Raw genomic sequence first — 72,089 nt, 5'->3', positions numbered from 1 at the left:
AGGAGAATTAAAAGCACAATTAATAGAAACCACACCCACCACGGCCAACGCCAATGCCGGTTTGACAGCCAGTCCATGATGGGGTCCTGACGGTTAGATTCTCACTGTTTTACTTGTCCTTGCATGTCTTGGTCAAGGAGAGTAATATTGTGAGACTTGTCAGGGATATACACACAACATTCAGTATGCAGCAAGGTTCAAAGCCCTCCTTAGGCTGCTGTAAGCATACCTAATGCCATTCGATTTTGCAACACAACAGTACACAGCTGAGCAAATTCTTCTGATAACAACAGAAGTCTAGTGCTACTATCTTAGGCGCTTTTTCTACATGTAGACTTAATATTTTAATTTGTTGCTGAAGCAGGATTGTACCAGGGGCAAGGGAGAATATTGTGATAAGTTTCCACCACCAGGGAGTCTGGCACGTTCATAACCAGCTCTCTTCGTAAGCATCTAAATTACTGGGGAGGGGAATATTATCCCAGATGCTGAACGGAATTAATGGCACCCCCAAGTGAATCTCCCCATCCAACATGGGGGCAGGTACAGCCACCCATAGTGTCTGCATACCCAGAGGGCCCCCCAGGGGACAGTAATGGTTATACTATAATTATAGTGCATTAAGATGTTATTAAAGTAGCAAAGAAGTCCAGGTTGGATTGCAAGTGTTGTTGTTTTGGCCCCATTGGTAGTGACAGAGCCATTCAGAAATATTGGCAAGGACAACTCTCCAAGGTAGTCCATTTCCTGTGGCCTCTGTCAATTCGATGCATAGCCAGCATTGACTGCAGTTGGCTTCTGTTGCAGTGGTTGCTGCCCAGTTGATGAACTCATTCTCAGCCTCAGACAAGATGACCCAGGTGCTGAATACTAGCAGACAGGTTATTCTCTGTAACAACAAAAATGAAGGGGAACATGATATTGTTTTTCATTTTTAGGAAATTGTACTACCTCTTTATTTTCTGCTCCCATAGCTACAAGGTCACCAGCCTTAGGGGCGGGTTCTGATGGAGGCTGTATCCATATTTTGGCTCCAGGATTTAAGCTACCTATACCAGTGGATCTGAATTTCCCAGTTCTGTACGTAGCCTCTGTTGAGGCAGAGATTTCCTCAGGGGTTAATTGTTAACAAGGTACCAGGTACCAATGACAATTGAGCAACCTGCATCTGCGGTCTTGTAACAAAAGAATGTGGAGTGGTATTGTGTAAAGTGAACTATAACTCTTCCCGGTAATCATTATCAGTTATACCACCATACATTATAATGTGTCTCATTGCCAGGCTTGAACGTGTTGTAATACATTCACCCACATTCAAGTTTGCATTTATGCTGGAAATTTTCGCCTGTCGATCTGCCTGCTGTTTAGTCTGTCAAGAGAAAGCAGAGATGCATGAGCATCAGTATGGAAAACAGCAATAATGGTAGTGTGCATCAGGATTCAGGTATCTTCCAATATTGTTTTCTCCAAACCTCTTTATTTGTAATTCACCATTTATTTCATGGTCATTTGGGCAACTAGGTAGTAAGACAATTTTCTGCTGACTAACAGTCGGTATACAGGCAACAAATCGCTCTGGCCTCCTCCTAAATAGCTCAGGGGATGGCTTCTAGTTCAGCCAGCTGGCTGCTCACACCCCTCCCTTCATCAGAAATGTTTATGTTTTTAACAGGATTATAAACCACAGCCTCCCAGCATCGAGTACCATCAATGTATTTGGTGGGACCATCAGTAACCAAGCGTGTTTCTGATCCTCTGGACTTAGTACTTTAAAGGATTTGCCCCATTGGGCAAGGAAGGTTTCCTTCCCTATCTGCAGGACTTGCTCAGTTGTTTGCTGAGCTGGCAAGTTTTGCACATCCTCATGTAAAAATGATACATGTTTTGGTTCCAGCTTAGCCTGGTCTTTTATGTACCATTTCCATTTACTTTCTTGAGTGTACCCTATCCAGTGAGTTTTGAGGGAGCTCATGACCCAAGTCATAATAGGAATTTGGGGCCTCATAAGAACATCATGATTGAAACAAAGGTGTTCTGTTTCCTGTGAAGCCCAGTAGCAGGCCAACAACAGCTTCTCAAAGAGAATATAAGCTTTGCCAGCCTCTGGCAGCTTCTGGGTCTAAAACCCCAAAGGTATCTTCTTCCCATCTTGTTTCTACCTAAGGCTCCAATAAGCATGTTGATCTAGGACAGTTACTTGCAGTTCTGTTGACCCATCCTATAAGGGCCATAGATCCAGGGCCAGTTGCTCCGCTTGTCTGGCTTACTGAAAAGCCAGGCTGTCTTTCTGTCTCCAGTGAAATTCATAGCATTTTCAAGTGACTGCCTGCAGAGGTTGTAAAATGTTACCCAAGTGGGGAATATGATGTCTCCAGAATCCAAGCAAGCCACTACAATTTTGGACCTCCTTTTCAGTGGTAGGGCTGCAAATTCTAGTATTTTAGCCTTAGCCTTTGGTAAAATGGACCGTTTCCCTGCATTCCATAGGATGCCAAGAACTTTACAGTTTGTGCAGGCCATTGAATTTTACTAGAGTTAACTTCCCATCCTTGAGACAGGATTTGGGTTTTTACCCTCTCCAAGCCCTGAAAACTGACTAGTTCTTCAGTTTTACCCTGACCGGGCCACTGGGACAGCTGCTTTTTCTGCAATAGGCTGGTAGCTTTGAGCCTGATCAGTCAAGACATAGGCCTGGCATGGGGCCAGGGCCAGTCTGGAAGTCAGATTAAAATTTTCCTTTTCCAGCTTACATTTCTCTTGTAGCAACCAGTCCCTATATTGACACTTTAACTCATAAGCCGTAAGCAAGCATCATCAATGCTGGGAAATTCCCTCAGCATTCCAATTACCAACTGGGATTCCCTGCCGCACCTCACGCACAGCCAATGATTCAAAATGCACTAATATAGATTCCCAATTTTCACAAAGGCCAGTTCCCTTGGACCAGTCAAAGGCCAAGGGGAAGAACTGGAGGAGTTTCCATCTGAATACATGGGAAGTTCCTGAGCTCCCTGTCTGGTTTCTGCTGCCAAAAAAATGGCACGCTTTTGCTTTTGAATCCTGTTCATGACGCCAAAAATGTACTGTGCGGGAAACACCCAAAGGGAGAAGAAAAAACACACACACACACAATAGCTTTAAGGGTAAACAAACTTTATCCCACTTAAAAGGCAATGCAGATATAATAAGCAAATATATAAGCAAGTTGCAGTGGGAAGGGGAGAAGGGAAAGTATATATATTATATATATATAGTGTATATATACATTATATATAGTGTATATATATTTTAAATATAGTGTATATATATTATATATAGTGTATATATAATATATAGTGAATATATATTATATAGTGTATATATATTATAGCTATAGTGTATATATATTATAGCTATAGTGTATATATATTATATATACTGTATATATATTATTTATAGTGTATATATATTATATATATAGTGTATATATAATATATAGTGTATATATATTATACATATAGTGTATATATAATATATATAGTGTATATATTATATATAGTGTATATATTATATATTGTGTATATATATATTATATATATAGTGTATATATATTATATATATAGTGTGTGTGTGTATATATATATATATATATATATATATAAAATATATATATTTACACTCACCAAACTATGGAGGATTCACTACCAGACTGTGAAGCAACAGCCTGGGCTCCAGATTGGCCACTCATCCGTGCACAGACGAGGAGAGATCTCATGAAGCTTTGGCGCAGTCTGGAACCCTAGCTCTTTTTGTAATGAGTTATTTGGCATGAAGTCCAGTCAGGAGGGCCCTTCACGACTGGGCTCAAGGAACACAAAAAGGTCAACTTGTTTTTTTGATTATCTATTGTTTTTCAATAACTAACATATAGGAATAAATTGAAATAGAAATTTATCTGAAACAGAGCCGGATGAAGCCTTCAAGGGGCTCACACAACCTGTTCTGGGACTTGGTGAACATTGTTTGAGTCCATGTTCAATTGAGTTCAAATTTAATATTTAACTTTTACTCCACAAAGTGTCAAAAGTAATTCCTTCAAATGCAGGAAATTATGTAGCTACTCACAAACTAAAATTCTCAACCAAAAGTCATAAATTGAGTACAGAGATAAAAAATAAAATAAAATCTAACTACATCTGTCTACAGGGTGCTCAATTTATTTATTGATTTATTTATTTTAGAGACATGGCATTGCTGTGTTTCCCAGGTTGGTCTCAAACTTCTGGCCTCAAGTGAACCTCCTACCTCAATCCCCTAAAATGCTTGGATGACAGATATGAGCCATCATACTATATAGTAACAAAAACAGACTAAAAGTGGCAAGATGCATCAAAACAATTTTATGCAAATCGTAAACAAATGAAGACAATGTCACAATTACATTATGCAAAATACTTTTTAAATGACTGTCTTAGTTTATAAAATATACTGTAAGTTAAAACTGTCAAAGAAAACAAAGGACAAACTAATAAAAGAGTTTATTCACTGGAAACCTAGGACAATTATATACATTTATATAATTGTATTTATCTAATTATGTATACACACACATATATATGCACCTCACATGAGGATTTTAAAAATAAACCAACAACATTTTGTCAGAACATAAACAAAAAACTGCAATATACTGAGAACAATATTTTAATACACCAGTTCTGTAATTAATAATAAAGCCAGATAGAATATTAAAAAGAAAACAGAGGACATGAAAATACTATAAAGCAGTTAGATTTAACAGATGCATAGAGACCCCTCTACACAACAACAAAACTCACAGTCTTGTCAAAAGCTCATAAAACATTGTCCTAAAAATAAATATTAGGCAAAAAAAAATTCTTAACAGAATTAAAAAAAAATTGCACGTTACAGAAAACCCTTCAAAAAATCAATCAACCCAGGAGCTGGTTTTTTGAAAAGATTAACAAAATAGACAGACCGCTAGTAAGACTAATAAAGAAGAAAAGAGAGAAGAATCAAATAGACGCAGTAATAAACGACAAAGGGATATCACCACCAAACCCGCAGAAATACAAACTACCATCAGAGAATAGTATACACACCTCTACGGAAATAAACTGGAAAACCTAGAAGAAATTGATAAATTCCTGGAAACATACACCCCCACCCCAAGACTAAATAAGGAAGAATTATTAGCTATTGCTATGAATAGACCAATAGCAGGTTCTGAAATTGAGGCAATAATTAATAGCTTACCAACTAAAAAAAGTCCAGGACCAGACGAATTCCCAACAGATTTCTACCAGAGATGCAGAGAGGAGCTGGTACCATCCCTTCTGAAACTATTCGAATCAATAGAAAAAGAGGGAATCTTCCCTAACTCATTTTATGAGGCCAGCATCATCCTGATACAAAAGCCTGGCAGAGGCACAACAAAAAAACAATATCCCTGATGAACATCGATGCGAACATCCTCAATAAAATGCTGGCAAACCAAATCCAGCAGCACATCAAAAAGCTTGTCCACCACAATCAAGTCAGCTTCATCCCTGGGATGCAAGGCTAGTTCAGCATATGCAAATCAATAAACATAATTCATCACATAAACAGAACCAAAGACAAAAATCTCATGACTATCTCAATAGATGCAGAAAAGGCCTTCAACAAAACTCAACAGCCTTTCATGATAAAAACTCTAAATAAACTAGGTGTTGATGGAACATATCTGAAAATAATAAGAGCTATTTATGACAAACCCACAGCCAATGTCATGCAGAATGGGCAAAACCTGGAAGCATTCCCTTTGAAAACCAGCACAAGAAAACGATGCCCTCTCTCTCCACTCCCACTCAACATAGTATTGGAAGTTCTGGCCAGGGCCATCAGCAAAGAGAAAGAAATAAAGGACGTTCAATTAGAAAAAGGAGAAAGCCAAATTGTCTCTGTTTGCAGATGACATGATTGTATATTTAGAAAACCCCATCGTCTCAGCCCAAAATCTCCTTAAGCTGATAAGCAACTTCAGCAAAGTCTCAGGATACAAAATAATGTGCAAAAATCACAAGTATTTCTATACACCAACAACAGACAAACAGAGAGCCAAATCATGAATGAACTCCCACTCAACAATTGCTACAAACAGAATAAAATACCTAGGAATCCAACTTACAAGGGATGTGAAGGACCTCTTCAAGGAGAACTACAAACCACTGCTTGATGAAATAAAAGTGGACACAAACAAATGGAAGAACATTCCATGCTCCTGGAAAGGAAGAATCAATGTCATGAAAATGGCCATGCTGCCCAAGATAACTTATAGATTCAATGCTATCCCCATCAAGCTACCACTGACTTTCTTCACAGAATTGGAAAAAACTACTTTGAAGTTCATATGGAACCAAAAGACAGCCTGCATAGGCAAGAAAATCCTAAGCCAAAAGAGAAAATCTGGAGGTATCATGCTACCTGACTTCAATCTATACTACAGGTCTACAGTAACCAAAACAGCATGGTACTGGTACCAAAACAGATATATAGACCAATGGAAAAAAACAGAGGCCTCAGAAATACCACCACACATCTACAACCTTTGGATATTTGAAAAATGTGACAAAAACGAGCAGTGAGGAAAGCATTCCTTATTTAATAAATGTTGCTGGACAAATTGGCGAGCCATATGCAGAAAACTGAAATTGGATTTCTTCCTTACACCCTATACAAAAATTGACTCAAGAAGGGTTAAAGACTTAAATGTAAGACCTAAAACCATAAAGACCTAAAACCATAAAAACCTAAAAGAAAACCTAGGAAATACCATTCAGGACATAGGCATGGGCAAAGACTTCATGACTAAAACACCAAAAACAATGGCAACAAAAGCCAAAATAGACAAATGAAATCTAATTAAACTTAAAAGCTTCTACACAGCAAACGAAACTATCATCAGAGCGAACAGGCAACCTACAGAATAGAAGAAAATTTTTGCAATCTACCTATCTGACAAAGGACTCACATCCAGAATTTACAAAGAACTTAAACAAATTTACAAGAAAAAATGAGCAATCCCATTAAAAGGTGGGCAAAGAATATGAACAGACACTTCTCAAAAGAAGACATTTATGTAACCAACAGACATGAAAAATTGTGCATCGTCACTGTCATCAGAGAAATGCAAATGAAAACCACAATGAGATACCATCTTACACCAGTTAGAATGGGGATCACTAAAATGTCAGAAAACAACAGATGCTGGAGAGGATGTGGAGAAATAAAATGCTTTTACACTGTGGGTGGGCGTGTAAATTAGTTCAACCACTGTGGAAGACAGTGTGGCAATTCCTCAAGTATCTACAACCAGAAATACCATTTGACCCAGCAATCCCATTACTGGGTATATATCCAAAGGATTATAAATCATGCTACTATAAAGACACTTGCACACGTATGTTTATTGTGGCACTGTTCACAAGAGCAAAGTCTTGGAACCAACCCAAATGTACATCAGTGATAGACTGGATTAAGAAACTGTGGCACATATACACCATGGAATACTACGCAGCCTTAAAAAAGGATGAATTCATGTCATTTGCAGGGACATGGATGAAGCTGGAAACCATCCTTCTCAGCAAACTATCACAAGGACAGAAAAACAAACACTGTATGTTTTCACTCATAGGTAGGAGTTGAACAATGAGAACACATGAACACAGGGCAGGGAACATCAAATGCTAGTGCCTGTTTGGAGGTGGGGGGCTAGGAAAGGGATAGCATTAGGAGAAACACTTAATGTAAATGATGAGTTGATGGGTGCAGCAAACCAACATGGCACATGTATACCTATGTAACAAACCTGTACGTTCCGCACATGTACCCTAGAACTTAAAGTATAATAAAAACTGAAGGTTACAGACTATAATTTCTGACCAAAATGGATTAAAACTAGAAATCAATAACAGAAGAAAATTCATAAAATTCACAAATACATGAAAATTAAACAATTTACTCTTCAACATGTTTTTGTTCAAGAGTTAGAAAATTTAGTATTTTGAACGTGTCTATAACACCCAAGGTGAGCTACAGATTTAATACAATCCCTATGAAATTCTTAAGATTATTTTTGACAGAAACAGAGAATGTGACTCCCCAAAGTATACGGAATTTCAGGGGACCACATAAAGAAAGTTGGAAGCATTACAATTCCTGATTTCAAGACATGTTAGAAATCTACAGTAATCAAAATCGTTTGTTACTGGCATAAGGACAGAAAACTAGACTAATAAAAAAATCTTTGCCAATTCTGCAGACAGTGCCTGCATCATCCTGCAGACTGAGAATGATCATTTTGCTGCTGATGACTTTGAAGTGTGAGACAGAGCTGGCCATATGCCAGTTTGTGGAGAGCGACATTACTGATAACACCAGTATCACTCAGCCTCTGCTGGAGACAGAGATGGAGGCCCTCAAGGAAGAGCTGCTCCTCATGAAGAATCATGAGGAGGAAGTTAAAGGTTTATAATACCTGATTTCCAGCTCTTGGTTGACCATGGAGGTAGATGTCCCCAAGTCTCAGGACCTTGGCAAGATCATGGCAGGCATCCAGGCCCAATATGACGAGATGGCTGAGAACAACCGAGAGGAGCTGGACAAGTACTGGTGCCGGCAGACTGAGGAGAGCACCACAGTATTCACCATGCAGTCCACTGAGATCGGAGCTGCCGAGAGGATGCTCAGGGAGCTGAGATGTACAGTCCAGTCCTTGGATATAGACCTGGACTCAATGAGATATCTGAAGGCCACCTTGGAGAACAGCCTGAGGGAGGTAGATGCAGATGGAGGAGCTCAACAGGATCCTGCTGCACCTGGAGTCAGAGCTGACCCAAACCCGGGAAGAGAGGCACCAGGCCCAAGAGCACGAGGACCTGTGGAACATCAAGGTCGAGCTGGAGGCTGAGATTGCCACCTACTGCCGCCTGCTAGAAGACGGGGAGAACTTCAATCTTGGCGATGCTCTGGACAGCAACAAATACCTGAAAAACATCCAAAAGAACACCCCTGCAGGATAATGGACGGCAAAGTGGTGTCTGAGACCAGTAACACCGACGTTTTGAGGTGCTGAGCCAGCAGAAGCAAGGTCCCTTTGGGGAGCAGGAGGCCAGTAAAAAGTTCAGAGGTCAAAAAAATTACCTTCAAATCACAGAAGTGTTTCCTTCACACAAAAGTAATATAGAATCATTAATACATAGAAGTGGAAATTAAGACAATTTCCACAACTACGCACCCAGAGAGGATTAAAAAAGTAATTGACCACCAACTAATAAAACAAATACACAAGTCATAAATAAAGTATGAGTAAAGTTTATACAGGCAGATGAACAGAGAATTATGTTGGCAATAGACATATGGTTGATTCACATTTGACTTATTTTCTACACTCTTTGAAACTGTACACAGTTGAATATAGTCGTGCAAAATTATAATATATAGGCAGAATCTAAAAACACAAATGATGTAAGGCAGCCTATCCTAACAAGGAAATACAAGAATATATAATATTAGAAAATAAAATTAAATAAACATTAACCTGTGAAATACTGAATAAACAAAGCATACAACGGAAGAAGACTCTTTCTAGGTAACTAGCATGTTCAACCATAACTGGGCACCCAGAAAGATCAGATTTTGAATTATTAGCATATGGTTAGAGTAACAAAATTGTACAACAAATACATTATAATCTCCCATAAAGAGCATTTAGAAGAAAATTTTAATAGAGATTTCAATGATATTAGAGACACTTTTTATTATATTCTTAATATATTACTCCTCTTTTTATACAAATGCAAAGGCTATTATTTATTTATTTATTTATTTATTTATTTATTTATTTATTTAATTTTTTGAGACGGAGTCTCGCTCTGTCACCCAGGCTGGAGTGTAGTGGCGAGACCTCGGCTCACTGCAACCTCCGCCTCCTGGGTTCACGCCATTCTCCTGCCTCAGCCTCCTGAGTAGCTGGGACTACAGGTGCCCACCACCACGCCTGGCAAGTTTTTGTGTATTTTTAGTAAAGATGGGGTTTCATCATGTTAGCCAGGAAGGTCTAGATCTTCTGACCTTGTGATCCACCTGTCTCGGCCTCCCAAAGTGCTGGGATTACAGGCTTGAGCCACCGCACCTGGCCGGCTATATTTTTTGTAGTTTTAGTAGAAACGGGATTTCACCATGTTGGCCAGGCTGGTGTTGAACTCCTGATCTTGTGATCCACCCATCTCGGCCTCTTAAAGTGCTGGGATTACAAGCATGAGACACAGCACTGGCCAATAATTTATTTTTATAAAAGCAAAGAAAAGCCTTACATTTTTACATATGGGAAAAACATGAATATTGTAAAATATGCTGTGGAACACTACAATATAATAAGCAATTAGAAATAAATTATACTATCATTCAGATAGATGTTGAGGAAAGTAAATGGAAACACTAATGATAAGTTTTTCTATGCAGTGAACTTAGACACAAACTAAAACTTTTCTTAATGTGATGTGCATACTATCTACTTCACTTTCTGTATAACACATAAATTCAAGTATGCTATTCTGAAACCCCCGAAGCTAAAATTATAGGCTAATTTGACATACACAAAAACAGGACAGGGAAAACGTACAGATCACAGTCCCACTAAGCTTCATATAAGATTAATTAATAAAATAACTCATTAAGAAATCATGTGACAATTAAGAATTTGTTCTATTCCTGGCAAGTTTCCAAGTTTTTCTATGGCATCAAGTTCTTTAAAATTTCTTTGAGATGAGTAGATACAATAAACTATTCCACAGGTGAGACGTTTGGCATAGAGAGTTCACATTTCTAAGTTAGTTTCTACTAAGGGAAAGAAAACATTTTGACCTACATTACCAGAGATGAAAAAAAGAATAAAGTGAAATAGAAGATTCAACTTTATCATATGTGCTAAGGTGCTTTGGGCTCTGATAATTTTTTTTTCCAATTTTTTTGCAGGATCACATTTGAAATCATAGGACTGAAAATTATGAAGAAGAAACCTTTGTCCTTGGACTTTCTGAAATATGTGAACCAAACCCCAAGGCCTGCACTTTTACTCTCACAAACTTCTGACATGAGGCACAGATTTTTACAAAACAGCTTAACATGGAAGTCTCACAAAATGTGCAGATTTCCTCAGATCCCAAAAACAATGGAAAAGTACTTAGACCACAAGGCCTTCACAGGAATAACAGAAAGAAGAGGAGAACTTTGGCTGTCACTGTGAATGCCCTGGAATGCTAGAGGATGAACAGGAGAAGCCTTAGAAGATTGAAGAGCATAATAAGCAAGGGTAGGAAATTCCCATCTGTGGAGGCAAAAGAAGTAAATCTAGAATTTTCCAGAACCAATTTCTTTGAAGCAGAACTTCCAACACCACATTTTAAAGGTTTTCTCCTTGGCCTTTGCACCTCTCATCTTTGTTATTTGTTCATTCTTTCCTATTGGGGTGATGCCTATTATTCTCTCTTTTTACATTCCAAAGATATTTCCTTTACTGTAGAATGGGGCATCCAAGGGAGACTACAGCCATGAGTTCTTAGCTTCTGTTTCTGGTTGAGCCAGTAAGGTCCTTTCCTCATTCCCCTTTGCTGCTTATCACTAGAGACAGAACCTGAAAACCATTGCTGCAGGCTGCTAAAAACCTAACACAAAACAGAGCCATAACAAAAACAAAACAAGGCGGGTTGGAAAAGCTTGCTGTACAAGGCAACCAGGTCTGGCTTATATTCACCACATCCCTTCTTCTTTCCCAGAACAGCAATTGGGCTCAAGAGAAAACATCCAACTTTCAGTATCTCCCTCAGTATAGAATGAGAACAGTGGAACATATATTCAAAGGTTTGGCTTTTTGGGCTACCCCGATGACTAGATTCTGTCTCCCCCAACAGGGAATGCTAAAGGAAATGGCAGAGTTATGAGAATGACAACTTATGACTGCTGAGAAGAGAAGTTCCATGCTTATCACAGCCTCAGAGAAACAAACACTGCAATCAACTGCGGAAGCAAAGGACTACCGTGTCTGGAAAACAATGGGAAAAAATATCTTTACCTTAAAAATACACACACAAGCCCACAGAAGACACATTGAGGACCCTGTTAATGAAGCACCAGGATGTACAGCCTCACTGATTGTTGTATTATCTTGTAGTAAGAAAGTTTGTACATACTACATTACACAGTTGTTTTATAAATTTCTGAATCTCATCAAAAGATTGCAGGGCATACAGAAAAGGACGAAAACATGTCCCAAATGAAGAAATAAAATAAACCTACAAATATTGACCTTTAAAAATATTTGTTGACTTTTAAAGGTCAAAATTTGTAGGTTTATTCTTTGTTGTTTTTGTTGTATTCGCATTATATAATTTCAAAAATCAAAATAATTATCAAAGCTCCTTAATGACATGGACACTCCTCCGGTCCGCAGGGCCCCCGCAAGGGAGGAGACTCGACACCATGCAGGACACCCGGGTGGACCCCCAACCCACGCCCAAGTCTCAGAGCAGGAGCAGGCACCTGGCTGCACCAGGACGAAGCCGCCTCCACCCCCAGCGGTCGCGGACTCCAGGAGCTCCAGACCTAGGGTCGTGGTGAGATTTTTTGATTGACTGCGCGATGGTGGCTGAGTTGCAAGCAAATGGGTTTCATCACCTTAAATGGTTTTGAATCAATGAAGCTATATTCCCTTAAAAAGACGGACAGCCCATCGTGTGAACTATAGAGTTTGTGAACAAATTTATATTGGGTTCATAGTGGCATCATGCATACAGACTCCTGCGAGTTCCCCTAAGTTCTTAGAGGACTGCTTTGCCTTTTGAGCTGAGAGTTGCAAAGTTCCGTAAAGAATGGCCCTTGTCGATAAGCGCTAAGTCAAGAGACAGCGATTGGACAGAATTTGTGAAGGAATTCGCCGCCAGATCATGAAAGACCCCCTGAGCCCCCGCTCACTGGCCGCGTTCCTGGTCGGCCGTGACTGCACTGTGTACATGCCCATCCTGAAGGACCTGGCCACCGTGGCCTTCTGTGATGCAGTCCACGCAGGAGATCCACGAGAAAGTTCTAAACGGAGCCGTGGGCTCCATGATGTACCACACCATCACCTCACCAGGGAGGATCTGGCAAATTTCAAGGCCTTGAGAGTGATCGTGGGGGTGGGCAGTGGCTATGACAACGTGGACATCAAGGCTGCCAGCGAGCTTGGAATTGCTGTGTGAAACATCCCGTCCGCAGCCGTGGAAGAGACAGCAAATTCCACCAACTGCCACATCCTCAACATGTACCGGAGGAACACATGGCTGTACCAGGCACTGTGGGAAGGCAAGCGGGTTCAGAGAACGGAGCAGATCTGCGAGGTGGCCTCGGGAGTGGCCCCCATTCGTGGGAAGACGCTGGGCCTCATCGGCTAGGGTCGCACGCAGCAGGCTTTCGCAGTTCCAGCCACAGCCTTTGGATTCAGCGTCATATTTTATTACCCCTACTTGCAGGATGGGATCGAGCAGTCCCTGGGCATGCAGAGGGTCTACACCCTGCAGGATTTGCTGTAGCAGAGCGACTGCATCTCCTTGCACTGCAGTCTCCACGAACTTAAGCACCACCTTATCCATGACTTTACCATAAAGCAGATGAGGCAGGGAGCATTCCTTGTGAATGCAGCCCGTAGTGGCCTGGTGGACGAGAAAGCCTTAGCACAGGCCCTCAAGGAGGGCAGGATACGAGGGGCAATCCTCGACGTGAATGAGTCGCAGCCCTTTAGCTTTGCTCAGGGTCCGTTGAAAGATGGCCCCAATCTCATCTGCACTCCTCACACTGCCTGCTACAGCCAGCAGGTGTCACTGGAGATGAGGGAGACAGCTGCCACGGAGATCTGCGGAGCCATCACAGGCCGCATCCCAGGAAGCTTAAGAAACTGTGTGAACAAGGAATTTTTTGTCATATCTGTGCTTTGGTGGGAAATAGACCAGCAAGCAATTCATCCAGGCATCGTGGGGGTGGCTCCAGGAGGACTTCCCGCATCCATGGAAGGGATCTTCCCTGGAGGCATCCCGGTGACTCACAAACTCCCCACAGTGGAACATCCTTCCCAAGCGCCCTCTCCCAACCAGCCGTCAAACACGGGGACAATCGAGAGTACGCCAAGGAGAAATAACAGACAATGCCGGAAGGTAATCATTCAGATACACTTGGGAACAAGAGACAGTGAAAAATAGATAAACTAAGAGAAAAAGAATCTGACGCTCTTTTTAGCTGATTCTGGACATAGGCTCATTGGTATTGCAGTGCTAAAACTACAAGAGCTAGAAAACTGAAGATGTCGTCTGCTTACGGAAGCTCTGAAAGACTAGAGTGTGATTTATTAACGACCAACTTCCGTTATTGTGTGTTGTTTTTCATCTGTGCGTCAAATCACAAAGAATAAATAGAACTTTTTCCTTTATCAGTCCCTTGGGCACAGCAGGTCCGGAACACCCTGCTCAGAATGTTGCATCAAGACTTCAAACATCAAAATAAAAACCATGAGGAGGAAATCCCCATCTTTTGACTTGAGTCCCTTCAGTCTACAGGGACTGTTTACCGCTTTTTGCTAATAGGAAGATCACATTACTAGAAAATGTGGAGTAAACTATGTGCCTGTGTTAGTCATCCGCACCCATAGGATTGAAGACAGTACCGGCCCCTGTACAGAGAAGCATCTCTCATATCTGAACTGCATACTGAGCGGGCAAGTCGGTTGCAAGTTCAGTAAAAGCCTCCGATAATGCAAGCAAAAAAAAAAAAAAAAAAAAAAAGTATTAAGTTTCACAAGCTGTTTGTAATGAAGTATATTTTCGCAGTTTCAGATCCTCTGCTATTTTCTTGAGTGGAAAGGGTTCAAGGTTTCTTGAACCCTTGCACTAAAAGGGTTCAAGAAAAATAATATTGCATTTTCTTATGTCACAGGAAACACTTTTAATGGTAACTTGTCAGATGCTCTATGAACAAACCCACTTTTTAAGACATTGATAAAGTCTTCTTTTCTTCACGTTGTGTTTTATACAAGAACACTTCAGATGTATTGGATGTGACTGATTTTAACAAATTCTATTAGATTTGCCTCAATTAGTTACATGTTCTGTTCATAGTCTTTTGTGAATCATTGTCTTTTTGTTTAAAAAGATGGCCTATTTTGATGCTTTGATTAGGTACATTTACGTTTTTGTAAGAAAAGAAAAATTTTTTAAATTGTCCCAAACAGAAAAATAATGGCTATCAGAAGTACGTTTTTTTGTAGTGTAGTACGAGTTACCATTACTGTAGTTGTTTATTGTAAAGATGGACATTTAGCATTCAGTGCAGTTTTCAATAAAATGTAATTAGAAAAAAACTGTTTAATGAACAAAAACAGAACACAGATAACAAAAGAATATTAGAAGAAGTGATACATAAAGAAAATGAGATATCAATAAAAATATTTTTAAAAACCTACAACAATTGTGAATCTGAAGAACATAATAACTATATTAAAAATTTAATCAACACTCACAAAAGCAGACTAATAAAGAGAAAAAAATTACACAATTAATGACATTGTAGTTATAAATATTGAGTGATAAAAACAAATTTTTTAAACAGAATGTAGAAAAAAGTATAGGACGTACTGCACACCATCAAGTGGACTATTATATTTATAAATATAAATATTTACATTTTTTTGTTATCTTACAAAAACAATACAGGAGAAAAGTAATAAAGCGGTTATTTTTAAAAAGTAGCTGAGAAATCCCCAGATGACAAGGTAATTAAACAAGAAGAAATACTTCCAAACAAAAACCTTCAACTGGAATAATATCACTTCAGAAATAAAAAAACTAAACCTTTCCAAAATAAATAAAAGTTGAGTCTGTTACTAACCACTGGAACAGTCCTAAAGGAAACGTTAAAGAAACTCTATCACGTCAAAAAATGAAATGTTGCTGCACAGCATCATAAAAGCACATGAAAATAGAAAGTGCTATATTAAAGGTAAATATATAAACAGGTAAAGAAATCTCTACTGTCATAATGATGGTGCACAAAATTTTCAAAATATTGCCATGGACTTTAAAAAATGCAGCAAAAATCTGCATAAATGTGTGTTCATAGAGAATAAGAAAAGATAATATGTGATATTAATAAAACGGTGGGGATGTGAAGAGGTACAACTTTGCATTCAGTTGAAATATAGTTGTTATATACTGTCATAACTTTAAGATGATTTATGAAGTCTTTATTTCTCAAGATGATTACCAAAAAAACCTGTAGAATGTACGCAAAGGCAAATGAGAAAGAAATTCAATCATGTCACTACAAAATCAACAAACAAAAATAAAGAAGTAAGAGAAAAAATGATAAATAACACATCTACAAGAAACACAGAACACAATTACAAATAATAAAGTAACTTCATTAACTGCAGTAATTACTTCAAATATAAAAAGCTAAATACCTTAAAGAAAGTTAATAAATAATTTAATGTATTAAGAACAAAGAAGATCCGGCAATGTGCTCTCTACAAGAGTCACTTCAGCTCTAAGAACTCAAATAAGTTGAAAGTAACAGTATAAAGAAAATGTACTTTATGCAATGAGTAGCTACAATTGGAGGGCCATGGTCATAATTATATTAAACAAAATATATTTTAAATCAAAAATGTGAACAAGAGACAGATTGGTATTATGTTTTTGTTTTTGTTTTTGGAGACAGAGTCTCATTCTGTCACCAGGCAGGAGTGCAGTGGCACTATCTCGGCTCACTGCAACCTCCGCCTCCCCGGTTCAATCGATTCTCCTGCCTCAGCTTCCTGAGTAGCTGGGACTACAGGCATGCGCCACCACACTCAGCTAATTTTTGTACTTCTTAGTAGAGATGGCGTTTCACCTTGTTGGCCAGGATGGTCTCGATCTCTGGACCTCATGATTCACCCGCCTTGGCTTCCCAAAGTGCTGGGACTGCAGGCGTGAGCCATTGCACCCGCCCGGCCGAGACAGATTGGTATTATGTAATGGTGAGATGGATTAACTTTCAAGGAATCTATAACAATAATTTATAAATCATATATGTATATAATTTGAAAAATCTGCAAAAATATACCAATGAGATTTTGACAAAAATTACATTAAATTTTTATATTACTATAAATAGCATTGACATCTTTCTGTTTTTTTTTTTTTTTTTTTTTTTTAGAGACAGAGTTTCTTTCTCCCAGGCTGGAGGGCAGTGGCACGATCTCGCGATAGGCTCAGTTCAACCTCCTCCTCCCAGGTTCAATTGATTCTTGTCTTTCAAATATGTAAAAGAAATATTGACAGAAGTCATGCAAGGAATACATAGCAACACAACAATGGTGGACTTCAAGACTCCACTTTCAATAACGACTAGAATAGTCAGATGTAATATCAGTAAGAAAGCCAAACCTGAACACTATAGACCCAACCAGCATTTACAGAACTCTCCAATTGAAAGGAGCAAAATCTGCGATATTCTAAGTCACACAGGGTACATTCTGTTAGGATACATGTCTTATTAAATTTAAGAAAACTGAAGTCATACAAAGTAAATGAAACTAGAATTCAAAAGCAAGAAAATGTGGCAAATACGTAAATAAGAGGAAATTAAGCAAAACCTTTCTATAGTCTTGCTGAAGTGTCAGGTGATTTAATATTGTTAAGATGTCAGGGCCGGCACGTGGCTCATGCCTGTAATCCCAGGACTTTGGGAGGCCAAAGTGGGTGGATCACTTGAGAGCAGAAGTTTGAGACTAGCCTGGTGAATATGGCAAAACCCTATCTCTACTAAAAATACAAAAGTTAGCGAGATGTGATGGTGCATGACTGTATTCCCAGCTACTCTGGTGGCTGAGACTGGAGAATTGCTTGAACCTGGGAAGCAGAGCCTGCAGTGAGCACATCTCACACCCCTGCCCTTCAGCCTCAGTGACTCATTAAACTCCACCTCCAAAAAAAAAAAAAAAATTGTTGTCATTACTACTCATGATGATATAAAAATGTAATGTAATTTTTGTCAAAATCCCAATGGTATTTTTTTTGCAGAATTTTTGTGTATAATTATAAAGGTTGCTTAGGAAATGTGACTAGCCAAACACCCTTCAAAAAGAACAAAGAGTTATTAAATTTTCTGATTTAAAATCATAATACAAAGCTACGAAAATAAAAAAAATATAGTATTGCCACAAAAACAGATACATAGATGATGAAACAGAATAGAGATCCCAGAAATAAACCCTTGCATATGTGATAAAATACTCTTCCATAAGCTTTCCATGATCACACAATAGAAAAATAAGAATCTCTTTAACAAAGAATTTTCCAAATTGAATATTTACAGAGAAAAAAATAAAGTTGGATGCTTCCTTTGTATCACATAAAAAAAGAAAAGTTTTTTTTTAATGGATTCAATACTTAAACATAAAAACTAATAAAATTCTTAGGAGTAAACATAGAGGAAAAGTTTATGACATAAGTCTTAAAACTCTTCCCTTAAGTTTGACATCAAATTCATATGCAACAAGGAAAAGAACAACGACAAAAAAAGGGACTACATTAAGCTTCAACTATTCTACACATCAAATAAAACATTTAGTGGCATACAAATGTCACCTAATAAGTGGGTGAAAGCTAGGCATGGTGGCTCATGCCTATAATTCTAGAACTTTAGGAGGCCAAGGTAGAACAATTACTTGAGGCCAAAGTTTGAGACTAGCCATGAAAACATAGGAAAACCCTGCCTTGTATAGGGTTATATATGTGCATACATACATACACACATACATGTAACAAAAAAAAGTAAAAATATTTTCTAATCACATATTTGGTAGATGTTAATTTTCAAAATATATAAATTCCTAAAACTCAACAACAAAAAAAGTTAGTAACTTGATTTAGAATGGCAAATGTTTGAAATGACTTTCTCCAAAGAAGATATAGAAATGACTAGGCATTTAAAAGGATACTCGACATCTCTCTTCTAGAAAAATGCAAAGCAAAGTCACAATAATCTACCACCTCAAACCTATTTTTAAAATAGTATGAAAGCTCTTCAAAAAATTTAAAATAAGATCATTATACAATCCAGCAAACCCTATTCTGGCTATGTATTTAAAATATACAACACATGATCCAGAAGAGATATTTGCACACCCAAATTTATTGCAGCATTACTAACACAAGCCAAAAGGCAGAATAACCCAGATGTCCCTTGACCAATGAACAGATTAATAACAAGTGACACATACATAAAGTAGAATATTATTCAGTCTTTAAAAAGTCACATTATATGATAATTATTGAGAACATCATGTTAACTGAAATAAGCCAGGAACAAAGTGACAGTCTATGATTCCATTAATAATCAGGTATCTTAAGCAGACAAACTCATAGGAAAAAAAGTTAGAATGGTGTTTCTTAAGGGCTGAAGAGATGGTAAAATGGGCAGTTGTCTTAAAAGGAATTTAATTTTAGTTTCGCAAGACATAGAAGTTCTACAGATCTTTTGCATAACTAGGTGAATGTACTTAACACTAACGAAATATACACTTAAAAAGAATTAAGATGGTAAATTTTACATTATGTGTTTTTACCACAATCACGATTTTTAAAAGAAAAAATATGGACTTATAAAGCTTTCCAAAAATTAAATTTTGTTCACAAAAGATTTTCTCTCACACAAAGGAAGTATAGATTTATAATTAAACACCTTGTGAAATTAAGACTATTACAATGACTATTCATCCACACAAGATAAAACAACCACTGAAAATCAGCCAAAAAATATGGAAGATAAGCCATGAGCAAAGTTAGGGACATATTTATAGAGACAAGCACACACACATATAATTTAATTTTGAAAACGTATGACCGATTTATATTTTAATTAAACCCAACATTAGTTGCCTGAGTGAAATTTGGTTTTCAATTTGGGCAAATGAAAACGTTTCTGGGGTTAAATGGATTCTTTCTTCTCCGTTTCTTGATATGGACCTGTGCTGGGGATTGGTCAGCTGTTCAAGTGAAATGCACTCAGTTTTGGTTCTGTGCCAGGATTAAACCTACGATATTTCACATGTCATATATAAACCCCGATGAAGTGTTTCTAGGAGATGGCTACCCCATAATCTATGTTTTGCCAAACGTTTACTATGAGTTTCACCACCATCCTCTTGAACGTGGTATTGTAACTAAAACCCTTCAGGAAATTCTACTTAAAACTAAAATCATGTATATCTCAAGAAACTCCTTTCTGATTTGAAATGCCTCTGTCATGTATTGTCTGCAATCAGCATCCTCTTTCAAAGAAAGTAGAAAGGACACATGAGGAAACTGATAGTGTTAGTGCATGGGAGACAGAGGTGAGGATACCCATGGCGGATGAAAACATGGAAGTTATTTCTACAGCACGATCTTGTAAGTGTCTGACTGCGATGCTCCCTTGTATATCAAATGATGTACCTTTATTGCAAGAGAAGAAACTGCGCTGTTTACCTTGACATTAAGAGGCAATTTTGAATCTCTGTCGTGATTGCTTAGGACTGAGGATTTAATGTGTTATTTTGTGGAAATCTTAGAAGCAGTAATGGGATTTAATGATCTTAACTATCATCCATCTGAAAAATCTAACGCAATTTTAAATAAAATGGCCTGCTGCTTCCACTGTTCCCTTTTTAAACCAGGAGCTGCCACTGCTTTTAACATTATGAAGGTGAATCTATGAACAGTTTGTACTATTAAAAAAAAAATCCACATTGACTTGAAGTGTACAGGCAGAGTTGGAAATTATAGCATCCAAAATTATAATACATACGTAAAACGCAAAATGAAATCAACTGCTTCCCTGGAACCTATTCTAAATAATCGAGACAGTAATATGGAATTGTAAAGAAAAGTAAGAAACATACTTACTCATAAAATCTTGCAGGCAAAGTTTTTTTTCTTTTTTTGAGACAGAGTCTCGCTCTGTCACCCAGGCTGAAGTGCAGTGGCGAGATGTCAGCTCATTTCAACCTCCGCCTCCTGAGTTCAAACCATTCTCCTGCCTCAGCCTTCACTGAGATTGCAAGCACCTGCTACTAGACCCAGCTATCTTGCATATAAACTTGATATATCATTTATAAAAATATTTCTTAGATAACTAAAATATTCTACTGTGACTGTGCATTCATGAAGTTCCGGTATCTTGAATCATTGGCATGTAGTGTATGACAGTAAAATTTTACAGAAAATACACTATAACCGTTAATAAAAGGCTCTAATAAGAGAACTTTAATGCATAAGAATTGAAAAGACACCATAAATAATTTCCATTATGTTTTTAATACACTGATGCTATTCTTACATAAAGTAAAAAGGCTGGGTAAGTTGTGGTGGCTCACACCTGTAATTCCAGCACTTTGGGAGGCCGAGGTAGCAGACTGCTTTAGCACAAGAGTTCACAACATGCCTGGGCAGCATAGGGAGACCCTGTCTCTACAAATAATAATAAACAGCCAAGTGTGCTAATACACATTTGTGGTCCCAGCTGCTCAGGAGGCTGAGGCAGGAGAATTGCCTGAGCCTGAGTGGTCAAGGCTAGAGTGAGCTGTGATTGTGCATTGCATTCCAGCCCAGGTGACAGAGTGAGACCCTGCTTAAAGAAAAAAAACAAAAAAAACAAAAAACAACTACAAATTAACCAGGAATAGTGGCATGCACCTGTACTCCCAGCTACTTCAGAAGCTGAAGTTAGAAAATCATTTGAGCCTGAGAGTTTGAGTCTGCAGTGAGCCATAATTGAGCTACTGAACTCCAGTCTGGGTGACAGAACAAGGCCTTTTCATAGATAGATAGATAGATAGATAGATAGATAGATAGATAGATAGAATACACCTGGAGAAAGAGTAAATTTTAAAAAATATAGTGTAATTTTTAAAATAAACTTTATGTGTATCACTTAGAAATTTATAGAACAGGCCAGGCGTGGTGGCTCATGCCTGCAATCCCAGCACTCTGCGAAGACGAAGTGGGCAGATCAATGGGCCAGATATCGAGACCAAGACCATCCTGGCTAACACGGTGGAACCCTGTCTCTACTAAAAATACAAAAAATAAGCCGGGTGTGGTGGCGGGCACCTCTAGTCTCAGCTACTCGGGAGGCTGAGGCAGGAGAATGACATGAAACCGGGAGGCAGAGCTTGCAGTGAGCCGAGATCGTGCCACACCACTCCAGCCTGGGTGACAGAGTGAGACTCTGTCTCAAAAAAAAAAAAAAAAAAAAAAGAAATTTATACAACTTAGCCAGAAGAATAAAAAACAGCCTCTTAACAGTTTTTTCAAATTAAAAAAAAATGAGTTTGAAGAGAAGGGAATAAAGGGGACTTTCAGTTTATTATATTTTTATTTTTTGGGTCAGGGTCTCACTTTGTTGCCCACATGGAAGCACAGTGGTGTGATTACAGCTCACTGCAAGCTTGGCCTCCCAGGCTCAAACAATCCTCCCACCTCAGCCTCCCTAGTAGCTGGGAATACAGGTGTACATCACCACAACTGGTTAATTTTTGTATTTTTGTAGAGAGAGGGTTTTACCATGTCGCCCACACTAGAGTTGAGCTTCTGGGTTCAAACATTTCACCTGCCTTGGGCTCCCAAAGTGCTGGGATTGAGCCACTATGCCAACCAAGTTTTTTGTTTTGTTTTGTTTTTGAGATGGAGTCTTACTCTGTTGCCCAGGCTAGAGTGCAGTGGCATGATCCTGGCTCACTGCACCATTCGCCTCCTGGGTTCAAGTGATTCTCCTGCCTCAGCCTCGTGGGTAGTTGGGATTACAGGCACCCGCCACCGAGACCAGCTAATTTTTGTATTTTTTAGTAGAGACGGGGTTCCACCATGTCAGCTAGGCTGGTCTCAAATTCCTGACCTCATGATCCACCCACCTCGGCCTCACAAAGTGCTGAGATTATAGGCATGAGTCACTGCTCCTGGCCACCAGCCAAGACTTTTGCTTTATAAAGATATTTATGATGTGTTCTTTTCTTTTTACAGTATGTATTGCATTTATAATTGGAGATACAAAAAAAGGCGACTGTTACTGTTTGACAGCAAGGCAGTAGTATTATCTTCATCAATATTTGCAACTTCATTCACAGGAACCTGTAAGAGAAAGCCCAGACAAAACTTTAAGGCAAAGAAATTACACTTGTAAAAAGTGAGAGGACTATTTTTTTTATAATAACCAATATTCCAGGTGAGGGCTGTTCAGGATCTACCACTGCTCCATCTCACTTGATAACTCTCACACCTGCCAGGGTAAGAAGAAGCAGAGAGAAGGACAAATTCCAGTGAGTTTTCTCTCCCACTGAGGACCTGTTTGTCAAGTTTCCTACCATCAAGTAAAAGATGTACTAAAAATAAAACATGTACCCTTGCAGATGCTAGCAGAGAGGCACAAAATAGAAAAGGAGGTAAGCCCACACACTGTGGAGGCAGAGATCCAACTTAAGATTCAAAATGCACCAGAAAGTTGTGTAAAGTTAATTAAATTACGCAAAATCTTGGAACATTAGTTTCCTCACCTGTAAAATGGGGATCATGTGCCTACTTCATAAGTTGTTTTGACAGTTAAATTCACAAAGATATTTAATAAAGCCTGCTATGGCAAGTGTTCACATTAACAAAATAGTATCAAACTTCAAAATATGGGAAAGGTATTTTGAATAATGTCAACGAGGCCAAGGACAACATGCCCAGCTTCATAATGAATCCCAGCCACATTACACTGAGGAGATCTACAGGTAACTATACTTCTTCAACAAATTCCATTAGAGAGGAAGAGCGTGGAGTCTGACAACATGACACAAATGTGACCAGTGTACAGTGACTTAGGTAGTGGGGGGTGGAATCCGACATATTCTCCGAATTGCAGCTACACAGTGAGTTCCCAGGAAACAAATGGAATGGAAAAGGCAACACAAAAGATACTACCATAAATGGGGTGAGCATAGCAGGCTCACAACCATAAATCTAAGCAGGAGACTCAAATCACAAGGAGGACCGAGATCTGTGAACAGCAGCTTGTGGTGGCATCAGGTTCAGCTTTCTGAGACCACCGCTGTGGGCAGTGTCTTTGCAGGCACATACTCAGCAGCAGTGCATCTGAACACAGATCTCAAGGCTCTTCTCTTCATTAATTATTAAGGTGACAGATGACGGATACGCTCATGTTACAACATCCCCACGCTGTGGACCAGTGAATTCAGAAACCCCCACATAAATACACAGTGAAGAGTAGAATGACAATACTGCAGGACAGGTTAGGAATGCAGGCATTCGACCCCATAGAGTCTATTTAAAATAAGAGAAGGGCCCTAGTATTGTGCTGTGGTCTCCCTATATATAGTTCTTTATTTTTCCAATTTCATAAAGGCCATACAGTTTTTCTTCCTTTCTTTACAAATGTGCTGATGAACCCATGTGTAATTAATCCTAAAGCGGTTAATTCCTCATAAAGTACAGTAACATGATTCAATTGCTATGATGAGGTTTTTCAGGTTTTTTAAATAGTGTCCCATACTCACTAATCACAAGTGAAAATTATAAGAACATGTAATTTGAACAAAGTATCTTTTCACGTAGAGTAATACACAGGTTTGTACAGATTAGATGCATCATGAAAGTTGGTAACATCTGGGAACAAAAGGAACCATCCTGAGGACATAAGGAACTTAGGGACGTCAATTATTAAGAGGTTACCTGGGTTTTCATTGTCTAGACAGAAAAATTTAACGGATAAGCCCCAGCATATAGGTACATCCCCAACGGCTGTGGGTGATCAACTTTCCATCCAAAGCAGAGATGTAAAACATGAATGACTTCCAATGCTGCCCAAGTGCTCTGCACCTTGAAAGGCATCCCCTCAAAGCTGCAGCACCACTTGTTCCTGAGGGATCAGGTCACCAACTGTGTTTTTGAGACACTCGTCAGTCAGGACTCAGTTGAGGTGAGGCTGGTGATTTCAACTGTAAAACATCTAAACCATCATCTTTAGGTAGATTATGATGCCTGGAAATTGTGGTTTTCTCCTCTGCTGTTAGCAGATCCTGGGTAACCCAATAAATACTCTCTCTCACGCGTCAACTTCTATATCACAGGAAAGGCGCTGTAGAGGGTGACATTTTCGCGAAGGAGCCACAGCCTGCATCACCCCCTGAAAGCTCTGAAGTTGCGCACGGGTGGGCCACGCAGCAGATGGATGTCTCAGTTCCCATAGAGTTTAGCACAGCAGGCGGCTCCCTGGGCTGGAAGAGGTGCGATGCTCTGGAAACCCCCCGCGGGTGTGTATGTGAGAGGACACCGAGATGTTCAGCGGGCTGTTCAGTGAGGACCAGACCCCTCCGATTTGAGCAAGGGAGGTGCACTTCGCAGCGTCACACCGTCCTCATCGCCCAGCCAGACCTGCCCCTCAAGTCCTTCTCCGGACTCCCTTGGCGATGGGGTGGCACCGCTTAGGAAAGGCGGAGGCCCACACCGCCCTGTCCCTTCCTCCAGAGCTGCGCACCACGGGGGAGGACAGACAGCGCATGCTGGGATTGTAGTTCTCAGGTCGGCGACCAATGGGCTGCAAACCGTTAAGACACCATAACTCCCAGCACTCCTAGCTAGGGACGCGCCTCCCTATCCTTCGCTGCCATACTACACACCACCCCCAAACCCAGCGCATGCTGGGATTGTAGTCCGTTGGCCTCGCAACCAATGGGCCGGAAATACTTAAAGTACTATGACTCCCAGGATGCCTTGCGAGGTACCCGCCGTCCCGATCCTTCCTCTAGGGCTGCGCACCGCCCCCAAGCCCAACGCATGCTGGGATTGTAGTCAGGTAGGCCTGAGACCAACGGACTGGAAACTGTTAAGAGACCATAACTCCCAGCACGCCTGGCTAAGGACGCACCTCCCTATCCTTCCCTCCAGCGCTACACACCGCCTCGAAGCCCGGTGGCTGCTGGGATTGTAGTGTGCAGGCCGGGGCCCAATCGCTGGAAACCGTTAAGAGACCATAACTCCCAGCATGCCTGGCCAGGGACGCGCCTCTCTATCCTTCCCCCCGCCCCCCCCACCCGGCGCGTTAAACACCGCCCCAATCCCTGTGCATCCCGGGATTGTAGTTCGGTAGCCTTGCGATCGACGTGCTGGAAACCGTTTAAGGACTATGACTCCCAGGATGCCATGCCAGGGAACCCACCCTGTTGACCTTTCCTCCAGGGCTGGGCACCGCCCCTAAGCCCAGCGCATGCTGGGATTATAGTCCGACTGTCGCGACAAAAAGGCTGGGAGTGGATCTGAGACTACAGTGCCAACACTACGGGGTAAGTTTCATCTTCTCTGAGACTACAGTTCCAACACTACGGGGAAAATTTCATCTTCTCCTCCGCCCCTCCATGTTTCCAGTGCAATTCCTCCCTGCTGTGGGGAGCCTATCTGTTCCCAAACTTCTGCGTGCGAGGAGACAGCATGGCCAGGGCAGGTGGTCTCACTTGTAATTGTGACACAGTCTCCCCACGTGCCAGTTGCACGACTGTGTGCCTGAAGTTTGATTTTTCTCTGACAAGATAGAGCCCGGGAGCTTCCGACAGCCTGCCCAGCATTGCCATAACGCTTGCTCGCGGAGAGCTGGGCGCGCCCAGACCTTTGCAGGGCCCCTCCCTCAGCCCCGACCCTTCTCCTCGCCCCTCCCCTGCCACGCCCCTTTCGACAGCTGGAAAGTCATCTACCTTTAATAACAGTCATCTTTGCAAAAAAAGAAAAAAAAAAAAACTCTGAGAATAACCTATCTTCCATTCTATTTACTATTTATTTCCATAGTATCCATAAATAGTAGCAATTAGAAATCATAGCAAGTCAAGCAAAATTCCTGCCTTGACTGTTTCATAAACCACGATATGGCCTTGCTGTGGTTTTATTTGTATTTTGTTTTGTATTTATTGACCTTTTGGATATAAATATTTAGGTATTTGGATAGTTTTTGGAAGTATTCCGCTATTAGTTTTTGATTTGCTTTTGTTCCCTATTTAATTTTTTTTTTTTTTGTCTCTCCCTTCTCCTTAGACTCAATCATTCCACAGGTCTCGAGAACTCTGTTCATTTCCTTTAAACTTTTTGTACTTTTTTTTCCCCAGACTGATAATTTCTATTGCTGTGTCTTCTGTTTTAAATCTGTGGACAAACTCAAAATTTTTTTTCATTTCCTTATCTATTTTTTTTTTATATATAAGTTCATTTCTTTGCTGAAGTTCCACATCTGTTTGTTTATGAACAGAATATTTTCTTTTTTCCCCATGAACATATTCATAAAAACTGCCTTCAAATTCTTGTCTGCTGATTGCAACATCCTAGGATAGCTTCTACTGCCTGCTTTTGATATTGTGTATGGATTACATTTTCACGTTTCTTTACAAGTCTTATGGATTTTAAAATTGTGTACTAGAAACTATAAATGACAATTATAGATAGAAACTCTGGATTTTGTTGTTTTACCTTGAAGACTTTTGTTTTATAAACAGGGTTCATTGGGCTAGTGTCAAACCAATGCTTATCTCCGCTCCAGTGGGCATAGCTGAAATCTTCATTCACTTGTTAAACACATATGTCATATATGTATTATGCATAGGCGTTTTTCTAAAATAATATATTTTATTCAAGTTTCATCATCGTTATTTGTGAGAGTTGAACAAGCTACTCCACAGTTAGTGGAAGTCAGAACCTCAGTTTTATTTGATTGTAGTATTTTATATAAATGAAATTATATAGTATGTATACTTGTACATCTATTTTCTTTCTTTCCTTTTCTATCTTCTTTCTTTCCTTTTCTTCTTTCTGTCTTTCTTTATCTCTTTTCTTTCTCTTTCTTTCTTTTTCTCTTTCTTTCTTCTTTCTTTCTTTCTTTTTCCTTCCTTCTTTCTTTCTCTCTTCTTTTTTCTTTCTTTTCTGCAGGTTGGTGTGCAGTGGCATGATCTGACTGCAACCTCTGCCTACCAGGCTTAAGATATCCTTCCACTTCAGCCTGTTGAGTCACTGGGACCGCAGCCTTGCACCACCATGCCCGGCTAATTGTTTTGTGTTTTTGGTAGAGACAGGGTTTCACCATGTTGCCCAAGCTGGCATGTCTACTGTCTTTTATGCAACATTACATTTGTGATATTCACCCACCATTTGCAAGCAGCTATAGTCTGTTCATTTTAGAAAGTAGTTTTTACATTTTAGTAAAATATGAAAATACATAAAATTAACCATTTTAGTATTGTTTTGTGTGTGTGCAGTTTAAAGAAATTAAATACATTCACATTGTTTTGCAACGATTGTCCACGTTCATAAGGAACTTTTTTTCAATCTTTTAAAACTGAAGATCTGTACCCAGTAAACAGCACTCCCTTCCCATTGCCCTTTGTGTAGTCCCTGGGAACTACTCTTCTACTTTGTGTTTCTATGAACTTAACTGCTCTAAATATCTCTTATGAGTGGAAACATACAATATAGCAAAAAAATCATGAGGAAGAATAATGTATACTATATAACATATGTTTATCCATTTTAAGAAAAATGCTAGCAGAGATCAGGTCATGGTGATTATAGAGAAAGGTAGGTAACAGTGAAAAGGGGATTGGGTGCATTAAATTTACGACGTGATGCCTCAAGTGCCAGAGCAGTGAGCTTTCTGCCCCACTCGCAGGGCTGGTCAATGGTGCGGCTGGGACCCTATTCGAGCAGCCTGACTTCCAGAGCCCATGCTTAGTACAAACTTCAGTGAACCATGAAAGCAATTCCAACAACAGGCACTTAAGGGCTCTGAGATTTTATCACAGCCTGTTCTTCATGGATAGCAACTTCAGAGAAGAGTGACAGCTGTGAGGTTCCAGAAGCCACACCTCAGGTCCCCCAGTTCCTCCCCAGCAGCTGGGGTCCAGCTGCAACAGGGCCTGATGCCGGCCAGGGAACCATGGCCACAGGCTGTGTGAGGCTGGCGGCAAGACAGGCTCCCCTCCTGCCCTCTGCTCATCTGCTAGGTCTTTGCCTTTTATTCTGATTGTGCTGCTCCAGGCTTGGAACCAAGCCAGAAATTCCTCTTGAGTCTGAAGATGATGATTGTTTCCAGCTATCTGGAACCGCTGCATCTCCTGGAGGACTTTAATCTTCTGGAGACAGAGGGAAAGACAGGATGCTGACAGGGCCTGGGTGAGAGACTCTGTAGGGGCCTTATAAAAGAAGAAGGGAGCAGGGCTGGTCTATGGGGTGTTTCTTTTAAGAGGCTGTCACCTCTCCTCCAATATCATGCAGCCCTAACTTGTTCTCAGAGTTGAATGTAAACAGCCCTCCCTCTAGGAACTTGTCATCAACTTCACTCCCCTGACTGCACCCTGCATTAGGATAGGTCTCCTCCTTCTCTGTGTATTACTCCCTTTCAATAAATCTTAGATGTGGAAGACGGGACCAGGGAATGTCCTGCCCAGGGTGATTTCTGATTTCCACCTCCACCCTCCCGCAAAGTGAGGACTTCAGCTACTGCTCACCTTTGTGTTTTTCTGGGTTTTGATCATATTTCTCTGGAAGACAGAAAGCCAAAGACCATCAGAAAGGTCCGCTGGTCCATGAGTAGCCTCCATTTCCTGGGATTTCCAAGCTTCACCACCAACAGAGCCACCAGGGTCAGAGAATGTGCACAAAAGAGGCCTTGCAGCTCTGCAGCTTCACTACTCAGGGAGTGGGACTGATGGCTGCTGTTCAGCCTCCATCACTCATGAGTAAAATACCCTGTTTACGGGGTGGGGAGGGCTGTGAGGCCCTTGCAAGAAATTTTGGCAAGGACTGAGATCTAGGAACTCAGTTCAAGACTCTCTTCTCCCAGACCTCAGGATCCTGGTCCCTGACCCGTCTGCTCCAGGCTCACTCACATCCACACACTCCTTCATGGCAATGTCCAGCATCACCAGGTCAGTGAGGAATGTCTCCAGAGAGGGCATGACACCTGCACCATCAGAGTGGTAGTGGTGAGGAGCACCTGCTCTCAGGTGCCCACCCAAGTCCTGTCCCCTGAAATCTTATAAACCCCTGCCTCCTGGCGCCCTCTACCTAGGTTACCCACTTGGAGTAGCTGAAAACCCTCAGCTCTCTTTTCCCAATTCTCTATGTCTTTCCATTAGCTGTCCTCTATGGCCATTAACCTCACCATAATTACCTCCTTGGTGGGATTTTAATAAGCCACAAGGTCATGTGGTCCCTGGCTCCACCTGTTTTAAAAGCCACAGGGAGCCCAGCTCTCCCAGGCCTTCCTCTGGTCTGTCTAATGAAGGTGTTTTAGGCACTGCAGCCCCAGGAGAAAAGGGCTGGAGTAGAAAGCCCCTCTGCTTTTTTGATTTGGAGGTCTCCAGCTGGGAGAAATAAGCTCTGTTCTCTGAAACCCTGGAGCCCTTCCCCACTACAGGTACATTCACCTTCTGCTGTCACAGCTTCATCTGGGCTCTCTGGGGCTCCGCTACAGGGTAGACAACTTATAGGTCTCCATCTGCTAGGATGAGGGACAAGGTCAGTGAAAATATGCTTCTTTCAGTTGTGCCTCAGCCACACTAACCTTGGACACGGATAAGTGGCCTGAGTCAGCTTGTCTAGTGCTCTGACCACCTCCAGTGAGCTCTGACTCTAGACTCCCTCCCAGGTCCAACACTCCCTGGATGTGTCATTTTGGGCATGCAGTCGGGTTTCCCTGAGCTCTTTCCTCAACTGGAAAGTGTGGTGGGAACCAACTACCTCACAAGGCCTCTTAACACCTCGGTTTCATGTGGCTGTCATGATTGCTGTCACCGTCATCCCTCTCAGGATGAGCCAGACACAAGCACCCTCAGATTCTCTTTCTCCCTGAGCCCCATGATCGCCTTGTGAGGCCTGCCCAACAGGCTCATCATTCCTACATTTTCCACATAAGAAAACAGAGGCCCAAAGGGGCAATGACATGCCAAGGACCCCGCAAGAGAGGCCAACTCCTCCCTCAACCTGGAGGGACTGTCCCAGCTGTCCTCATCCAACACCCTAGCATCACCACTGACCAGCATTGCATCTTCTAAACTCTATGAGTGACAATATTCCCAGCCAGGCCCTGTGGTGGTGGACATGGTTCTGAGAATTGGGAATCTAAGGTGGAGGAAAAGTTAAATATTTAATATGAACTCAATTGAACATGGGCACAAACAATGGTCACCAAGTCCTGGAACAGGTTGTATGAGCCCCTTGAGGTATTCATCCAGCGCTGTTTCAGAGAAACCTTTCAATCCATTCCTATACGTTAGTGATTGAAAAAACAACAGATAATTGCAAAAACAAGTCGATCTTTTGTGTTCCTTGAGCCCAGTTGTGAAGGGCACCTGTGACTGCGCCTCATGCCAAACAACTCATTACGAAAAGAGCTAGGGTTCCAGACTGTGCCGAGGTTTCATGAGACCTCTCCTTTTCTGTACATGGACAGGTGGCCGACTCTGGAGCCCAGGCTTTTGCTTCCCAATCTGGTAATGAATCCTCCATAGTCTGGTGAGTGTAAATATACATATATATATGTATATAAATGTGTATATATACATATATAGATGCATATATATGTATATATATATAAAATATACATATAAATATACATATATATATTTTCTTTCTCTCTTTCCCATTGCAATTTGCTTATTATATTATTTGCTTATCATGTCTGCATTGCCATACACTTGGGATAAAGGCTGTTTATCCTTAAAACTATTGTGGGTGCCTTTTCTTTTCCCCTCGTGCCTTTCCCACACAGGAGCGCAGGTGATGGAATCTCGAAGTGACCTCACTTCCTTAGTTACAAACTCAAAGGAAGTTGAGAACTCTGGTAACCTGGAGCCCTCATTCTAGAGACAACCTTGTATTTACTAAGGAGAGTGTGAAGACAGCAAGATGTTCTCCTACTATGTCTTGAATTTCTGAGGCTCTCATCTCAGGAAGGCTTGAACTGAGAAACTTTTTTTTATGATGGAGACAGTGCTCATTCTGCACCACTGGCTCTTCTGGCCATTTGGAAGGGGTTACCCATGGATAACACAAGGCCATCCATGGCAGGCCTATCCAGGCCAGGCCTCACCTTTGATATCATCTCGGTAGCCACACACCCCTCCTCATCGCCACGTCTCGTGGGAAAGAAAGAGATAATGGGTCCTTTCTTGACAGGAGCAGGTTTCCATATATTGGGAGGCTAAAATCCTGTCAAATTTACACCACAGGTTACAGCTGGCAGGAGGGGAAGGTGAGTGCTGGGGATCACCTTTGTCTGTTCAGATGTTTATTCTAAGGCTTCAAGCTGTCATCTTGTTTTCTCCCTGGCTGGAGGTCTATGCAAATGCTCCTATGTGCCTGATATGGGGAGTAGACTTTCTAACTGGAATTTCCTCTGCGGGGAAAGCCAGGATGCCATTGATGCCTCTTGGCCAGGCTTCCAGGCACTCTCTTTGCAGAACTCTATTCAGGAGATCCCTGAGGAGCTGTTTGATGAGTCCAACTACTCTATCTCATTGAACAAAAGGCAGGTGCACCATGCCAACAACCATGGCCCGTGCTAGTCTGGAGTCAAGGTGGGCACAGAGAGGTCTCCAAATGGAAAAGACCAGGGAAGCCCAGGACCATGACCCAAATGTGAGGATTCCCCAGAAACCGTTTAGGGCTTTCTCCATTAAGTACCCACAGTTCCTTCCCAGAGGAATCTGGCCTCCATTAGTCCATAATGGCAACTTAGGTGCACAGTAACCAGTCATATGCTTGCAGGAATGTCAAAAGAAACACTTCTGTGTTGTTTTTACTTTACATTAGGTTGTGAGTATCTTTGCATGTTGCTATTATTTTTATTGTTATATCTACCCACCCCAGATACTTCCTGTAGCAGGCAGCTTCATTGCCTTGCCAGACCTTCTCTAAGTCTTAGAAGTTCACACTGTTACCAGAGAGAGGTTTTACCCAAAAAGTGGGAGTTATGCAAAAGGGTCTTATGAGACTCTATACATGTGTCTCCCAGAGCCCACCTCTATAGCCTCATCAGGACAGGAGATTTGCCCTCATATGTCTTCATAAGATTCCATAAGTGGAGCCTTTCCCTCAGTAATTTAGCCTTTTAATACTGGTTGAGCCTGACATAGTAAATTCTATTTCCACTTTAGCCATGTTACAGGGAATATACTTTTTGTTTTGTTTTTTTTTTGATACGGAGTCTTGCTCTGTTGCCCAGGTTGGAGTGCAGTGGCACAGCCTCTGCTCACTGCACTCCGCCTCCTGGGTTCACACCGTTCTCCTGCTTCAGCCTCCTGAGTAGCTGGGACTACAGGCGCCTGTCGCCATGCCCAGATAATTTTTTTTCTGTGTGTGTGTGTGTTTTTTTTTTTTTTGGTAGCGACAGAGTTTCACCATGTTAGCTAGAATGGTCTCCATCTCCTGACCTCATGATCCACTCGCCTTGGCCTCCCAAAGTGCTGGGATTACAGGTGTAAGCCACCATGCCTGGCCGCTACAGGGAATATCTTATCTGTGTCCTAATAGGCTGTAACAGTTTGCTATGACTTCCGTAGTACAGTACCACAGGCTGAAGTTCTTTAACGACAAAAATGGAATGTCTCACAATTCTGGAAGTTAGAAATCCAACCTCAAGCTACTGGCTGTGTGGTTTCTCTGAGGTCTCCATCCTTGGCTTGTAGATGATCATCTTCTATCTCTGTGTTCACAAGATCTTCTCTTGTGCTTTTCTGTCCTTCCTGCCTCTTCTAATAAGGGCTCCAGTCATCTGGAATTAGGATGCACCCCAATTAATTCACTTAACTACATTTGCAGAGGCTATATGTTCAAATATAGTCACGTTCTGAGGCACTAGGTGTTAGGACATGAACATATAATTTTTAGGAAGGGAATGCAATCTAGCTCACAACATTTACTAATCCCTTGTAGATTATAGTCTCCCAGGAAAATGATTACTCAGTGAAAGAGTGGGAAAGTGTAAAGTTTTAATAGGTAAAGCCGGAATATATTCCAAAAGGGTTGTGAAAGGTATACTGTAAATAGTAGTTTCTGAATTTATCTACTTTTGTGTATCCAGACCCCCTTGGATGTTAACATTCTTTTAATTTTTTTGTCAATCTGCTATCTATGTGGCAAAAAATTATGTTTCTATTTCAATTTTTCAACTGATATATTTGAGTTACCTTTCAGTTGATTTATACCTATTTGGATTTTCTGTTCCCTCAGTTAACCTGCTCAATTCCTTGGCCCTCTGAGGGGTTTCTCTCACCTTGGAGTCCCCGAGCACTGACACCTTTGTCAGGTGTGGGGTTGCTGTAGTTGTTTCTCAAGACTCCTTTTAAGGTTTTAAAAGACCCAGTTAAGTTGCTTTAAGTCAAAAGGGTTGTCTTAGGGTATCTTGTCCTGTGCCCTGTCTCTAAAATAGAAAGAAAGTGAGGCTTCCCCATGCCCTTTCCTCTATGTCAGGGACAGACATAGAGCCTCAGGTAGCTTAAAGGGAATTTCATGCAACCCTCACCGTGGAAGATTCTCATTCTTACCTGTGTTTTTCTGAGCAGCCATTTGACATCACAGAGCCTTGTTTTCTCATTTGTAGACTGAGAATGTTTTTTTGAGAATTCTCTGGGATAATGTTCTTCATAAAGATTATTAATACAAGTGGGTGCTGTTGTCTTACAGCTGATATGATATCGTGAAGGCCTTGAATGTATTCATGGTTTAATTATTCTCTACCTGCACATTAAGTTTGATATCAGAGGCCTAAAATCTTTTTCACCATAAACACCCATGTCCTCCACATGCCCAAATCTCTGAAGGATGGGGATTTCCTGATCTGAGCTCCACATTCCAGGCCTCTGGTGTTTCATGGTCTTGCCATGAAAGGTCTTGTCCCCTCCCCAAGAGGAAATGAGTCTATTCTGAACCTAGAGGTGTGAATGATGCCAATGCGCCAAACCAGGCACAACGGAGAAGCTGACAAAGTCCCTGACAGCACCTTCCAGGGTCAAACTCTCTTCTTCTTTAACATTTTTCTCAACTTTTACCAGGACTTCCCCACCACTCTATAGTTTCTGGACCAGCTGTGTAGTAGTTGAGCATATGTCTTCTCCAAGGCACAGTGGTGACTCTGCCAGCTACTAACTGTGTCTTAGGATACCAGTGCATCTTTATCAGCCTCAATTTGCAGTTGCAATTCTCTATAGAGAATTGTAAAATGAGCCTCTGTTCTGTACGAGAGACGTGCAAGGGGAGAAGAAAACACACACACAAAAAAACCTTTAAGGGTAAACAAGCCTTATCTCATGCAAATGGCAGTGCAGCTATAATAAGCAAATTGCAATGGGAAGGGGAGAAGGGAAACATATATACATATTTACGTTTACCAGACTGCAGAGGATTCATTACCAGACGGGGAAGCAATAGCCTCGACTCCAGAGTAGGTCACCCATCCGTGCACAGACAAGAAGAGGTCTTATGAACTTTCGGCGTGGCCTAGGGCCCTAGCTCTTTTTGGAATGAGTTGTTTGGCATGAGGCCCAGTCACGAGGGCTCTTCACAACTGGGCTCAAGGAACATGAAAAGGTTAACTTGTTTTTGCAATTGTCTGTTGTTTTTCAATAACATATAGGAATAGATTGAAACAGATACTTCTCCAAAACAGTGCTGGACGAATGCTTCAAGCGGCTCATGCAACCTGTTCTGAGACTTAGTGACCATTGCTTTTGTCCATGTTCAATTGAATTCAAATTGAATATTTAACTTTCCCCCACAACCTTATATGGTTTTTGTGAGAAATGAATGGCATAAAACATGAAAAGTGGATCCCTAATGCTTGGCTTTGTGGAAAGGCTGCTGGGGCATGCTCTGATTTTTCGTATTTATTATTTTTTTTCTCTTCTTTCACCCCAGAAGGTCTTTCATGTCACAATGACTCATGTCCCTCTATAATTGGACAATTATATAGAAAACAAACATGTTCTTACATTTGTAAAGGGCGTTTGAGCTTCCTGTTAGCTGAACTTTGTCCTTGAAACAGAGAGATCCTGTTATCTCTCTGAGTGTGCCCCAGGCACACTCAGACATAGCTAAAGAGGTTGTAGTTAGGGCTTATTTATTCATCACGTATATATAATGCAGTTTTCAGACATTTGGCATAATTCAGTGAAGACAGCAGATGACAGTTCCTGGGCCACAATTTACTTCAGGGAGTCAGACACTGAGAGTGGACATCATAAGCAGGTCATGTTCACGGAACGTGAGATCTGACGTTCTCATGCTCTTCTCTAGGAATGGATGCACCTGTCAGCTTCTGATCAGAATGACAGACCCAGGATCAAGCATAACATTTAAATAGATGAAGAAAACTTTTTTCCAAAAGGTAACATCGCTTTATGATAAAAATTCTCAACAAATTAGGTGAAAATAAATTCACTTCAAAGTATTAAAGGCCATGTATTACAAATGAATAGCTGGGTGGACAGATGTGCCATAAGGCAAGGGCATCCGCTTCCCTAGATACATATCCAGGGGCACAGAGAATGAGCAGTTCCAGGGTTGTGCTTCACCTGAGGTCCTCTCCAGGTCGGTTTCAAGAGGACAGGACTGCGGTTCTGCATCCACCTCTGTGGAGAGCTGGAAGTAAAACGAGCTATGCTCCACCTCAGCCTAATGTAGACAATGGCTACAGAAAAGACTGTTTTCTTCCTCATAAATAGGGGTGCTCGAAGTGGGTAACCTCGATTGTTTCACATACTCATAAGTGTCTGCCAGCCTTGGTTCTTCATTGGTGAACTAAGACTCTTTGCTCTGAGACTCTGCAAAAATGCTTCTACTCCCTGAGGCCCTTCAAATCACGCAGAGGCATGGCCACTCCAGAGGGATTTTGGGTAGATAAAGATGGGATAGAGCTAAACGTGCCACAGCACTGGACCCTGACTCTGAAGTCACGGGAAAATGCCAGTTCCTGTTGGGTTTTCGAGCTCCTCATTTGAAAGTCGTTTTAAATAATTTCCCTGGATAAGGGGAGGGTGCCTCATGAGTAAATAGCACACCCCAAATGGTGGAGGCAAAGAGAGGGCAATGGAGGATTCCAAGGTCACTCATTGTACTTGGAGCCTTCTGATCCTGCTCCTTTGTCCCCTGGAACTCTAAAGAGTCAGTGTCTTGAGGACGCAAAAAAATGGTACCTGATTTTTTTCCATAATGTTCCTGCATGGGGCTGCAGTGTTAGTGATGGCCTTGAGGTGGTTACAGCCTGCTGTGTTTCTGGTGCCTATTGAGATTTGCCGGAGCAGCTGGAGCAAGTAAGAGTCACACACCTCATGTTATTATCGACAGTTTCCACATTGCCCACTTAGCCAATCTCTTTTCCCTTGCACTCACCCTTTGCCAGCTACCTTGGTGGGCCCAACATGTAGCACAGAAAATGATTACATCATGGCTGCATGCCCCTCTGAGGACAGAACAGTCTGAAGACAGCTCGACAAAAGCACTAAAGCAAGTATATATAAAAGAAAAGAGCAAGGACTATCATATAAAGTAGAATGTTGAGAAGAGCTGCAAAGTCATTGCATGTGGGTACCCAAAGGCCTCACTGAGGTGATCTTTAATCCATGATGAGAATGACAACAGGGAGGCATCTCTGCACAAGAATGTGTCAGCGAGAAGCCACCCTTGGTGAAGAGTCTTACAGGTGTGAGTTTGGCAGAGATTAGAAAGGGACCAATATGGTACAGACAGCCTGAGGAAGAGATAAGCAGAGGCATGGAGAATCCTGGGGCTCGGGAGATGAGGCTAGATATCTGCTCCTTCTGACAACATGGCCCTAAAACTTAGCACCTTTCAATAGTATATACTATAACACAATTTGTGTGGACCAGAATCTGGACACAGTTTAGTTAGCTGCCTCTGCCTTCACGTCCCTTATGAGATTGCGGAAGTGATCTCAACTGAAGGTGGACCAGGAAAGCATCAGACTTTAAGCTCATGCTTGTGAAAATTGGCAGGGTTAAGTGTAGACTGAGAGCATGACCTTACTTCTGTCTACTGGCCTGAGCACTCTCTCCGTTCTTTGTTATGTGCGTCTGTACATAGAGCATCTCATAGCATTGGAGCTTGCTTCCTCTGTTCGAGGAATACAATTGAGAGACAGAATTAGGCAAACAGGTTCACACAAAAAGAGACAGAAAGAAAGGGAAAGACTGAGGAAGCAAATAGGAAAAACCCAGTAGGAGGAATAATGACAGCTTTAAAAAAAATCTTGAGAGTTACAATAATTTGTATTAAAATTGTAACCCCCCGTGTAATGCTATAAGGAGATAGGTTGTAATTAACTCCTGAGGTTGAGGCCATGATGATTGAGATTATTGGCTTTATACAAGAAACCCCAGGGGGATGTCTGTCTCCTACCAAATGAGAATAAAACTTGATGTGTGCAGTCTGAAATTCAGAAGAGTCATCACCAGAGCTCAACCATGCTAATACCCTGATCTCAAGTTTCTAACCCCTAGGAGTGTGAGAAATGAAATCCTGTTGTCTATAAGCTGTCTAGTTCATGGTTCTTTGGTATAGCAGCCTGAACTAATACAAAAGTCATACACTATTGTGTATTCCATTCGACAAAAGCTGAATTTGTGCCTCCAAACTATCAAAAAAAAAAAAAAGACTTTAAAAATTGGATATTTAGAATGAAAGATAAGAAACAGCTTGTTGAAACACTTACGTTTCCTCTGCTTATAAGATTTTTAAAAATTGGCTGGAATTTGTTGGAACCAATATGGTCAACTGAAGTCCATGGAGAATGAGTTTGCTGATGTTAGAGCCCAAATTTCCACTGCATGTTTCATACTAACTCTCCCTGAATATTCATGTGACCTGTGAGGAAGCAAGAGGAGATGACTGTGCATGTCTCATGACTTTCCATATTACTACTTTTCTTCCAGCAATCCCCTCCTAATCCAGAGCCCACTTCTTAAGCTTTTTTTAATCAACACCTTAAAGCCTATGTAAGAAAACCGATTTGAGCTGGACTTCTATCTCCTGTTGGCCAACCTACAACAAGATGCCATTTTTCTCAAAACCCAAGTGCCATACTACTGACATCAAGCAGTAGGCCATTTTGTTTAATTACAAACTGAGTCACTAACCACCTAGTGCTGGGAGACTTTGTGAAGGCTTTCCCCAACATAGGTGAGATAAGGCACATGGATATAATTCTATATATAATAAGAAGGCACTAGAAAGTTTAATGCTTGTATTAGTCCATTCTTATACCGCAATGATGGAATACCTGAGACTGGGTAATTTATAAAGAAAAGAGGATAATTGACTCACAGTTCCTCAAGATTGGGTGGGAGAGGCTCAGAAAACTTCCAATTATGGTGGCCAACAGGTGAAGTGAGTGAGAGCAGGGGATATACCAGATACTTATGAAACCATCAGATCTCGTGAGAACTCACTATCACAAGAGCAGCATGAGTAAAACCCGTCCCCATAATCCAATCAACTCCCCTCAGTTCTCTCCCTTAACACCTGGAGGTTATAATACAAAATAAGGTTTGTGTGGGGGCAGACAGCTAAACAATATCAATGCCAGAGGATGATATCTACATTTAATTTCAACCTCATACTTCAGTTTCAGAATGAAACTGAAGCCCAGTGGGGAAGTGACTTTCCCAAGATTACACTGCTAGACCCCAGGCCTACTTGAGTTGTGGCCCATGCTACCTCACACCTATTCTCCTAATGCTTCCACCTCTAAGTGTGTGTGTTATTTACAGGTGAAACCACACAACGATTTTTATGTTTTATCTTATATACCTCTGATACATTCCCTAGGAAGTAGATAACATTATCCCCACTGTGCACGCTAGGAGGCTGGGGAAGCCTCAAATACAGAGTGACTTTTATTAGGTCCTAGAGATGATAAGAAAAACAAGGTTATGTTCCAGCTGTCTCATATCCTGGAACCCAGGCTGCATGTAGGCCTTTCCAGGGAATTAAGGGGAAGTTGTGTTTGCATAACTGTGTACAAATAAAGAGTTCACATGGAAGAGGAGACTGAGCAATCAGTAGCATAGTAGGGCCTTTGGGTAGGTCTTACAGAAAGAAGGGGCCCAGTGGATGGAACCTTGAAGAGTTTAACACACTTTCCTGGTGACAGAACCCCACAGCAGTTAAGAAACCAGGAACCCACATTCTTGAGACAGCTCTGTATTCACCTCTGTTGGTGAGAGATGCTCAAGAGAGTGAGATGTCCTTTCATTGTGCCCTGATAATTCTGAGTTCTAGCCTTACAAAGGCTCAGTGTAAAAACCTTGTCTGATAACACAGATATCAACTCAGCCCTCATTCCTGATACCCCTGGCCATTGGCCAGGTGCACCTACAGATAACACAGAGCAGCCCAGGACAGGTCCATCCAGGGCAGGCCTCTCTCATCATCTCATCTGGGCAGCCCCATGCCACTTCTCAGTACCATGAGTTGCCGTATGGACAAAAGGGAGGGCACTCTTCTTGGGCAGAAGCAGATTGTCAGGTGTTGGAACTCTTGTGTGTCTGTTATGTTCATATTCAGGTCATAGCTGGCAGAATAAAAATAAGAGAGTTGGGGACTGAGTCTGTGTACTCAGATGTGAATAGCAGGACTCTAACCTGTTCTCTGGTTTCCTTCCTTGCTGGAGATTTATTTATTTATTTATAATTTAAGTTCTGGGATACATGCACAGAATGTGCAGGTTTGTTACATAGGTTTACATTTGCCATGGTGGCTTGCTGCACCTGTCAAACTGTCAGCTAGGTTTTAAGCCCCACATATATTAGGTATTTGTCCTAATGCTCTCCTTCACTATGCCCCCTGACAAGCCCCGATGTGTGATGTTCCCCTCCGTGTGTCCATGTGTTTTCATTGTTCAGCTTTCACTTATGAGTGAGAACATGTGGTGTTTGGTTTTCTGTTCCTGTTATTTTGCTGAGAATGATGGCTTCCAGCTTCCTCCATATCCCTGCAATCTAAGGTCTCTGTTCTGTTCCTTCGGTCTATATATCTGTTTTGGTACCAGTACGACTTCCTCTCTTCCTATTTGCATACCCTTTATTTCTTTCTCTTGCCTGATTACCCTGGCCAGAACTTCCAATACTATCTTGAATAGGAGTGCTGAGAGAGGACATCCTTGTCTTGTGCTGGTTTTCAAAAGGAATTCTTCTGGCACTTACCTATTAAGTATGATATTGGCTAGGGGTTTGTTATAAACAGCTCTGATTATTTTGGGATTTTTTCCGTCAACACATAGTTTATTTAGAGGTTTTAACATGAAGGGATATTAAGTTTTATCAAAGGCCTTTTCTGCATCTATTGAGAAAATCCTGTGGTTTCTGTCACTGGTTCTGTTTATGTGATGGATTACATTTATTGATTTGCATATGTGGAACCAGCCTTGAATCCCAGGGATGAAGCTGACATGATCATGGTGGATAACATTTTCGATGTGCTGCTGGATTTGGTTTGCCAGTATTTTATTGAGGATTTTTACATCGATGTTCCTCAGGGATATTGGCCTGAGATTTTTGTTGCGGTTGTGTCTTTGCCAGGTTTTGGTATCAGAATGATGCTGACCTCATAAAATGAATTAGGGAGGAGTCCCTCCTTTTCAATTGTTTGGAATAGTTTAAGAAGGAATGTTACCAGCTTCTCTTTACACTTCTGGTAAAATTCGGCTGTGAATCCATCTGGTTCTCAGTGTTTTTTTATTGGTAGGCTATTAATTACTTCCTCAATTTCAGAACTTGTTATTGGTCTATTCAGGGATTCAACTTCTTCCTGGTTTAGTGTTGGGAAAGTGTACATGTCCAGAAATTTATCCATTTCTTCGATATTTTCTAGTTTATTTGTGTAGAGATGTTTATAGTATTCTCTCATGGTAGTTTTTATTTCTGTGGAATCAGTGGTGATATCCCATTTATCATTTTTTAATGTGTCTATTTGATTCTTCTCTCTTTTCTTTTTTATTAGTCTAGCTAGTGGTCCATGTATTTTGTTAATCTTTTCAAAAAACCAGCTAGTGGAATCATTGATTTTGAACAGTTTTTCTTGTCTCTGTCTCCTTCAGTTCTGCTCCGATCTTAGTTGTTTCTTTTCTTCGGCTAGTTTTTGAATTTGTTTCCTCTTGATTCTCTAGTTATTTTAATTGTGATGTTAGGGTGTCGATTTTAGATCATTCCAGCTTTCTGTTGTGGGCATTTAGTGCCAGCATATCCCCCCTTAAAACTGCTTTATCTGTGTCCCAGAGATTCTTGTACATGGTCTCTTTGTTCTCATTTGTTTCAAAAAAAACTTAATTTCTCCCTTAATTTTGTTATTTACTCAGTAGTCATTCAGGAGCAGGTTGTTCAATTTCCATGTATTTATGCGGTTTTGAGTAAGTTTCTTAATCCTGAGTTCTGATTTGATTGCACTGTGGTCTGAGAGACAGTTTGTTATGATTTCCATCATTTTGCATTTGTTGAGGAGTGTTTTGCTTCCAATTATGTGGCCAATTTTAGAATATGTGCTATGTGGCCTGGAGAAGAATGTATATTCTGTTTGTCTGGCATGGAGAGTTCTGTAGTTGTCTATTAGGTCCACTTAGTCCAGAGCTGATTTCAAATCCTGAATATCCTTGTTAATTTTCTGTCTCATTGATCTGTCTAATATTGGGAGTGGGGTGTTAAAACTTCCCAGTATTATTGTGTGGGAGTCGAAGTCTCTTTATAGGTCTCTAAGAACTTGTTTTATGAATCTCAGTGCTCCTCTGTTGGGTAGGTATATATTTAGGATAGTTAGCTCTTCTTGTTGCATCGATCCCTTTACCTTTATGCAGTGCCCTTCTTTGTCTTTTTTCATCTTGGTTTAAAGTCTGTTTTATAAGAAACTAGGATTGAAACCTTGTCTTGTTTTTTTGTTTTTTTTTTTTTGCTTTTTTTTTTGCTTTTCATATGCCATTTCTGCTTCCCTTTATTTTGAGCCTATGTGTGTCTTTGCATGTGAGATGTGACTCCTGAATACAGCACAACAAAGGGTCTTGACTGTTTAACCAGTTTGCCAGTCTGTGTCTCTTAATTGAGGCATTTAGCCCATTTACATTTATGGTTAATACTGTTATGTGTGAATTTGATCCTGTTATCATGATGCTAGCTGGTTATTTTGCACATTCGTTGATGCAGTTTTTTCATAGTATCGATTGGTCTTTATATTTTGGTGTACTTTTGCAGTGGTGTACCATATTTTCCTTTCCATATTTAGTGCTTCCTTCAGGAGCTTCTGTAAGGCATGCCTGGTGGTGACATAATCCCTCAGCATTTGCTTGTCTGTGAAGGATTTTATTTCCCCTTTGCTTTTGAAGATTAGTTTGGCTGGACATGAAATTCTGAGTTGAAAATTCTTTTATTTAAGAATGTTGAATATTGGCCCCCACTCTCTTCTGGCTTGTAGGGTTTCTGCAGAGAGATCTGCTGTTAGTCTCATGGGCCTCCATTTGTAGGTAACCTGACCTCTCTCTCTGTCTGCCCTTAACATTATTTCCTCCATTTCAACCTTGGAGAGTCTGGGGATTATGTGTCTTGGAGTTGCTCTTCTCAAGGAGTATCTTAGTGATGTTCTCTGTATTTCCTGAATTTGAATGTTGGTTTGTCTTGCTAGGTTGAGGAAGTTCTCTTGGATAATATCCAGAAGTTTGTTTTCTAGCTTGAATCCATTCTTCCCGTCACTTTGAGGTATACCAACCAATCGTGGGTTTGGTCTTTTCATATAGTCCCATATATCTTAAAGCCTTTGTTTAGCTCCATCAGGCCATTTATGTTTATCTCTAAGCTGGTTATTCTAATTAGCAGTTCCTATAACCTTTTATCAAGATACTTAGCTTCTTTGCATTGGGTTAGAACATGCTTCTTTAGCTCAGAGTAGTTTATTATTACCCACCTTCTGAAGCCTACTTCTGTCAATTCTTCAATCTCATTCTCCATCCAGTTTTGTGCCACTGCTGGAGAGGGGTTGTGATCATTTGGAGGAGAAAAGGCATTCTGGTTTCTGGAAATTTTAGCATTTTTGTGCTGATTTTTCCTCATCTTCATGGATTTATCTACTTTGGGGCTGATGACCTTTGGATGGGGTTTTTTTTGGCGGTGGGTCCTTCCTGTTGATGTTGCTGTTGTTTGTCAGTTTTTCTTCTAACAGCAACGTTCTTCTGCAGGTCCAATGCAGTTTGCTGGAGGTCCAATCCAGACCCTGTTCACCTGGGTATCACCAGTAAAGGCTGCAGAACAGCAAAGATTGCTGCCTTCTCCTTCCTGTGGAAACTTCATCCCAAGAGGATACCCGCCCAATGCCAGCTGGAGCACTTTTGTATGAGGTGTCTGTCCACCCCTGTTAGGAGGTTTCTCCCAGTCAGGAGTCATGGGGAACCCACTTGAGAAGACAGTCTGCCTCTTAGCAGAGCTGGTGCACTGTGCTGGCAGAATCCCTCTAGTCAAGATCAGCTGCTCTCTTCAGAGCCGGGAGGCAGGAATGATGAAATCCACTGAAGCTGCACCCACAGCCGCCCCTTCCCCCATGTGCTCTGTCCCAGGGAGATGGAGGTTTTCTGTGTAAGCCTCTAACTAGGGCTGTTACCTTTCCTTCAAATATGTCCTGCCCAGTGAGGAGGAATCTAAAGAAGCAGTCTGCCACAGCCACTTTGCTGCACCTGACCCAGACCTCCCAGCCTCCTTGGCATTGTCAGGGGAAAACTGTCTACTAAAGCCTCAGTAATGGTGGACTCCACTCCCCGCAACTGAGCTCAATTGACCCAGGTCAACTTCAGACTGCTGTGCTGGCAGCGAGAATTTCAGGATGAGGAACGCATTAGCTCTGTGATTTTCATGTCTGTTGCAGGGATTTGACCCATTGTTAGTGCTAGATTTGGAGTCTTAAAAAACAGATTTATCTTACTGAACTCAAAGTACAACTTGAAGATGCACTCAGCTGTTTAGTTAAATTGCAGCAGGAGAAAATGTATCTTTGCAGATCTATTTTTATGTCACTTTCTTTTAGACATGAAATTGTCTCTGGCACAGTAATTTAACTTAGTCTATGTCAAAAACATAGCCTGAAATTACTCAAAAAAAATTATGAATAGTGGAATGCATTCTATGTGTTTTCAGATTTCTTCTATGATGTAAAATAAATAACATAATGTTTTACCTTGGATTTCTAACCTCAACCCTCAGCCATTTTCCCAAACTTTTTTTTTTTTTTTTGAGATGGAGTCTTGCTCTGTCTCCCAGCTGGAGTGCAGTGGTGCTATCTTGGCTCACTGCAAGCTCCACCTCCCATGTTCATGCCATTCTCCTGCCTCAGGCTCCCAAGTAGCTGGACTACAGGCACCTGCCACCACGCCCGACTACTGTTTTGTATTTTTAGTAGAGACGAGGTTTCACCGTATTATCCAGGATGGTCTTGATCTCCTGACTTCATGATTTACCCATCTCAGCCTCCCAAAGTGCTGGGATTACAGGCGTGAGCCACCTTGCCCTGCCCCACTTTCCCAAACTATTAAAAGACCTTCTAAGGTGGTTCAGAAGCATTTTTCAGAGGAGATTGTTCCTAATGGTAAAGGATAATAACAGATGGATAAAAATCTCAAATAAATTATGCCTCTTTTTGCAGAAGTGTCACTCTCCAGAGTCTCCAAGATCCAGAGAAGTTCCACGAGATAGAGTAGTTTATGAACATTTAGCAGAGTTGGTCCTGACTGCCGTCTCAGCCTCTTAATAGCTGTGCAACTATAGACAATTTACTGGACTTAGAACAGTTATATAAACCTCAGCTGCAAGAAAACACATAACACTGATTGCAAGAATGGCAACCACTTCTCATTCCTCTCTGATCTGGGCCCTCTGCAATGTATACTTGTGGCTGCTTCCATAGAGGGAAAGATTTTCTTTTCCCAAATCTTGGATCTGGCTGGGCTTATTTACTCTGCCTCATTCATACTTTTTGTTCTAATGAAATAATTAACATGTTTAGCGTCTCATCCCAGCTTTTATCTTGTTAAAACTATATCTTATAATATGTCATCTCTCTTTACTATATTTGGTTATATTCATTCTATTCATTATTCAGCTTTACTAATCTTTTTATCTCTGTTTAGTGTTTCACCTATACATTTTCTTAATTTTTTTATTCTTTACATTCTACCGAGCTGTGATTCAAATATGCTATTTTAATATGGAAAATGGTGGCCTAGTTTTTCTTCAGAAATTTCTTTTTATTTACTTGTGTTCTTCTGTTTTTAACTTGGTTCCAATATTTGGGAAATATCACATTTGAGATGTCTGTAGTCATGTTATTTCTGTGCTTATTCCATTTTCCCTTGGAGGAAGGTGGACAGCACACAGACTTGACATCCTTGTAATCTATCAGTATCTGAAGGGACCACTTTTTTTCAGTTTGATTACTTCTCTGGCTTATTCTCTTGATTTACTTTAGCTTTCATCAAGTGCTTATATATTTTTAAACTGTATTCATTATTTTCATGGTTCTTGTAACTTCTTGAGAACTTTTACTTGTCTACACTAAAATGTTTAAAAAATATGTAGCCTTTTCTTCTTAAAGCACAAATATGCAGTGCACACATGAGTAGAATATTTCATAGGCATTGGGCAGCATACAACCACATCTTATGAGATATTCCGTTTCTTCATCAAAACATCTCTCTCAAATATGTAGTAATAGTCACTTGTAAAGGGTAGTTCTTTTGATACTTAAAATTTTATGTGCCTTTTTGAAAATATATACTTAACTGCAGTGAACAGAACTGACCTAGATACAAAGAGAACTACTGTTTTTGTAAAACATTAAGTTGATAGAATGACTTATCTTATTTCAAGTCTTTTGACTCTAGTCACTGTGCTTCCTTTTAGTATGTCCTTGACCTCACAAAAATAATTCGTGGAATCTTCTATTTATTTTATAAATTAATTTAAAGAAACAAAATTTGTGCATGGCTAAATATTACTTGTTGAGTACAATTTAGAATTTCTACTGTCATTTTAGTGTCCTAAAAGATATGACCTGTTGAATTTCTGCTCTCATAAAATGAATGATATCGTTAGGCCTAAACCCTTGCCATTTATTTTCCCCGTCTGTCATACAGTGTGTATCTTTGGTTCACTGCTGAAAAATTTTATTAATTTTTCTCTCTTGCTAGTAATCAAACTTTTGAATAAAGTTATCATTACTTGTCTTTATTTAGTTACTGTATGTTAAACATTTGATTTCTGATGGTCTTAATGTCATTTAATATAATTGTAAATATTTCAATTTGTCATTATTAACAAATTTCTGTGTTATATATTTTAGACTCAGCTATTAATTATATGTGTGTAAATGACTGTGAATAGTTTCTAAAACATTGTAGGGGCTACTAAGTACTAATAACCCTGATTCATTAAAATTTTATTGGTTGTACTATTCTTTATTTACTAAATTATTTTGTAATCTTATTTAAATTTATTCTTTTCTAAATATTTGTGAAAAAGGGGGTAGGCTAATGTGTCATTTTGATAAAACTTCATGTCAAATGATATGCTTCACTGTTTTCTTTTAGATGTAATAGCTTTTTTGACTCAGGCAATGCATGCAAGTATGAAGTATAAAAATTATAGTCTCAATCCTTAAGCAGAGGAAAAACGTGGCTATTTATTGATTGTAACAAAGCTACATTATCCCACATAATACATAAAACTTTCACAAATCTACATTATCCCACATAACAGGCATGCCAGCTGCCTAGATCTGGAAACATGGATTGTTACAAATTAGAAGTAAATAACTTGATAGGCCCAATTTAACAAATGAAGCTCAAGAAGTGGAAGATATAAGACCTATAATAAAAGATTAAATTATTGTAAAAATCTTACCACAAAGAAAAATCAGAGTCAAATATTTTAACTATTAAATTATACAAAATATTTAACAAAATACCAATCCTTTACAAATACACACCATACATAGATAAGAGATAAACAACCCTTAATTACTTTATGAGGCCAATATTACTATACCAAAGACAGACAAACCCAACATGTGTTAGGAATAATATGGGTACATACGGCTGATGAATAAAGACACATAATTCTAAAAAAGTACTAGTAAATTAAATACAGAAACACATAAAAGTAATTATACACCGTGGCCAAGTACAATCTTTTTACAAATGAAATGGCTTAATATCTAAAAACCAAAAATTTAATACACAACATTGATAAGCTGAAGAACATAAAATGATCCTTTTAATAAAAACAGGAAAGCTTGTGATACAAATAACACTGATTCATTATAAAATCCTTAACATGCTAGGAAGAAAAAACTCACTAGAACTACTAAAAAGGATTCATAAAAGTTTCCCACTAATATTAAACTTGCTGATGAAAGACTAGGAGCTTTGCCTCACAGTCTGGGAAACAGATAAGCATGGCTACTTTTGCTACTGTACTAAATTGAACTAAAGGTGTTAGGCAGAGAAATTATATAATAAAAACAAATAAAACAATTCTAAATTTATAAAATAAACTTTTATTGTAAATGGCATCAACTTATATGCAACGATTTTTAAAGAGTTTACAAAAATCAACTGGAACTAATAAATGAGTTCAGTAAGTCACAAGATACAAGATAAATGCACAGTATTAAATTGCACTTTTATACACTAGGAGCAATCTGTCAATAAAATTCGAAAAATTAATTCTACTCATTAGCTCAATGTGTAGTGGCTTAAAATTCCAAATATGCATTATGTCATATTTTCTGTTGGCCACAAATACTGACACAGCTTAGTTGAATGGGTCTACCACAATGTCCTCATGTGTCCGGAATTGGTGGGTTCTTGGTCTCACTGACTTCAAGAATGAAGCCACGGACCCTCACGGTGAGTGTTACAGTTCTTAAAGGCGGCATGCCTGGAGTTTGTTCCTTCTGATGTCCGTATGTGTTTGGAGTTTCTTCCTTCTGGTGGGTTCGTGGTCTTGCTGGCTCAGAAGTGAAGCTGCAGACCTTCATGGTGAGTGATACAGCTCATAAAAGCAGTGTGGACACAAAGAGTGAGCAGTAGCAGGATTTATTGCAAAGAGCAAAAGAACAAAGCTTCCACAGTGTGGAAGGGGACCCAAGACAGTTGCCACCGCTGGCTCGGGCATCCTGCTTTTATTCTCTTATCTGACCCCACCCACATCCTGCTGATTGGTCCATTTTACAGAGAGCCGATTGGTCTGTTTTACAGAGAGCTGATTGGTCCGTTTTGACAGGGTGCTGATTGATGCATTTACAATTCCTGAGCTAGACACAAAAGTTCACCACGTCCCCACTAGATTAGTTAGATACAGAGTGTCCATTGGTGTATTTACAAACCCTGAGCTAGACATAAAGGTTCTCCAAGTCCCCACCAGACTCAGGAGCGCAGCTGCCTTCACCCAGTGGATCCCGCACCAGGGCCGCAGGTGGAGCTGCCTGCCAGTCGCACGCTGTGTGCCGGCACTCCTCAACCCTTGGGTTGTCGATGGGACTGAACGCCATGGAGCAAGGGGGTGGAGCTCGTCGGGGAAGCTCGGGCCGCACAGGAGCCCTTGGCAGAGGGGAGGCTCAAGCAAGGCGGGCTGCAGGTCCCGAGCCCTGCCCCGCGGGGAGGCAGCTAAGGCCTGGCGAGAAGTCGAGCACAGCAGCTGCTGGCCCAGGTGCTAAGCCCCTCACTGCCTGGGGCTGGCGGGGCCAGGTGCTAAGCCCCTCACTGCCTGGAGCTGGCCGCTCCAAGTGCGGGGCCCGCCGAGGCCACGCCCACCTGGAACTCGCGAGGGCTCGCAAGCACCGAGCTCAGCCTCGGTTCCCGCCCGCGCGTTTCCCTCCACACCTCCCCGCAAGCTAAGGGAGCCGGCTCCGGCCTTGGCCTGCTGAGAAAGGGGCTCCCACAGTGCCGCGGTGGGCTGAAGGGCTCCTCAAACGCGTCCAGAGTGGGCGCCAAGGCCGAGGAGGCTCCAAGAGTGAGCGAGGGCTGTGAGGGCTGCCAGCATGCTGTCACCTCTCACTCATGAGACTGAAGCTGTGTGTCAACTAAAGCTGGACTGGGAAGGATGCACTTCTGAGCTCAATCTGGTTAGTTGTGGCATTATTGTTTTGACTGAGGTCTTAGTTTCTTTCTGTCTTTGCTCAGGGCACTCTCTCCATTCTCTGTCACACAAGCCTGTGAAAATGAAAGCTCAAAACATTGAAGCTCGCTTCTCCAGAGCAAAGTATGCGACAGACAGAGAGAAAGACAGGAAAAAAGGAAGGAAACAAAAACACAAGAGAGAGAAAGTAAGAGGCAAGTGACAGTCTTTTCATAATTAAATATTGGAAGTGACATTCCCTATTTTCAAATGTATTCTACTGACATGAGGTGAGTCAGTAACAACTTACTGTTTACACATGTGTATGTATAGTTGGAAATAAAAATTGTTATGAGCCGTCATGAAGGCTGTTCACGACGTATGCTAAGGTGAGACAAATGGGCATGATTCTAAATATAACGAGAAGGTATTACAATGTGTGTTGTTGTTATTGTTGTTGTTCTGGCCAAAGAATAACAACATCTAAATTGTATTCAATTTCGATGTTTTCATGGTGGAGTTTGAAAAATAAATTCAAGAGGAGACATGACTTTCTCAAGATTCAAGTTATGAAACCCAGGCGTGTTTGAGAGGTATTCACGCAACGTCCCATCCCTTGTGGTTTCTTTCTCTAAGTTTATGCAGTAGCTGTGTTTAATATCAACCCCCAAGAGTCATGCATATCATTTTATACATATCTCATGAGATCCCTTGCAGCTGGATGCCACCATAATCCCCACTGTGCAGGATGTGAGACTATGGAGCCCCTGAGAGGCACAATGACATACTTGGGATCACAGAATTAATACATTAAACATAAAGACTTTAACTCAGCTTGTATCCTCAAGCCTGTGGCTCTGGCCACATTCCATTTCCTCAGGGACTGGTGCAGGAGGTGCTTTATTTGCATAATTGTGCACAAGTAATCAGATGACTTGGGAGAGATTGGTGAGCAGTCATCAGTGCAGAAAAGCCTTTGAGTAGGTCTTATCGAAGGAAGGTAGGTGTTATTGAAAGAAGAATAATACCTTCAAGAAGTGACCTCATTTCTTTGGTGAAAGGCCCTAACAGTACTAAGAACTCTGGTAACCAAACACTCCCATTCTAAAAACAGTCCACTATACAGCACTGTTGGCCAGAATCTCTCAAGAGAGAAAGATGTTCTGCTGTATAACAACTTTCTGAGGCTCTTGCTTGTGAAGTTCTGTTCATCACAAGTAGTACCTTCTAGCTATGTCTTCACACAGCAGAAGGGGCATGAATATTCCTTTCAACCTCTTTCACATGGGCACTATTATTTTTTCATTAGCATGCAGCCCTCCTGACTTAATAACTTTCTCAAAGTTCCAATAACTAATAGTATCACACTGAATCCACATGTGGATTAAGTTTTTAAATATGAATGTGGAGAGTGAGGAACACAAATATCCAGACCATAGCAAAAAGTTACTAAGCAATAACAATTGCAGTGGACAGTATTATTAATACTTGGGGTATGGGAATTTGATGTTTCTATCACAAAGGTTAAAAAATGGTTTATCTTGGCCGGGCATGATGGCTCAAGCCTGTAATCCAAGTACTTTGGGATGTCAAGGCGGGTGGATCACAAGGTCAGGAGATGAAGACTATCCTGGTTAATACGGTGAAACCCAGTCTCTACTAAAAATACAAAAAATTTGCTGGGTGTGGTGGCAGGCGCCTGTAGTCCCAGCTACTCGGGAAGCTGAGGCAGGAAAAAGGTGTGAACCCAGGAGATGGAGGTTGCAGTGAGCTGAGATCACACCACTGCACTCCAGCCTGAGCGACAAAGCAAGACTCCATCAAAAAAAAATAATAATTAAAACACATAACAAAATTAAAGTCCAATTAAAGGTAAATATATAGAGCAAAAAAAAAATCAAGCTCTGATAAGGTTAATTATAATAGATTTTGCCAGAATTTTGAGATTTCTGGGGATGGACAGAGCCCAAGAGTTTCCTTCTGTAACAATTTCTGTGAAGTTTCTTACACTCTTACTCAATTTGAACATGGATAAATAGGTTTTCTCTGTTTTATTATTTAAGACATTCATGATAAAGAAGGCCAATTTATGCATGATTCTTTTTTTTTTTTTTTTTTTTTTTTTTTTTTGAGACGGAGTCTCGCTCTGTCGCCCAGGCTGGAGTGCAGTGGCGCGATCTCGGCTCACTGCAAGCTCCGCCTCCCGGGTTCACGCCATTCTCCTGCCTCAGCCTCCCGAATAGCTGGGACTACAGGCGCCCGCCATCACGCCCGGCTAATTTTTTGTATTTTTAGTAGAGACGGGGTTTCACCGTGCTAGCCAGGATGGTCTCGATCTCCTGACCTCGTGATCCGCCCGCCTCAGCATCCCAAAGTGCTGGGATTACAGGCGTGAGCCACCGCGCCCGGCCTTATGCATGATTCTTCAACAGTTATTGAGTCAGTGGTGTCTGCTGAGGAAGGGCACAGAATCTCATGCCCACAGAAGCATGATGTTCTATCAGATAGGAGACTTCTCCTAGAGCCAGAGCTTCATCTTTCAAATGGAATTAGAGGTTTTCACAGGCATACATTACTCTGAAACCCTATCAGAGGCTTAGCACTGAGAATATGACCAAAGAAGGTGACTAATAAACATATGACCTAGTACTCTGATCTACAGTGATTCTACCCTCTCAAATAGCTCTTCCCTGGCTCTGGAATCTTTTCTGGATTCATCTACCAGAAACAGATACACTGAAAGATTGAGAAGAAGCTTTGATTCTCACTGTTAGTCTTGCCCTGTCTCACCGTCTTCTCTAGAAGTGCAATGTTCTAACTATTCCTGAGAGACTTCATCTCAGGTAGTTCTCTCTGATGACACAATTGAGAAGAGAAATGAGAAAGACTCAGATTATCTTGAAGGCTTGTTTAGGGTTTTTACATGATTTATGTCTCCGATTTATGTCAATATTGACAAATATAGATTCACCCCTAGATGGTAGAAAAACAGAAGGAGGAGCCTCTGTTCACAGAGAAAATAAAAGATGAATTCAATTTTTTGTAGATCCAGCTTAATCTAAACCATGGGGCATTTAATCTTTTTAGAAAAATCAAAAGCAATAGGGTTTGTTGTTTTTGTTTTTGCTTTTGCTTTTGTGTGTGTGTGTGTGTGTTTTTTTTCCCTGAAGCAACTCAACTGTGGCCTCAGACAACTGGGCACTGAGAACGCATGCTTCTCACTAGAATTTCATTACTACATTGCAGAGAAATGGAATAATTCCAAAGGATTTTTTTTTTTTTTTTGAGATGGAGTCTTCCTCTGTCATCCAAGATGGAGTGCAGTGACATGATCTCAGCTCACAGCAACCTTGCCTCTCAGGTTGAAGCAATTCTCCTGCCTCAGCCTCCCAAATAGCTGGGACTACAGGCATGTGCTACCATGCCTGGCTAATTTTTGTATTTTTTAGTACAGGCTGGGTTCCACCATGTTGGCCAGATGGTCTCGATTTCCTGACCTCATTATCCACCTGCCTTGGTCACCTAAAGTGCTAGGATTAGAGGTGTTAGCTGCATGCCCAGCCCAAAGGATTCTTAAGGGTGATATGGGGGACGGAATGGAAAAAATAAACCTAGTCTTTGCATTTCCATCTGGTCTAACTAACCCTACTCTCATCATATCCCAAAATTATTGCTAGACTCTTTTCTGGAGTGTGCCAGGGGTAATTCAGAAAGAAAAGAGGTTATTCATGCCTATCCATTTCCCATAGCTCCTGAGGTCTAAGTCGTTCACTCCCCTGGTTTCAGGTTGTTGCTCCCCTTCTATATCCTCAGAATTAATGTGATCCATTCCAATAATTATAATTGTACCTTTATCTGATCCCCTTCTATTTTGTTGTAGACATTTTATGTAGTAGAGTCAGTTGTAATGGAGACAAGAATGTTTATATACAACATAATCAGAACTAAATTAGAGTTCCATAACCCCCTTTTTGACTGCGCTGCTAATCAGATGTCATACAAACCAGGCTGCCTGGAGGTTGCAGTTAGGAGAAAACACATCTTGCCCAGGAATGTCAGTGTGGAACCTCAAATTTGGAAAATAGATTCCTATAGCCCCAATCATTTTGCAACTCTTCTGCAGAGTTAAAAGAAAGCCAGTATCTAACAGAAAATCTTGAGCTTGCAGAATAACAGACAAGAAAAAAAAGAAAAACTGAACTTGCCAAAACACTGAAACTCCCTCTACTTATGAAATAAACAAACTGGCTTAAATTGGTGGAATCAATATGGCCAAATGGTGTTTCAGCAGAATCACCTTGCTGAGGTCACAGTCTGAATTTTCACTACGTGTTTCATCACAACTCCCCTTCAGTTTGCACATGAGATCCACGAGGAGGCAACAAGAGATCAGTCCTCGCCTGAGAACTTTCCACTGTCCCTTTCCTTCCACTAATCACCGACTAATCTCAGAATTCACCCCATAAGTCTTTTTTAATAATATTATTACCATAAAGCCAACACAGAGAGACAGATTTGAGCTTGAGAGTCACGTTTCATTATAAAATTGCTTTCTCTTAAAAACCTGGTGTCATAGTATTGGCTTCTAGCACTTCAAGAAGTGAGCTCCTTTTACTCAATAACAATGTTATCTATATCGTAGACGAAGTCAGCAGGAGATAATCTCTTCTGGGACCAAAGAAGGTGACTAATAAACCATTTAATCAACACATTACCTAACCAACAGCGGTGGACACAGATGAGAAAAATAAGTTAAAATGAGACTATTGGCTCATTTTAATAGATTTGGTGATGAAAGAAAAAAAAAGAGAGAGATAATTTAAGTGGTCTTAAATATCTAAAAGATGACATGGATTAGCTTCAAGTAACACATAATGTGGCTGGAGTCAGCTGATCTTTATGCTAAAGGTGTCAACAGTAGTGACCAATACTTCAGATAACGGGTCAAAAGTCTAAGGCAGTCATTCTGCTGGAAATGGTCTGGGACTTCCCCAACCATGGGACACATAGATCATCTTTCACCAAGAACCACCAACCTGGCATGCAGTGAAGAGCTCTGCAGTGGACATTGATTTAGGCTTGATTGTTGTTCATCTCTTTGGAGACATAACGCTAATTGTGAACTTCTAAATTAATGGTCTGACAATTAGATCAGCAGCTAAGATAAATTGCAGTTTGCAGCCCCAAAGAAGATGTTCTTAATTAGACAGTTAATCATTTTCAATGTGGAAGCCTAAACACGTAGAATGTGGCAATAACCCAGAACTCTCAGTTCTGACAATTGAGTGAAGTAATCACCCCTGATTCAGGTTCTTCACTGGCTGACAATGAGATCAAAACACCCACACCACCCCAGTGAACACCATGAGGTGTCATCTTCCGTGGCCCATTAGTGAACCAGGAACAGACATTTAGAAAATATTCAGTAAATTGGGGAGTCCCACAGTCAGAAACTTTGCTTGAGATAGTGGAAGGTGGCATAAAATTTCTACCAAATATGAATTTTAATTTTTACTTTAGTGTTGTTTCTATTTTAGTCTAATTTCCTTCTAGAATATGTTATTTCTATTTACCAAGTGGCCTCCTGACGTCTTTCATAGAGTTCAAATTGACCCATCTCAAAACAGAAAGATCAAGCTAACGACCTCCCACAGGGGTCAGAATTCAGTTTCACAGCTCTGTAGCAAGCTCATTGTTGACTTACAAATTACTGTAACCAATAGTCATGTCATGGTGGCCATAACTCCAACATCCCAAAAAGTCCCTCAAGGTAGAGGCTGACTTCATTTATCAGAGGATTCAAATGGCAAAATCAAGCTTTACTAGATTACTGGATTGCTGGAAGAAGTGAGCAATGCGAATCTGCAACATAGTTTCACTAAACTTTAATAGGACAGCAAGACTCCAGATATTGTAGCCCTCTCAAAATATGAATCTTCTGATCCTTTCATCTGGAATCTGTATGTGTGCCATAAAGTCCTAACTCTGCTTGTGCCTATACTTTCTGCTCATGCAGAGATTAAAAGACAAACAGGTGGGAGCTTAGGGTTTTAGCGTTTTTCCTGAGCATCTGTCTAGCCTAGAGCATCCCCATTTTTTTTCTAGATTCCAAGGAGTACTATCACAATGCTAATTCTTAGTGTCTTGTTTCCAAGTATTTCCTCCTACGATTGTCAGCATGACTATCTTTTGACCCCACTGATAGTATTTGCTCCAGGTGAACTAGGTAGTTCATTTTCATTTAAATGCTTCAATAAGCATTAAACTATTAATTTAAGGTTTCTTTGTTTTTTATAAAGTAATTCTGCTGTTTCCCTCAGAGCTCAACTTTCACTAAGTCTCATGAATTTTGTTATGTTTTGTCTAAATTTCTATTTATCTTAAAATATTTTCTGACACTATTTGTAAATTTTTTTATTCATTAATTATTTAGGAGTGTGTCATTTAATGTACGCTTGTTTGCGTTTCCCAAATTTCTTGCTTTTTTGGTCTCTAATTTTCTCTTTTGTGATTAGAAAACATTCATTTTATTATTTCAATCTTTCAACTTTATTGATGTTTGTTTTATGATGCAGCATATTCTCCATTCTAGAGAATGTTCTGTGGCATTTGGGAAGAACATATATTCTGATTTGGGCTGAAGAATTCTGTACATATCTCTAGTTTTATTTGGTTTATGTTATTCATGTCTTCTATTTCCTTGTTTCTCTTATGTCCAGTTCTTCTACCCAATAGTGTAAGTGGGGAAGTGAAGCTTGCAATTATTATTGTTGCAACTATTGTTGCAACCATTTCTGCCTTTATTTCTGTCAGTTTTGCTTCATGTATTTCTGTGAACTTTTGTTACATTCATATATGTTAATTTATTTTCCTCATTAATTTATCCTTCTAATTATAATTTATCTTCATCTCTAGTAATAGTATTTGTTGTCTTAAAGTATATCCTAATTTTTTAATTTTTGGTTTTTCTGGGTGCATAGTAGGTGTATACCTTTATGTAGTATATAGAATATTTTGATACAGGCATACAATGTGTAATAATTACATGAGAGTTAATGGGGTATTCGTCACCTGAGGTATTTACTTTTGGATTTCAAATAACCAAATTATACAATTTCTGTTATTTTAAAATGTACACTTAAATTACTATTAACTAGAGTCACCTTGTGCTGTCAAATGCTAGAACTGATTCATTCTTTCTAACTATATTTTTATACCCATTAACCATACCCACCTCCCCACCTCCCCACTCCCAACCTTCTACTACTTCTCTCAGCCTCTGGTGACCATCATTCTACTCTTTATCTCCATTAATTCTATTGTTTTAATTTTTAACTTTAACAAATAAGTGAGAACGTGTGAAGTTTGTCTTTCTATACCTGGCTTATTTCACTTAATATAATGACCTTCAGTTTAACCCACGTTGTTATAAATGACAGAATCTCATTCATTTTTGTGACTGAATAGCACCACATTGTGTATATGTACCACTTTTTTGTTTATTCTTCTGTCGATAAACACCTATGTTACTTCCAAATCTTGGCTATTGCGAATAATGTTGCAAAAAACACAGGAGTACAGCTATCACTTTGATACACAGATTTTTCTCTCTTTTGGGTATATACCTAACAGTGAAATTGCTGGATTGTATAGAAGCTCTATTTTTAGTTTTCTGAGGAACCTTCAAGCTGCTTTCCATAGCGGTTCCACCAACTTACATTCCCACCAACAGCATACGAGGGTTCCCTTTTCTCCACATGCTTGTCAGCATTTGTTATTGCCTTTTAGATAAAACCCACTTTAACTGGGGTGAGGTAATAGCTCATTGTAATTTTGATTTGCATTTCTCTGATGATTCATGATGTTAATCATCTTTTCATATACCTATTTGCCATTTGCATGTCTTTATGAGAGTAATGTCTGCTTACATATTTTGCCTATTTTTTAAAATAGGATTATTAGATTTTATTTTCTATAGAGTTATTTGAGCTCCTTCTATGTTTTGGTTACAAATGCATTTTCAGATAGGTAGTTTGAAAATATTTTCTTTCATTCTGTGGGTTGTTTTTTTCACTTTGTTGATTCTTTTCTGTGCTGTGCAAAATTTTATAATTTGGTGTGATACAAATTTTCCATTTTGCTTTGGTTACCTGTGCTTGTGAGGTGTTACTCAAGAAATCTTTTCTTAATCTAAGGTTTTTTAGAGTTTACCCAAAGTTTTCTTTCAAAAGTTTTATAGTTTGCGGTTTTCCATTTAAATATTTAATCCATTTTGATTTAATTTTTGCATGTGGCAAAAGGTAGAGGTCTAGTTTTATTTTTCTGCATATGGATATCCAGATTTACCATCACTGTTTATTGAAGAGACTGATTTTTTTATTCTTAATGTATTTTCTTGGTATCTATGTAAAAAATGAGTTCACTGTAGATAGACGGTTTTGGTTCTGGGTTCTCTATTCTGCTCCATTTTTCTGTGTGTCTGTTTTTATGCCAGTACTATGCTGTTTTGGTTACTACAGATCGGTAGTATAATTTTATGTAATGTAATAATGTATGTTATGTAATGGGATTCCTCCAGTTTTATTCTTTTTGCTCAGGATAGCTTTGGCTAGTCTAGGTCTTTTGTGATTTTATATAAATTTAAGATTTTTTAGAGCTCTTCTATCTATTTGTGTGAGGAATGTCAATGGTATTTTTACAGAAATTTCATTGAATCTGTAGCTTGCTTTGTGTAGCATGGACATTTTAATATTGATTCTTCCAATCCATAAACACGGAACACTGACTAATACAATCTGCAAGTGGGCAGTTTGACTTCCTCTCTTCTTATTTGAATGCCCTTTATTTTTTTTCTCTTGTCTGATTGCTCTGGCCGGGACTTTCAATACTACATTGAACAGGGCTGGTAAGAGAGGGCATCTTTGTCTGTGCCAGTTTCCAAGAAAAATGCTTCCACTTTCACCCATTCAGTAAAATGTTGGCTGTGGGGTTGTCATAGATGGCTTTTATTATTTCAAAGCGTGTTTCCTGAATACCTTGTATATGGAGAGTTTTAACATAAAGGGGTTTTGAATTTTAATAAAAGCTCTTTCTGCATCTATTATGATAATCATGAGGTTTTTGTCTTTAGTTCTGTTTGTATTATGAATCACATTTATTGATTCGCATATGTTGAACCAAACTTGCATCCCAGGGAAAAAGCCTACTTGATTGTTGTGGATAGGCTTTTTCCTGTGCTGCTGGATTTGGTTTGGCAGTATTTTATGGAGAAATTTTGCATCAGTATTCATCAAAGATATGAAATTTTTCATTCTTTTGCTTTTCTTCCAGGTTTTGATATCAGAAGGGTGCTGGCCTCATAGGATGAGTAAGGAAGAAGATGCTCCTCCTCAAATTTTTAGGAGTTTCATTAGGAATGGTACCAAATTCTTCTTTGCATATCCAGTAGAATTTGGCTGGGAATTTGTCTTTTCCTGGGCTTTTTAAAGTTGATAGTCTATTTACTACTGATTAAATTTCGGAGCATGTTATTGGTCTGTTCAAGGATTCAATTTCTTCCTGGTTCAGTCTTGGAAAGGTGTACATGTCCAGGAATTTATCTATTTGTTCTAGGTGTTCTAGTTTTTTTGCATAAAGGTGTTCATAATATTCTCTGATGTTTATTTGCATTTCTGAGGAGCCAGTGGTAATATCCCCTTTGTTGTTTCTGATTGTCTTTATTTGGATCTTCTCTCTTTTCCTCTATATTAGTCTAGCTAGTACTCCACTTTTAAAACAAAACCTACTCCTGGATTCATTAATCTTTTAGTTTTTGTGTGTGTGTGTCCCAATCTCAGTTTATCTCTGATTTTGGTTATTTCTGTCTTCTTCTAGCTTTGGAGTTGGATAGTTCTTCATTTTCTAGATCTTTTAGTTGTGATATTGAGTGGTTAAATTGAGAACTTTATTACGTTTTGTGGTGAGTGTTTAGCACCGTCAGTTTTTTTCTCAACATTGATTTAGTTGTGACTCAGGGATTCTGGTAGATTGTGTCTTTGTTTTCATTAGTTTCAAATAACTTTTTGATTGATGGCTTAATTTCATTATTCACACAAAAGTCGTTCAGGAGCAAGTTATTTAATTTTTATGTAATCATATGGTATTGAGTCTTGGTTTTCTCACCTTTTACCTCCAATTTTATTGTACTCTGGTCTGGAAGAGTGGTTGTCATAATTTGAATTCCTTTATAATTGCTGAGGACTGTTTTATGTCTGATTATGTGGTTGATTTTAGAGTATGTGCCATGTGGCAAGGAGAATGTATATGTTGTTGTTTTTGGTGGAGAGTTCTGAAGGTGTCTATTACATCCATTTGATCCAGTGCTGCATTCAGATCTTGAATATCTAGTTAATTTTCTGCCTTAATAATCTAATATTGTAAATGGGTTGTTGAAGTCTCTCACTATAATTGTGTAGGAATCTAAGTCTTTTTGAAGACCTCTAAGAACTTGCTTTATGAATTTGGATGATCCTGTGTTGGGTGTGTGTATATTTAAAATGTATGTATTTAAGTAAGAATACATATATTCTTGTTGAATTTAACCCTTTAGCATTTTGTAATGCCTTTTTTTGCCTTTTTAAATCTTTGTTGTTTTAAAGTCTGTTTTGTCTAAAATTAGGGTTGCAACCCATTCTTTCTTCTGTTTTGCATTTCCTTGGTAGATTTTTTATCCCTTCATTTTGAGCCTATAAAAGTGATTTCATGTGAAATGAGTCTTGATGACAGCATGTCATTGGTTCTTTGTTCTTTATCCAGTTTCCCACTCTATGCCTTTTAATTAGAACATTCGGCCCATTTACATTCATAGTCAGTATTGATATGTGTGCATTTGATGCTGCCATTATAATGGTAGCTGCTTATTATGCAGACTTGTTTGTGTGTCACAGGTCTGTATACCTCAGTGTTTTTTTTAAGTGGGTAATAATGGCTTTTTTCATCTATATTTCGTTCTTTCAGGAGCTCTTGTAAGGCATGTCTTGTAATGAATTTCCTCAGCATTTGCCTGTTTAAAAAGAACTTTATTTCCCCTTTACTTATGAAGCTTAGTTTGGCCAAATATGAGATTCTTGATTGGAATTTATTTTCTTCAAGGATGTTAAATATTGGTATTGGGCTCTTCTGGCTTGTAGGATTTCTGCTAAGAGGCATACTTTTACACTGATGGTCTTTCCTTTGTGGTTGACATCCCTTTCCTCTCTAGCTGCCTTTGACATATTTTTTTCTTTTATTTCGTGCTGAAGAATCTGATAACTATGTGTTTTGGTGATTATTATATTGTGAAGTATCTTACTAGATTCTCTGCATTTCCTAAATTTGAATGATGGCCTCTCTAGCCAGCATTCCCCAGGTTGGGGAAATTCTTACGAATGATATCCTGAAATATGTTTTTCAAATGGCTTCCATTCTCCCCACCTGTTTCATGAACATCAGTGGGTCATACCTTTGGTCTCTTTACATAATCGTATATTTTTCAGAGGCTTAGGGGTTTTTATTATTCTTTTTTATTTCTGTCTGAATGTCTTACTTCACATAAACAGTCTTCAAACTCAGATTCTTTCTTAGCTTTGTCTATTCTACTATTAACAGTTGTGAATTTCTTATAAAAAATTTAGTGTGATTTTTTTAGCTCTCTCAGGTTAGTTATGCTCTTAATACTGGCTCTTTTGTCTGTCAGCTCGTGTATCATTTTATTATGACTCTTAACGTTTTTGAATTGAGTTTCAAGGTAGTTCTGCATTATAATGATCTTTATTTCTATTCATATTCTGAATTCAATTTCTGTAATTTTAGCCATCTTGGACTGGTTTATAACCTTACTGGAGAGGTAGTGTGGCCATTTGGAGGAAAAGAGGAACTCTGGCTTTTTGAGTTGTCAGAGTTTTTGTGGTTATTCTTTCTTATCTTTCTGGGGTGATATTTCTTTAATCTTTGAAGTTGTGAACTTTTGGATTTTTCCTTTTATTCTGCTTGATGACCCTAAGGGTTTAATTGTGTTATAAGGTTGGCTCAGTCAAGTGGTTTTGTGTGTATTAATGCAGGTGAAGGTGGCTGCTCAGGGCTGAGGAGAGTATGCTGTTTTTTGTGCTTAGGTGTACTCAAATGGCAGTGTTGGCAAAGGGGCAGGGTGCTGGTGTGGTGGGGCTAGTGGGCTCTGTTTCCCCCAAGACTCTGTATGCAATGGTGGTATAGAATGGGTGGGGGCCTGGAGTACACTCCTATCAACAACAGTGCCAGGGCAGAATGCATATGCACATGTGCACTGACAGGGCAGGGAAAGCAACATCCTTCCATGCATGCACACACACACACACACAAACACACACACACACACACACACACATACACACCAGCATAATGATATGTGGTGTGGCAATGGGCCTTGGGGGGAAGCTGCAGTGAGGAGAGGCAGCAGGCAGGCTGATGCCTGGATGTGGTCACTCCACTTGAGCTGTCTACTGGTCAGACATGATCTGCCAGTTCAGGATCTATGATGCAGGCCCCCAGGGCACTCAAGGCGGCACTGCAAGCATGCATGGCCAAATTGGGGCCGCAGGAGAGGCCAGCACACGAACGCATGCTCAGGTCAAAACATCCCCATCTGATGGGCCACCACCCTGCAGACTTTTTGTCCAAAATTTCCCCTAGGGCTAACGTCTCTTATGGGAGCAAGTTAAGTTTATGGGTGTGGGCATCCCTGGACATACTTCACTACAGATGTTCCCACAATAAACCCTCTTGGCTGTGCACTGGCTGGTGTGCTGCCTCTATCGCTTCTCTAAGCAGCTCTTCCTTTCAACTCATTTTCCATGGTGGTCAGAGGGTCTGTGCCACTGGGATTCCCAGAGGCCAGTCAGGAAAGCAGGTAGCTCCTTGCCAGTTAAACTCACCTGTTTTTCTCAGAGTCACAGGGGGCCAGAAATTAGTTCCACTGTGATTTAGCCCTGTACAGGATTCCCAGCTTCCGAATCTTAAGTTCAGCTGTTGTGTCTTTCCTCCATCCACTATCAGTACCTGCCCTCTGTTAAGAGTGTGCCAGTCATCCTGGTCCCTTGGTGTCAGATGTTCCCCCTTGGTTTGTCTATTCAGCCATCTTGCTCAAATCCACAAAGTCTTATAAATCAATAATAAATAGACAACTGAGTACTGGAAAAATGTGCAAATAATTTGAATTAAAAATTTCTACAGATAAAAAGCAGAATTTGTCATTAAATTTAAAATATATAACATTACTAGTTTAGAGAAATGCAAATCAAAAGCTCAATGAGATACTTACTAGAAGAGCTGTAAAAGGCAATAAAAAAGGTTGCCAAAGATATCAAAAATATGAAAGTCTCACACATTGTATGTGGGAGTGTAAAAAACAGCCGATTTAAAGAACAATTTGGCAATTATTCAAAATGTTATAAATAGTATCACCATATGACTGAGACATTTTACTCTCTGTTGTGTACTCAAAAGAAATGAAAACCTATGACTATACAAAGAATGAGATGTCAATGATCAAAGCAGCAGTATTTATAATAGCGCAAAGGGGATAAAACCAAAATATTCATCAAATAATAACAGAAAAAATAATGTGTGGTGTGTCCATACAATAAAATACTATTTGACAAACAAAGAAAATGAAGTAATAATACCTGCTATGTCAGGAAAAAACCTTAAAATCACTAAAGTAAGTAAAATAAACCAAACCCAAAAGGGCAGATAATTTACGATTTCACTTAAAATAACTTCTAATCAAAGGCTTATATATATAAAAAGGCTAATGATTGCCTATGACCAGGGTAATGAAATCAGTAAGTACAAAAGAGATTAATTTCTTTTTCCATGGTGATAAGATTATTTCAAAATTAGATTGTGGTTATGGTTGTCTGTAAGTATACTTTAAAAACCTGGAATTGTACACTTAAAACATGTGATGGTTTTGTTATAAAATTATATCCCTCTAAAATGTTTCCAAATGAAGCTGTTGACTTTTGGAGAACTAAGTCACAGACTGTAAAACCAAACCCATTTATTGTTCATCTCAATGCATGTTAAATAAAGAGGAAAAGACAAAGATATAGTTATAACATTAAAATGTTCATGGCAAATAGTTATAAGAAAAAAATTACATTTGTAAAATGTATTAATAGACATAAATTACCTGGTTAGATTTACCAGACCAGAAATGTAAATTAAATAATAGTACATTATTGAAGACCACTCTGAGTCACTGATTATTAGAAACTTGTAATGATGTCATCATAGGGTTAAAATATCCCTTATCAAAAATGACTCAGAGCAAAAATGTTCAATAAAGTGTGTTAGTGGCACCCCTGTCCACAGTTGCTGATACTTTTAGTGTATGGCCAATTAGAAAGCTGCTCTTTTGTCCCTCATTTTTAACCAATTTCAACACTCAAATTCAATATTGAACTCCTAAATTTATTGATAAAACATGTGAGAAGATGTTTGACTTGTTTTATTGTAAAACATGGCTAATATACAGTATGTGAAAGTTTCCATAAAATTCTTAAATTATATATTTAAAAGATATTATGAAAATAAAAAATCTTAGCAAACATAGGGAGAATTATAAACTAACATTTATCATACATCCCCATCACAAGGCTTCAGCAATTCTCATATTTTTCTCTTTCATTTTTAATTATGAACTTCAATTATTCTGGTAATATTTTAAAGTAAGTATATTATGTTGTCAGTTTGTAGAAATTTGAGTACCTATATCTAAGAAATAAAGAGAAAAATAAAAATAGTACCATAAAATATAAGTAAATACAAGTATTCTCTAATATTGTACTAAACAGTTTCTTGATTTTTTACTTGCAAAACAGTAGAACTTAGCAACCACCAAGATTTTATGAGAAATAACAGTTTAAGACTAATATTTATCCTGGAGACTCAAAGCGACTATAAATAAATATATCTTTGGTTAATAATAAAGTATTTGCTTAAAAATAAAGTATTAGTAAAAACACATTTTGAACATGGCTGACACCTTTATTACTAGACATGGGGCTTGTGTTGTAAATAATTAGTTTAAAAGTCCATGGAAAAGAGATTTTCAACCAAAAAGTCTATAGAAAACAAAAAAATCTGTTTTTTCTGAACTCAGGGTGTGAGGCCAGCTTTTAAAGCCTTGATTTTCAAAAGCCCTCAAGACCCTAAGCTTGATAAGCAAGTCACCAGCAGGTCTCATTTTTCAGCTCTGTGCACCAGGTGGCATGTCTAGCAAAATGTCCCCTCTCATGTCAGGTTTTTTCTGTGAACTCAGAATGGCCACTGTCCCTTAGTATGCAGCCCTGCAGTGGACCCAAAAATGACAATCAATCAGGTCCAGAGTTGCTCATTATGGTCTTTCCAGAATGTAATTATCTAAGGACAATTCTCCCCTTGTAAAATTAAGAAAGTATCAGAATATTTGCCTAATTTTTGATAACATTGTACTGTGAGCCACAAAAAAGCAAGAATTTAAAAGGTAAGGGATTATCTGTATCCTAGGGCACAGAAATACACCTCAAATAGAATAGTTTCACACATGATTTTATATGTGGACTTCCTGTGTGAAAGCAAAGAATGTGGGGGTCAATAGTAGAGAATTCTGTATATAGCGGAATTTTAAGAAATCAGAGAGGCCGATGGGGTTCAGGAGGGTATTTATTAATTATTTAGGTGCACTGGTCCAGTCGGATTAACATCCAAAGGAATGAGTCCTGAACAAAGACTTAAGCTATCTTTTAAGCATTTCATGGGTGAGGGGAGATTTGTGCAGGGAGAATCATACTACAGAAGCAAGAAACAAAGACAGTTATTCGATTGAGACATGCATTACATTATTTCTTACTTTTCAAGGAAAAACCTGTTTTGTGACTTCAATTTATCTGTCTAGTGACCTTGCAGCTTCACAGCTAGGGAAACAGGGTCTTCACAATTCCTGGGACGGGAAGAGAGATAAGGATCCCTAGCCACAGAAAAACAGACAGTTAGTTTGTAAAGAACTCCAGCTGTTACTCTTTCTCAACAGGAGTTGGGTTTTCTTACACACAAGTGAGTTTCTGCTTACACACTCTTTATTCTCTTATAAGTCCTGTTCCCTTCTCCCCATTGGTGCTTTTTATAACAGAGGTGTTAATAGAAAGCACCATTATTTGCCACATCTTCTTGGAGCTGAGCTTTTTCTTCTTCTGGCAGTGGCTGATGTCTGGTTAATGCATCAACTGTGCAGTAGTGTTTTGGGCTACTATTGCCTCCATAGTTGACTGAATGCTCCTAATAAACAGAGACAAAAGGCAAGGGAGGATGAGGCAGATGCAAAGAATAAGCAAGAACCTACTAATGAGGGTTTAAAACTTTTCAAATGCTGAGAACCATCCTCCAAACAAGGAATCCGGGGACTACCTGGATCAAGTCTGAAGTGGAACCTGGGCCAACTTGTGCATTCTAGCTGTAATTTTTATGACCATTAATATTGATTTCTTGGCTATTGTTATTGATTTCTAGGCAACAGTTTGTTAAATTAAATTTTCTACATATTCCCCCTCCTGGGATAAGAGGTAATTTAAAGCCAGCCTATTTTGATACATAGCATTTCCTATTTGTGTTGCTTGTATTGCCAATAAATCCAGTGCCCCCGATGTTTCATTGATTATGATTTCAAGGACTGCCTGCAACTTCATGATGCGGCTGAGGATATAGATTATGGTGCAGTACCCTCATGACCTGTCTTGCACCCAGGTAGCTGGCCCATAGTATGTCATGATTCTTTCAGGAGGCCATTTATTATCTTTTTGGTCTCCTGTGTCCACATCTTTTTTGAAATTTTTGTTACTTTTGTGATTATGCTTTTTCTAGTTCTTCTTTTATTTTTATTATAAACTGGATATTCTAAAAATTTCCCTTGCTTTAGAGGAATTAGAAAGAAGGATGGCTTGATTGCTTTTAACAGACATGCCCCTGCCCATTTTGCTGGCAGTTGCCAATATGCCCATGCTCCACATATCCAATATAGGCCAGAGGGTGGCTTTCAAGCATTTGAAGCCTCTAGCTGATGCCAAGTGCAGCTTAGAGTAGAGAATTGAGAGAAAGTGTTTGGACCTGGTAAGTAAGAGTCATTCTGGGTGTTTCTCCATAGAGTTTTGTTTTTAGTCTCATGATAATACTGTTGCCCTAGGCAGGTTGTTTTTCCTACTGCCTCTGTGAAAGCCTTTCCCCATTGGGTGATACGGTACTTTCCAATTATGGAGATTTTTAACAATCAAACACTGGCTGAGGCTGTTGGTTCACTGGCAGGGTTAAGTAAACTGAAGTTATCTTGTGGCATTAATTCCTTTGCCTCCCATTGCCACTCATTCTCCACATTAGTTTCTCTACATACATAGCATGAAGAAATTTTTAAGCTGCCATCTCTGTTTTCAGCTAGTTGAGCAAATAAGTTTTTGGTTGATGGGGAAGCTCGGGCACTGGCTGATCAAAATGCTTACAGAATGACTTGGTATTGAGGGGTTGGATGCATTTGAGTCCTTATAGTATTTTTGACAATTAGTAGTGGAACTCCAAGACCTGCTCCTTGCCTATCAGCTCATAATAGTGCTCTCTGTCCTGTAGACCAAAAAGGTAGCTCTGGCTTTAAGACAGTAAAATTTAAAGGATCACATGTCCTTGTCTTACAATCTGGTTTTTAGGATTATGAACATACGTGGCATGGCAGCCATCAAAGAGGAAATAGGCCCTTTTTAGAAGGGAGGGGCTTCTTTGGTTTGAGATATAAGCTTTTCTTCTTTTTCTCCCTCTAATTTAATATGTACCTCAAACCAGAATTCATAGGTTAAGAGCCCAAGGTCATAACATACATAACTGATTATTTCCTCAGTCACAGACTGAATAGGTGGTCTGGTTGTATGTGCATGTTCCTAACTTGGTTTCTGTACATTCATAGTAGGTATGGTACAGTAGAGTTTTAACTATGGTATTTTTTACGGAGGTAGTGTGTGCACAGTGTGGACATCCTTCAGGAGATTTATCCCCTTTTAGTATAGGCAGAAATGGTAACAACATTATTGTATATAATAGAAACATGCTTACACTACACTTGGGCACACAAACCTTCCTCTGGGCATAGACATTTGCAGTTTTTGCAGTAATAATGTAACAACAGAACAATCATTAGTGACAGAATTATAACTAGGGTTATAAATTGTATTTACATTTACTTATCCAGAGATGGTCCTCTTAGCTTTGGCTGTGTGTACACTAGTCAGCTTCCGGGATGTGACTAGAGCAGAGTTTGAAGGATCCTCAAGCTTCAGCCATGTGTAGACTGACCAGCCTCCAGTGTGGTCAGAGCAAGGCAGTTATCCTTTTTACCTGTGGTTGAGACTTGCCATAGGGCTATTCAAGTGGGGCAATCTGGGTCTTGTTGGCTAATCCACAGGTTGTCATCAGGACTCGCTACTGCCACTGGTTTTAGCCAGCTATGGTGAATCCAAGGTGTGACACCTGCAACTTTAACAGCAGTGGGAGTAGACATGATTACAATATGCAGCCTATCCTATATGGGTCCTAGAGTGGTTGAATTCCATTTTTTTACCTAAACAAAGTCCCCAGGTTTGAAAGGGTGTACTGGGTCTGTTAGACTTATAGGCATTTTTTTATATACTTAACCATGCATCTTTTGCATAGCCATACTTAAAGCCTGCATTTGCCTTCTTAAAGTTAGTTTTCCCAGTTTACAGAGATTATCCTTAATCTGATTTTTATGGGAGGTGGGCAGCTGAACAAAATCTCAGAGGGCGAATACTCAGTTTTTTTTGGTGGGGATGCACCTGACTCGGAAGAGGACCATGGGCAAGACCTGATATTACTTCAGATGAGTTTTTTGACAAAATTTCTTCAACAGCTGCTTGAGTGTCCAGTTTATGCTCTCCACTTTACCTGAGATCTGCTACCTGTAGGCTGTATGTTATTTCCACTTTATTTTTAATAGTTGAGTTAAGTCCTGAACTATTTTAGCCACAAATGTTGGTCCATTCTCTGATCTTAGAGTTAGAGGCAGTCCAAATCTGGGAACAATGTCTCTTAACGTCTTGGTCACCTCTAGTACCTTCTCTGTCCTGGTGGGAAAGGCCTTGAGCTATCCTGAAAAGGTGCAAATGAACACCAACATGTACTGATAGCCCCCGTCTCAGGGTGATTCAGTGAAGTCCATAAGCAGTTTTTCACAGGGCATGGCTCCTTTTTCCTGAACTCCCATGGACCGAGTAGGACCTTGTCATGGATTGTTCTGAGTGCACGTTAAACACAGTTTACAAATGGCTCGAGTAATAGCAATGAGCCATGGCAGAAAAAAAATGATGCCTTAATAGTGTCTTTATTTTTTTTTAATCTGAGTTCTGTGGTGGAACTATTTTACAAATCTGGGGGCCACCATTTCAGGTATGGCTAGCCTCCCAATGAAGAATTTGTACTATCCCCTTTCAATGTAGTTCTTATTTTCCTGGGGAAGCCAAGCTCTTTTATTTGGAGTGTAGATTGGGATCTCCAGGAGGGGAATCTCCGGGAGGAGAGGCATAGCTAAGGCTGGAGTTGTCATTGCAGCCTGCTTTGGCTCTTTGCCTTCCTATATTTTTAGCCCTTAGTGTTCTTGCTTTTTGCTGCCTCTTGCAGGAAGTCACTACCATCACTTTTGGGGCCCACACATCATTTAAGAACTGTAGAATTTCTTCCTTGTACTTTATTTCTTTGTTTCCAGCAGTTAAAAGTCTTCTTTTTTTCTTTGTAAATAACCTTATGAACATGCAAAGTGGCAGAAGCATATTTGGAATCTGTGTAAATATTTGTCTTTTGGTCTTTTGCTAGCCAGAGAGCTCTTGTCAGAGCTATTAATTCTGCTTTCTAATCAGAAGTTTCTGTAGATGAAGACTGCACCTCTACTATTGAGTCTAAAGTCACCACTGCATATACAGCTTGGCGGGCTCCTTTTATTATGAAACTGCGTCCATCAGTAGAATATTCAATGTTCGGGTCCCCGAGGGACTGATCTGTCAAATCTCTCTGGCTTGAGAACACTTTATCTACCACATCCACACAACAATGAAAGGGGCCTCCTGGCACTGACTCGATGGAGTAAGGTAGCTGGGTTTAGGGTATTCACAGTCTCTAAAGTTAGTTTACCAGCTTCCTGCACCAGTAGGGCAGTGGCAGCTAGTGCTTTAAAACAAGGAGGTCATCCAAGTGCAACAGAATCTAATTGCCTGGATAAGTATGCCACCAGGCGATGCCATGACCCTATGGCTTGAGTCAGAACCCCTGTGGCCTCCCTTTCACTTGTGGACATACAAGAAGAAAAGTTGGTTAGTTAGATCTGGCAGTCTTAAAGCTGGGGCCTGAGTCAAGGCTTCTTTGATTTCTTTAAAATCCTTCCCCTCTTTGGCCTCCTAGAGGAAGGGCTCCTTTTTTCCTCCTCTTAGTGGCTTGGTATAATGGCTTAACCATGAGCAAGAAATTTGGGATGTAAACAGGGCAGAACCTTGCTGCTCTTAGGAAATCTCTTACTTGACACCGGGTGGTTAGAGTAGAAAGTGCACACACAGCCTGCTTTTGTTCAGGACTAAGCCATGTTTCCTCTTGGCTTATATAAAAGGTTAAATATTCGACACTTTTAGAGGAGATTTGAGCTTTTTCTGACACTTTTTATTCTGCCTTCTACAGCAGGTGCAGTGGTTCTTGGGTTTCTTCTGGGTGTAGTAGCCCTTGGCGTGTGTGTGTGTGTGTGTGTGTGTGTGGTTTTTTTGGTTTTGTTTGTTTGTTTGTTTGTTTGTTTTTTACCATTGCCCTGATCATTTTCCTTATTTTTTTTTTACATTTATCCTTCCAGTGTCCTTTCCTTTTGCACCATGCACATTAATCTCTCTCTAGCCTCAGCTGGCTTTCAAACTCCTGTCCAGACTAGCCTTTTTCATGACTACGTTCACACCCGTGTCCATGCCTCCTTGTAAAGCCAGCTTCTCTTCCCGTAAGGGCTGCTGCTAGTAAATTAGCCTTTCTTAAGCCTGTGATCAGCCTTTCCCTTTGCCTCCTGATCTCGGTTAATGTACACCTTGGTTGTCACTTTAATAAGCTGAGTAGCATTCACGCCTACGGAGCTTCTAACTTCTGCAATTTATGCCTGATATCTCCTTGGGTCTGCCTTACAAATGCTGTTTTCACCCTTCACTGATTTTTGAGTAGCCTCAGGGTTAAACGGAGTGTACAATAAAAGTGTCTCACAAAGTCTTTCATAAAACTTGCTGTGCTTTTATCTGCACCCTGAAGCACCACTGAGATTTTTTTAAATATTGATTGCATTTTTCTTTTACCATACTTTAGCTTTTGCAGAAGGGCTTCTCGGCACCTTTGTAGGTGCTGAATCTGGACTACATCATCTGGGTCCTAGTGGGGGTCCTCCTGTCCTCTTAAGAGGCATGAGCATATCTTATGCACAACCAGACCTGAGATGGCGTGCCTGATTTTTGCTCTCATTTCACCTTCTTGGGTGAGACTGGCAGCATGTATCCATTGGAACTTAACTCCTTAGGGACAGTTACCTTGGTAAAGGGGGTAGATTGGAATGTAAGGAGGACAGGTCTGTATTCTTTTCTGTGGTTCTTACGAAACCGGTTTTTCTGCCTTTTCTGAGATTTTTTAATTTGTCTTCAGCTGCTGATTTTACTTTCACTTTTGGCTGGGATGTGCTACAAGCCTCTGTGTCTCCTTTCAACTCTGTAGCTGCCAGAGCAGC

The 72,089-nt window shown here is 40.0% G+C and overlaps 1 long non-coding RNA gene and 1 pseudogene across 1 annotated transcript; both read left to right on the top strand.

The window, feature by feature from the left end:
• The first annotated feature begins 12,381 nt into the window (after nucleotides 1-12,381).
• LOC129395632 (C-terminal-binding protein 2-like) lies at nucleotides 12,382-15,281 on the top strand (annotated as a pseudogene).
• A 10,974-nt stretch (nucleotides 15,282-26,255) lies between these two features.
• Nucleotides 26,256-44,463, top strand: LOC129395589 (uncharacterized). Its single transcript, XR_008622942.2, has 3 exons — nucleotides 26,256-26,425; nucleotides 36,411-36,501; nucleotides 44,347-44,463. It is a non-coding gene; the product is annotated as an uncharacterized LOC129395589 (long non-coding RNA).
• Nucleotides 44,464-72,089: the final 27,626 nt, after the last annotated feature.

This window comes from Pan paniscus, chromosome Y (genome assembly GCF_029289425.2).
Source record: "Pan paniscus chromosome Y, NHGRI_mPanPan1-v2.0_pri, whole genome shotgun sequence".
NCBI classification, from domain to species: Eukaryota; Metazoa; Chordata; class Mammalia; order Primates; family Hominidae; genus Pan; species Pan paniscus.
The sequence above is the reverse complement of the archived record's forward strand: the minus strand, read 5'-3'. Positions and strand labels throughout refer to the sequence as shown.